We start from the raw sequence: 72,089 nt of genomic DNA on the forward strand, positions 1-72,089 counted from the left end.
CTTTGTTGAAACTTTACAATTCTTTATGTTGCAAATGTATGTTTCTTTAGGTTCAAGGACCTGGTTCTGTCGCCACAGATACGACTAGACAATGCCATGACGTCTTGTTAAAAACATCCAGTGGTGTCACACTTTAAAAAAAATTAAACACTGTCTTGAACAGTGGTCACTGGCTTGGAAGCTGTTACACGTAGCTGCATTGCCACCACCACCCCCTCAAAGTCTCTACATGAAAGTCAGCTCATAGTCATGTACTGTGAGCGTAATGTGACACATATTGTATAAATGTTGATATGGTAAGCAACACATGTACACAATGGAAGATATGGTTTGAAGAAATGGAAAATACTAATTTTGTTCTGCTAACTGAGCTGTCATTGCCACATTTACTGTTAGTAAAGACAACATTAAGGACATTAAACAAAGCCCAGTCACCAGAATCAAATGCTGGCAGTTAATGTTCATGCTAACCAGTGATACGCTCAAATTTGTCATACGTAACATGTTTACGACCTGACTTCTAGATCAGCAGGTGGAGGGGATAGTGGTGGAGTTACAGGCCAGAAAGCTGCAAAACCAGTGACCGTAGTTCTAGACTCTGTTTCAACATTTTCAAGCACGACACCACTGGATATTTTTAAGGAGACCTTTGGACAATTTCAAGTCATGTTTCAGTCATATTTTACAGTAAGTAGGGCTGTCAAGTGATTTAAAAAAAATAAATAAATAAATAAATAAATTCCAAGCTTTATGATTAATCAATTGTAATTAATGCCATATGCCAATATTTGCCGTATTATTAAAAAGAATCTCAGTGCAAATACATTTTGGTAGATGAGTGAATCAGTTAATAAATGGACGCTCTAAACTTTAAAAGCGGGTGATATTTGAAGCTTGTAGTTCTGCGATGGTTAGAATATTCCTCACTGCATAAGTTGCACAAAACGGTTCTCCTGTCAACAGTTCCAGTAAAAAATTAAGCTGTCGCTAAAATGGAATGGACTACAGTAGGACTTTTATGTCATCTGCCACGCTTGGCGTCCGGTGTGCTAAGAGTTGCGTGGCTCCTTTAATAACAGGGCAGTTTGTAGTGAGCGAGTGGAGAGCGACGGTCGGTGGCTGAGCTCAGAGCAGACAGCTGTTAGCCACCGGAGCAGACGGAACGTTTAGTAGGGAGGTTGTCTAGTGGCAGTAAATGTACAGTACAGGTTACAGTTTGACCATGAATAAACTCTGCAGCTCCTCAATACACAAGAGGACCTCATGTTTGAGTGGCAGCTATCACTATCCCTGCTAATATCCATGCTATTTGTGTCCATGCTAATATCCATGCTAATGCTATCCATGGTAAGGATATTATTCATGCTGAAACGACAGCATCTGGTAGCAATGGTACAACGTCCGACTATTAACCACAGTCCATTCTGGGATTGAGACAGAATGTTAACCGTTGGACAGTTAGGAACACTGGCTGCAGTGGGACTTTTCCATTCAGTGCACTCAGCAGTGTTTAGTTATCACCTCCATCATGTTTACAAAGCTGCTGTGGAACGTGTTCAGTGACGTAAGGTCAAGGGGTGTCATAGACTGCGATTAATCTGTGTTATTTTTTTCATTGCATTATTTTTTCTGTAATTAATGAATCAATCGAAATGTACACATTATTAATATGTTATTTTGACAGACCTCATTTTAAGCCAAAACATAATCTTACTCTCAACCTAAACAAGTGGTTGTTGTGCCTAAACCTAACCAGATCAGAGCGTTGTCACAACATGAAATTGAAAAGTTAACATAGAGAAATGTACAGGTGGAACATGTAAAAATGTAAACATATCCATGGTTTAAAGGAATGAACATTGTCAATTTTTGTACCGGAAACTGGATTGTTAAACAAAGACGGGATAGTGTGTTGAAAACCTGCTGCTCACCCTGATCACCTTTTTCAAACACAGTAAAATTAAACATTGTGATATGATTTTGATTGCCATCAGAAACACTCAGTGTTAATGCAATTTTTTTACCCGGCATAATTAGTTATCTGCAGCACCAAGGGAAAGGGGTCCACAGTCCCTGAATCCTTAAATATTTGAGTAAATGTTAACATCCTACATGTAAAGAGATTTGAATATTATAAAATTGTGGTGTGCTCTGTATAATTATCATATAGACCTTTTCCGGTTACGCTTAATTTGGGTTGTCCAAAGCTGATACTACTACACCTATTTGTTTTAATTTTATGTTTTCATCTGATGTTATTCCTTTGTAAAGATTTGGTTCTTGCATTTGCTTCTGTAAATCTAAGCTGTTTGATTAAATCAGATCGTTTATTCAGCAGGCTTCATGTTTCTGTTTTTCACATTCCCTTAACGTTCTTCCCAAATACGTTCATCTCAGACAGCACTGCTTAAAAGTTTGAGTTCAAATAGTGTACATGTTTTTCATGCTCACGTTCAGAAGAGGACAAGACCAGCTGGTTGCACAACTGATCGAGACTGACAATATATGTTCTTTATACTGGATCTGCTCTTTAGTTTAAGACTGAGGAGGAGAAATAGTAAGACCAGTCTTAAAAGAGCAACTTGTAAGACATAGCCAGGATTTTAGTTCAGAGGGGCTCAATGTAACAATTTTTGGCAATTTACATGAATAACTCTTTTACTGGCCATATGTGAGCAGATTGTATCGTGAAGTGAAAAATGACACTTTCCCCGTCTCTCTCAGTTGCTCATACAAGCCTGTAGATGATGTGTTGAAGTTGTTTAATGCTGCTGGACTGCGTTTGTCTGTGAAAAGAGTGCAAATGATGTGACTTTAGGCACTGTCTTGAGCACCTCATCTCAGTGCATCTCTCCGCTCCACTAACAGAGAGCAGCAATAGCTAATGTTAGTTCAGAAATATCTGAAATACTGTGTTGCATAAATGTCTACTGAAGTTAGCATGCTAACCAGCTAGCCTCGGCCTGTCCTTTCTTGTAATGCTACTTTGTAACACACAAGGCGGTGGACTGATAGCCCTGTAGTTTCAGCAGGGAGATGTAAGAGCAGCAAAGTAAATAAAATACATTCACAAAATGTCAAAAAAGGAGATATTTTCCCCTTACTAAACAGAAAAACACAACCGTGCACCTTCTGAATTCAACTTTCTCTCTTATACCTGGTAAGAGCTTAACTGCCCCGTTACCTCATCTAAAACGCACTCAAACAGGACATAAATGAAATAAAACTCACCAAAACAGTCTTGGTTTGTCTTTTCACAATCCCCTCTGGTTTGGTCAAAATAAATCCTCAATTCAGAGAGTATGATGTAAAAATATTTCAGCGCTACACGCTGTTTTCATCCAGGTTCAATCGCAGTTTGGTGTCCAGATGTGTTGACTGTGAAGTGTCTGAGCCCCTTGTACCGCAGTGACTCCCCCATCATCTGAGGTTGCGGTGCGGGCAGACTTCTGCGGGCAGACTTCTGCAGGCTACTTAGCTCCACGGCTAATTGAGCTACCTGCTCAGTCATTAGCTAGATGCTGCAGCCAAAGATAGCAACAGCAAAGACTACACTGAGCAGCAGTTAGAGGTTAAGCTGACCCCTATTCAAACAAATAAATGACCTTGTACCCTCTATAGTTTTGGAGCTACCTTCGAATTCTGACAATTATTTTTACAGGTACACCTTTTAAGTTAGCATGTTTTATGGTTGTAAACATCATTACTCATCATTTATTACATTATCTAGTTTGGTCCTAGCATGGGTTCTGTTTTAAAGCTCTGGCAGATCGCCTGCCAACCTACCCTCCTGCCTCAGTGGCTAATTTTTCCTCTTGTGGCTAAATTCTCCCTGCACACTGCTCGCTGATAAATTGTAAACCAGGCTTAAATTTCTGCCATCTTTTCCACTGGAGGAGGGAGGGAGGAAAAAATATCAAGCTGTCAAGAATGAATAGGGGCTTCAGCAGAGAGTAATGCTTTTAGATAAGTGTTCTTTCCAACCATTTTTCTCTGCTATGTCATGAGTAAAGTCAAGGCCAGTAAAAGTTAGAAGAGTCGCACATTATCGCACTGAAGATTATCAGATTAAACATGTGTTCAGACGGGAGGAGACAGGAAGTGGACTCTTGTGCAACACAAATTCAGCATAAATTGGGGGATATGAGTATGTTTCCAAGTGATAAGAGCACAGCCCAGCCAACATGTACATGTGGGCCCCATATGGGTTACAGAGGGGCTGCATAGGTACCAAGTGGGCATGGGCTTGAACTGGGCAAATTGTCTGGGCCCCATATGGTTTCAGTAACATGGGTCCTATATAGAAAGCCCATGTGGGCTCTCCCCAAAAGTTATGCAATCAACAGCGCCGCTGCAAATAATCCCCAAACGCAATTAATTTGCACTCACTACGCTGTCAGAGTCGATGACGAATTATGTTTTTAAGTAACAGCCAACATTGCCACTGAAAATTGCGAGACATGTTAAACACACTGCGCCAGGTGTCTGTGCGCACTGACACTGGGCCGACAGTCAACCTCTAGTGCAGTGCAGTGCAGTGCAGTGATGTCAGTGTCTCTGCTTGAAGCGCACCAGATTGACTGATGACAGTAGCTGCACTTAAACACAAGCCTAGTTCTGCATGAACATTTAAAAAAAACTTTAAGCAAGAAGCTCTGAATGTTCGTAATGTTCTGATAATTGTACTTGTAACATTTAATATAATATGAAAGGCTAGTGTACACTGTTTGACTGAGAGGGAAAAAAACAGGAGTCTGTAAAATGCATTTGATTTGATTTGATTTACTCATTAAGCATTTAAAATGTGAACATTGTTTTACTGATGACAGGAAATAAAAACAACATAGTTAATATGATTTGTCAAACATATATTTCTTCAAAATCGCTGGTTTACTTATTCAAGTTAATATAAGATGATGTGGAAATGCCAATGAAAATGGTCAGGAATGCAATTTCTGCACAAATTCGCTTTTCTTCTCTATGAATTGGGTCACAATGGTTTGTCATTTTTGTTAAAATGGGTCCCCGGGAAAAAGGTTTGAGAAAGAATGATTTAATGGATAGTTCTGACAATTTAACTAGACTGACATCTAACAGCCATGCTGGCCCTTTGTTAAAACAAATCGTTCAGTTTAGTTAAAGTCCAGAAGCATTATTCTGCAATAGTACATCTAGGCCTATCGGTGTTCATCCTAGCTCTTATTTATGAGAGTGCCATTAATTAACAGCTTAATGTAGCTGTCAAGGAGTTTAATTATAGTCTTATTAGTTAATATGTGTGAATGCACCTGACATAATTACTAAGAAAAAATATGACAAATCCAAACAAAATAAGAACTCTCCCATTGTTCTATTTCTAGGCTGGCTATATAGTTTCCATCTACAAGTGTGTTAAAATTGTGAATTTAACCTGAAATTTTATTATAGTTGGTGGGTGAATGTTAACCACACAGTAGTTACCTGTGCAAAAACATAAATTATAAAAAGTGCCTCCTGTTGACTTCTCTCAACCATTGTCTTCCTGTCACATTTAGATTTGTCCAGATCATAGTTGTTCACACACTGTTGGAAAGTGTTCTTCTTTGCCACGTAAGTAATTTGAATGTAATAGTTTGCCATATATGCACAATGTATCTGTTGTCAGTTCATGCTCATTTGTCATTTTCAGTTCTGATATTATCGCACTTGGAAGCTCAAAAATTGTAGTAGGCCACGTGAAGTGCATGATGGTGGACAGTCGCTGCCTCCCTCTGCTCAGTTTCATTCATTCTGTAAGCATGTGTGTGTAAGATGAGGAAGGAAAGAACAGGGTCAGCAGACTTTCCAGTGCTAGTGTTTTGATTGACGGCCATAAAATTGGATTAAATTAGATAGAATAGTTTTGTTTGTTTAAGCTTACTTCTGAAATAATATTAACCCTTGTGCACCCCTTTAAAAAAGTAATGTAGAGATTCCTCTCTGAAAAAATGTTCCCCTCCTAAAAGTGCTGAAAAAATATTATTTATGAATATTTTTTCCACTTTCATTGAGTCAGATCTTTTCATCAACTGAAGTCCTGATCATAACTATAAAATTTTCATTAATTTCAAAAATAATTTTAACATTTTAATGCCATTTTTGGAATATAAAACCAAATTTCCTTGTGAAATAAACACAAAATATTTCAGCCACTGAGTAATGGGTAGTTTTCTTTTAAGTTTCCCACTTAGTGATGTTAAGTTGAATCACCTCAAAGAAGGCTAAGAGTTGAATTTGATTTTAGATTAGACCTACAGTTTACATGATATTTTTGTTTAGTGGGCTTTGTTTACATGGGAGGCCTACCAGTTACTTCAAACCAATCGAACAAAATGATGATGTAGTACAAGCCATTTTACATGTGGGAAACACTATGGTCTCCTGTGTATTTTAGTGAAATGGATTACTTCCATGGCAATTCAAGGACAAGGAGGAGGATAATCAAAGCTAGAGTGCAGCAGCATTTAATGACCCTTGCCATGGAGGCTGTGGACCCAGCAGATCAGGCTGTGGACCAGGCAGTGCTGGCGGTGGACCAGGCAGATCAGGCTGTGGACCAGGCAGTGCTAGCGGTGGACCAGGTAGATCAGGCTGTGGACCAGGCAGTGCAGGCGGTGGACCAGGCAGATCAGGCTGTGGACCAGGCAGTGCAGGCGGTGGACCAGGCAGATCAGGCTGTGGACCAGGCAGTGCAGGCGGTGGACCAGGCAGATCAGGCTGTGGACCAGGCAGTGCAGGCGGTGGACCAGGCAGATCAGGCTGTGGGACCAGGCAGTGCAGCCAGTGGATCAAGAAGTGCAGGCAGTGGATCAAGTAGTGCAGGCAGTGGACCAAAAAATGCAGGCAGTGGATCTGGATGTGCAGGTTGAGGAATATATGGAGAACAATGCTGATGAGGCTATAAATCTGCAGTTGGACTTTGACAGTGATGTTGATGACTTGTACATGTGTAGTGACTGTGATGAAGATCCTGCCTGTGATTTTACTGAAGAGGAACCTCACTCTGATGCGAAGACGAAACTAGCTGAATGGGCAGCTAACCGTCAGGTGTCTCATTCTGCACTGTCAGAGTTACTAGCAATACTCTTGGAGCTAGGTCTGGATGTACCCAAGGAACCCAGAACTCTCCTCGGTACAGTGAAAGATTGTGCGGTCAAAGAGATGAGACAGGGAAGTTACTACCACTTTGGACTTGCAAGTGCAATACTGTCAGAACTGAAAATGACAAATGAGCATGAACTGACAACAGACACATTGACTATTTGTGTGAATGTTGATGGGCTGCCTCTTTCAAGGAGCTCTAATATGCAGCTGTGGCCTATTTTAGGTCAAATAGTTGAACTACTACCAAAAGCAAAAGTGTTTATCATAGGTGTATATGCAGGTCCCTGTAAACCTGAATCTGTGAACGACTACATGCATGATTTTATTGAAGATTTAAAAGCCGTCACAACAACTGGTGTAATGTTAAGTGGGAAACAGTACGATGTCGCACTTCCAGATGCTTTTATTTGTGACACTCCAGCAAGAGCTTTTTAAAAATGTATCATATAGGCTATAGTTCTTGTGAGCGTTGCACACAGTATGGCATTTGTGTTGACAGTAGAGTTGTGTTTCCAGACATGGATTCCAGCCTGAGGACAGACACTCAGTTTGAACAAATGTCTGATGAAGACCACCATCACTCTAAATCACCTTTCCAGGGGCTAGGCATTGGTATGGTTTCTGCTTTTCCTCTGGACTACATGCATTTAGTTTGCTTGGGCATTGTGCGTAAATTGATTGCTCTGTGGTTTAAGGGGCCATTGCAATGTCGGGTTCCATCTTCTGTCCTTTCTGCCATCTCTGATCACTTGAAACTGTGTAGACAAAGCTTACCCTGGATCTTCTCCAGAAAGCCAAGATCTTTGTCCGAGTACAGTCAGTGGAAGGCTACAGAATTCAGGCAGTTCTTATTATATACAGGGCCAGTTGTGCTTTTTCAAAGATTGTCCAATCAACATTACAGAAACTTCCTGTTTTTGTCATGTGCTATGAGAATACTTCTGTCTCCTCTGTGTAGAGAGTTCTGTGGTTTTGCCAGAAAATTGTTAAGATTCTTTGTTACCAACTTTGCTAAGATATATGGGACTAAATTTCTGGTTAACAATACACACAGTCTTATACATTTAGCAGATGATGCTGAAAAATATGGCCCTCTGGATTCAGTTTCATGTTTTCCTTTTAAGAATTATTTGGGACAGTTGAAAAAAATGGTGAGAAGACCACAGGGTCCTGTGCAACAAATTGTCAGACGTGTCTATGAAAGGCAATTATTTCCTCACATGTCGAAAGACATGCCTGAAGGTGTTGAACTGTAACAGCCCCGTGCATCTGGACCACTGCCAACTACGGAGCCCCAGACATGACATGGTCAAAAAACAATTAAATTGTGGCCACAATATAGCTATAACGTGCGCATGAAATACTAATTCATGGCCACAAAATACTAATTCGTGGCCACAAATTAGTATTTTGTGGCCATGAATTAGTATAATGTGCGCACAAAATACTAATTTGTGGCCACGAAGTAGGTATAATGTGCGCACAAAATACTAATTAATAATATTAATATCATTCCTGGACAGCTGGGTAAGCAAATCGAGCGCACCTTCTCTAAGGTCTAAGGTAGAGGCAGTAGAGGGGCTAAAGCTACACGATGGACAGGGATAGTATGATTGAATTTTATTTTAGGCTGGGAATGAGCTACAAAGACATTCTGAAAAGCCTGGCATTGCAAGGAACCATTATTACCGAGAGGCATTTAAACAGAATATTGAGAGCCAGGTTGCTTTACCGGCGGCAGATAGGCTACCCGTTGTAAGTAAGTACAAGTATCAAACATAGGCCTAATTAAATAACTGGCTAAATGTGGGATAACAAGATATTGACTAGAACAGAATCAGAAAAGACACTCACCTTAAGGGCATCACGTAGGCTATTGCAGTTTCTAGAGAAGGTGTGCTCGATTTGTTTACCCAGCTGTCCAGGAATGATATTAATATTATTAATTAGTATTTTGTGCGCACATTATACCTACTTCGTGGCCACGAATTAGTAATTTAATTTTTTTTTGACCATGTCATGTCTGGGGCTCCGTAGCCAACAGATTTTTCCATGCATCAGGGTGTTCAATATAAGATGTATAAACTCAAAGACACAATAATCTCAAACTCCAGTGGTTCCAATTGTGAGGAACATTGTGCATTCCACTGCAGAAACACATGTAGTGTATGAACTTTTTGAGACAGGGGCATGTTTTTTCAACTACCCCATTGATTCGACATGGAGTTTGTTTACTATCAAAACTGTCTGGTCAGCTTGCCAGTGCTCCAGTAACAGACTTCACAAAACCACTGCTGTTATTGCCTCTTCGGAAAATGTTTGTGGCTTTGCCTTAGCTACACAGCACATAACATGATGAACTTTGCAGGATGCCCTCATTCAGTGTGGTGGAGTTGTCATTGTCCACTTAATTCACAAGTCCAGTTTGTCAGGCGGCTTTGTCACCCGACCAACTCTTGTAACAGTTCCTATAGGTTGGAGGTGACTTCTGTTTCTCCTGAGGAGACCCCTGTCGGTCTCTACCATATAAGACCTCGGAGTATTGGCTGATCCGACGACTGCTCCTGTGGTTCTCTCAGTGGTAATCCAGACCTTTTGACCAGCAGTCAGTTCTGGGAGAGGTCTTGAGCGGTGTCTCAGGTTGTAGTTTGTGGCCTGCCTTCGCCTTCCCTTCTCCTCCTTCTTGCGAAAGGCCTCCAGGTCTTGCCACTTAGGATCCAGCTTGGTCGTTGATTGGGGTAGAGATGAACGCAGGTTTCTTCCCATCAGCAGCTGAGCTGGTGAGAACCCGTGCGCCAGTGGGGTGGACTTGTAGGCCAGCAGTGCTCTGCTGTAATCACTGTCTTTTTTCCACAAGTCCTTGATGGTCCATACAGCGCGTTCCGCCTACCCGTTCGCTTGAGGGTAGCGGGGGCTGCTTGTGGTATGTATGAAATTGTTCTCTTTTGCAAACTCTCTGAACACTGTTGATGAAAACTGCGGCCCGTTATCTGATATGACAAACTCTGCAGTCCCGTGCCTGGCGAAGACCTCTTTAATAGCCCTGAACCTCAGCCGAAGTGCTTTTGAGCTCTGCTATCTCAATGTATCTTGAGAAATAGTCTATGATCAACAGGTAATCTCTCTTGGACCACGCAAATAGATCTATACCCACTTTCTGCCACGGGCAGTCTGGCAGGGGAGTGGGCACCAGTGGTTCTTTGAGCTGTGTTCTGTGTTTTTGACATAGTTCACACCTTTCCACCATTTGTCCTATCTGGGCGGAAATGCCAGGCCACCAGACGGATTCTTTTGCTCTTGCTCTGCATTTTGAAATCCCCTGATGTCCTTCATGCAGCCACTGTAGCACATCTGCTCTTAAGGGGGGTGGAATAACAAGTCTCTCTCCCTTCATAAGGAGGCCGTGAGCGATGTGGAGATCTGTTCTGTCCCACCAGTATGGGTTGATGTGTGGGTCAGCCTCACAGTTCTCCGGCCACCCTGTGAGACAGTGTTCTGTCACTTTTGTGCACACTTTATCTTCTTTCTGTGCCTTTTCGATTTCCTCCAGCCTTTTCTCTGTAGCTGGGAGAGAAGACAGTACACAGTCCACAAAAACCTCAACCTCTTTCTCCAGCTGTAGGTCTCGTGCTGTAGGCGGACCCTCCAGGGGAGCTCTGGAGAGGGCATCTGCTGTGATGAGTTGCTTCCCTGGGACATGGACGATGGTGTAGGAGAACCGCAGCAGCCGCAGACGAAACCTCAGGATCTGCGGCGGGAGGTCATCTAACCCTCTTGAACTCAGCAGTGGAACCAATGGCTTATGATCTGTCTGTAGTGTGAAATGCAGACCTAATAGGTAAGACGCGAGTCTCTCACATGCCCATGTAGCTGCCAACGCCTCTTTTTCTATTTGCACATAGCGCTTCTCTGTGTTAATCCTCTAGAAATGTATGTCACTGGTCGCCATGAACCGTCAGTCTGTTGCTGGGTGAGAACGGCTCCTAAGCCGTATGGCGATGCATCTGCGGCAACCTTTGTCTCAGCAGTGTTGGAATACTGGGCTAATACTTCTGGAGAGCTCAGTATTTGTTTCAATCTCCGAAAGGCTGTTTCCTGGGGCTCTGCCCATATCCATTCGTTCCTCTCTTTCTGCAGTTCCTTTAGTGGTGTGGTTATTGTGGCTAGCTGGGGCAAGAATTTGGCAAGGTAATTTGCCATGCCCATGAGGCGCTGCACGTCCTCCACGCATGTGGGCTGTGGCAACTGCTGGATAGCCTTGACTTTATTTGGGTCAGGCTCGATGCCTTTTGCAGAGACTTTGTGGCCCACAAACATGACTTCTTCTCTTGCAAATTCACATTTCTCATTCAGAGTGAGACCCTCCTGTCGTATCTTCTTAAGCACGTGGTGCAATCTTTGGTCGTGCTCCTGCCTGTCCCTGCCATACACGCGGACGTCGTCCGCATGACAGAGCACTCCATCGCAACCCTCCAACATCTGTGACAATCTCCTCTGAAAATGTTCCGGAGCGGATCCAATACCAAAAGGGAGTCGGTTGAATTGGTATCTCCCGAAAGGAGTGATGAAGGTCGTGAGGGGTCGTGATTCTGGTGTGTTAGGAATCTGCCAAAATCCAAATCGAGCGTCAAGTTTGGTGAAAACTTTGGCATTTTTCATCATTGCCAGTGTTTGGTCCACAGCTGGGAGAATGTGACATTCTCTTTTCACGACCAAATTCAGGGAGATCCACACAGATCCTTGGTGGTTTCTTTCCTGGTTTCGGAACGACAACCATTCCTGAACACCATTCTGTCAGCTCCATGACCTTAGAGATAACTCCCATGTCTTCCATTCTGTTCAACTCTGCCTGCACTGTGTCTCTGAGGGGCAAGGGGGTCCTTCTGGGTGTGGAGAGAGCAACTGGTGTGGCACCTTGGTCAAGCTGTATGTGGTAAGGCTCTTTTAATTTGCCTAGTCCTTGGAAAACATCTGGATAGGCTGCTCTCTCTGGGTTGTACAGTCTCTCAGGTATTGATGTTACATCTGCCCCACAGTCTAGTTTAAACTCAACATTCTCCCCATTTAGCTGGATTCTTTCCATCCATGGTTCTGATGTTTCAGTTCCTATGTCTCCTAGAAAATAATAATCATCAGTGTCTGTGTCGCCCTGAATTTCTATGACTTCGCGCAGACCTACTGTATCCCCTGTGCGACATACTGCAGCAAAATGTCCTTTTTTCCTGCATTTCCAACATTCTGCATCTCTCGCTGGGCAGTCTTTCCATGAATGTTTTTGTTTACGGCCACACCTGCCACACTCTCTCTGCGTCTGGTTATTTGGCTTTTGTTGCCATTTCTGTTTCCTCTGTTTTTCCTTGGTGTTGATGGCATCCATGTTTGCTTTTTGTATGGCTTTAGCAAGTGTCAGGTCAGAGTCCATTTGTAGCTGGTCAGACAATCTTTTGTCTCTTATCCCAACTACTATTCTGTCCCTTATGAGCTCCTCTTTCAGTACTCCAAAGCCACAATTTTCAGCAAGTTTGTGTACTGCTGTGATATAAGCCTCCACAGTCTCTCCGTCATGCTGACGTCTGTTGTTGAACTGTGCTCTTTCGAAAATTATGTTGTGCTTTCCAATGTAGTGCTGCTCAAATGCTGCTTCGACAGCCATATTTCTTTTTATCTGCATCAGTCAATGGTAAAACTGCTAGCACATCATCAGCTGCATCACCCATTGCATACAGGAGTGAATTCACCTGGTATTCCTCCTCCTTTTTATCAAGAGCTGTTGCGATGCGAAACCTCTCAAATCTGCGGATCCATCGCGGCCATTCTGCTGGGCTTGCAAAGTCGAACGGGTCTGGGGGTATTAATTGTAGAGCAGTCGCCATCTGCGTTGATTCCCTCGTCCTTTCACATTCGGAATCCGGGTCCTCTGGTGCGCTGTCTCTCTCGACTCACTCGCCGGTTTGCTGGTGCTAACGAGCTAGCACTCTACTCCGTATACTGCTTGGGGCTCTGCCGTCGTCTTCGTAGCGGCTAGTTCCGGTTTAAACTGCACAAAACTTTTGTATTCGCCAGCTAACACTCTTACTGAAACTACCGCGGAGACTTACAGTTCACCACTTCTGATACCATGTATAATAATAACACGGGACACTGATGTGTTGCTTTGAGCCGTATCTCTGTTTACTGTGATCCAGGTAGAGCGTATTACCCGCATTGCATTGTGGGAGCTAAGTCTCCTGGGACTAGTAGTTCTACTACTACTACAGCCACCAGCCACATTGCTCAATGTGACCAAGGCTGTGAAAGAGGGCACACCACCAGCTCAAAACAGGATTCTGTGTAATGTGCGTGTGATGGGAAATGCAGATAACTTTGATTTTCCTCATTAACTACTGCTCTATTTCCTTTACATACTTTAAATCCTCTGTGATCCTAACTTATTCTTTTTTGTGTTGATTTTTCTCTACAGGGTTCTCTGAGCTAATTGGTCAAGGGCTGGTGTAGCCGCAGATCGTCATTCCAAACAAGCAGGATCACACCAAACTCGATTCATTCAATTCAATTGATTTCAGTCCTCACACATGTGATAGATGTAGGTGTGCTCTTGTTTGGTTGGATACCTGCAACCACACTATCCCTCTGCAGATTAGACATCTGCTTCATATTATGTATACTGTATGCGCATGTTTGTTTCAATTAATACTGGTTTCAGGGCTGCAAAGTAGGGGTGCAGCGAATCGCTGTTGCTTCGTGGTTCGTACAGACCAGGGTTCGCCCACATGTGATCTGCGGACTAAATGAAACCCTCAAAGTGTGAAATACAGTTTACAGCAGAGGTTGCGCTAGATTTTTTCGTTGTCTGTCATTTTGACTGACAGGATCATAAAAATCCCGTCATAATCTATTTTTATCCATCATTTTAATTTTTGTTTTTTAATGATAAAGATCTATTCAATAGCATTTAATTTTCATTGTTTCAATTTGAATTAATATTCAATCCAAACAAGCGCCATTGAGAGAAAAGATGAACAGACATCCACACCGCGCCTTCACTTATGTCAACACCACATGAAGCAGATGAATGACTTTTTCTCCACTAAAACCACTGACTGTGGCCACTGTGCGTAACCAGTAATATATGAACAATATAATTTTACAAAATTAAACAATTGCTATTAAAATATGAACAAACCATTCGCAAGAAATCAGCTGAATTGAACTCAGTTCACCTGCTGTGGCCTGAACTCAGTGTCACACCTTCCTCCTGGTCCACATGGACTTGAACTACATCAGTCCCTCTTTTTTCATCTGTTTTATCATCAGATGTTTTTTCTCCATTATTAGGGTTTTTTTCTCCGTTATTGGGCATTTTTTCTCCGTTATTGGGCGTTTTGAAGAAACTTTGGACACTCAGGTGCCATTACATTTTGCCGTGTGAAGCCAACGAGGTCATGCATCAAGACTAGACAATAGCTAGTTAATGTGCGCACTCGCCACCAACTGGGCAGGAGTGGTAATTACAATCTGTCAAAGTGATAGATGGCCTTCAGATTTTTCCATCACTGTTTTAAAAAAACGGTCAATGACGGATAATATTCTATTAACGCGACCCCCGGTTTAGAGTTTAAGTTACAAGATCCCTGAATCTTGATGCAGAGTTGCAGTGGAAGGACGACAGATGTGCATTGTGTTTCTCTCTGCAGCTCATGTCTGTGTGACAGCAGAGGAAGAGGAAGATTGACTTATTTAAAAGCCGTCACACTTCTATCAAGTGAATTCCTGACCATGACTTTGCGCATTTACAGCGGTGTAACTGGGAAGCTGTGCAGGCTGTCGTCACAGAAATAGATCATTAGATTGTGATGTTTATTCTAATTTTGGTGATTTCTTTACTTCTTCACAGAGCTAGAGTTCACCTCTGTTCACTGGTGCAGCCCTGTCTGACACAATGTGTCTGTCTGATCTGAAAAATGGACTGAATCATGACTCAAAACTGTGATGTGATCCAAATTGTGAATTTTTTGATCCACGACACCTATTTTAAATGCCTATGGAAATCTAGTTCTATTTTAATATCTGCTTCACTCCTTTTATTTTGTGTCATTGTATTTTACAGCCACTTATGCAGAGGCCAGGGTAAAGCTACATCAAGCTGAGTATACATCAGACCTGACAGACACCGAAGATGGCTTGATAAAGGGAAAGTAGGTGTTTGTGGGGGAATACAGGTTAAAGGTCATTTCCATAATATAGAGGCAGTAGTTATATATCTTCATATTAACCTCTCTAGGGCAAGGGCAAAACTCTTCCAGAGTCAGAGCAAGCAGCTAGAATGAAGTGAGCATTCTGATTCAGAGGAGGAACTTCCACCCACTCCCCCAGAAAAACTCCTTGGGCCAGCAGCAAAGAAAATGACCAGCCGGATCACCATCCCCACTGCCCAGCGAGTCGCCAGTTCCACTGTCCAGCAGGTCGCCAGCCCCACTGCCACTGCCCACAAGCCCCAGTTGTGAAGCCATGTTCTCTAAACTTCTTACAATTGTAGAAGAAATTAAGGAGACCCAGAAGGTTCATGGTAAGATGCTAAATGTCCTGCTGAAGAAGCAAGATGCATCAGTGATGGAGGTTCCTGATGGAGTGGTGTTCCCGCTGCAAACTCAAGCAGATGTTGAGGCTCTCAAGGAGAAACTGGGGGACCGCAGTCTAATGTCTGCTGTTGTAAGTTTTTTTTATTTTTTTATTTTTTTTAACTTTTTTTCCAAATTGATTTGCATTAGCCTACAAAATAAAAATATGTATTACATTAGGTGGTGTGCCCCTAAGCACAGATTATGCGCTTTCGGTGGTTAAGAAGGGCCTCTCTGGGCCAGGGATCGGAGGGTTAAAGAGAATATGTTTTTAATGTTAGCTCATGCTGTCAACCAAATTTGTTTTACAGAGGCTCTTAAGAAGAATTCATTGACGGCACAGGTAAACCAGCAGGAAGCAGAGAGGGCACTGTCGAAATGGTTCACTGGGGCAAGAGACAGAGGAGGACGAAGGGCATCCAGACAGCCAGTGCCAAATTAAACAGTACTGAGCAGTGGTGGAATATGAGTGAGTGCAGAAAATTTGTATTCAGGTACAAGTACAGTTACACTGTTAAAATATTACTCAAATATTACTGTTACATTGTTTTTCTGGAACAATTATTTTCATTACCAATAAATCTGTTGATCATTTTGTCTTTTAATCAGCAAAATATTTGGTCCATAAAATGTTAGAAAATATGTGACCGAAAACCAGAATATATTCATAAATAAAAAGTTGAAATCAGAGAATGTGGCCATGTTTTAAATTAGATAGAGCCAGACTCAAACTGGTTTGTGATTAATAATTTATTTTTTTGATTAATTGTTGCAATTCTAGGTTGGATGTTATTCAAACTGTACTCAGTACTCAATTAGGATTTTTTAAAGTAACTAAGTAGATTACTTTGTGTAATGCATAAGTACAATTAAAACTACAAGCTTTAAAATGTACTCTTAGAAGTACAAGTATGGAGCCAGTTTATTTGAAAAACAAAGTAATTTAAAGAATAAAATTTGTAACTGAAAGTTCAAGTTTTGAATTGTAGAAAAAAATTAAATAACACCGCTTTTTAAACTAAAAATTAGTGTAGGAAAACATTAATTTAAATTTAATACAGTTGTGATTTAATTCTGATATTCTTTGAAACGAATTATTTATTTTTAATTTCCACTTATTTTCACATTTGAGGTTTTTTTTAAGTTGCTAATTTAATGTTTTCTGATTCAGATCTTTTTTCCACATTGAAATTCAAAGTTTCAGAGTCTTGGCCCTGATCTGGCGTGAGGGGCAGGGCATCAACTGAGAACTGGACCGTGGGATCATGAGTCTCAGCATAACAAAGAAGATTCTGGGTCTGCCCCAATTATGTTGCCTTCAGGAGTCATGGGTACTTTGATAAATGTGTGTATTCATGCTTGCTATGCACTGGATTAGCAGTGAATAAAGTGATGCTCATGACAAAGGTACATGTAACAAGCTGTTTTGATGTCTAATCAGAAATGCCAATACCATGCTGGAATACGCCTCAAGATGGTTTCAGATGAACAAGCTTTCCTTGAATGTAAACAAATCAAATTATATACTTTTTAGAAACAAAAATAAAACTTTTCCTAAGCAGGACTCAAAGCTGCAAATTAATAACATTGAAATCAAACAAGTCTCGTGTGCAAAATTTCTTGGTATATTAGTAGATGAAAGATTGTCCTGGGGAAACCATATTGAGTATGTATGCAAAAAAAATATGAAGTCCTATGGCATTATCAGAAGAGTCTCTTCCTTAGTTAATCAGTCCTGTCTTATGACATTATATCACAGTTTAATTTATTCATATTTGACATACTGTAACATTGTTTGGGGTGCTTCATATTCCTCGTACCTTAATCAGTTATTCTCAATTCAGAAAAGATTCTTGAGAATGATTTCAAATTCTACTAATCAAGTGCCATCTGCACCCTTATTTAGCAAATTTAAACTTTTATCAATTTTTTCTATTAATATGTTTCAAACATGTCTGTTTATGTTTAAATTCATTCATTACAAACAAGACATTCCAGGCACTTTTCATAAGTTTTTTTTGTTATCATCAGATATTCACTCTTATTCAGTGAGAGGCCTGAAGAACTTTCATTTACCTCTTTGTCGTACCTCCAGTCATAAATCTTGTATTAAATTCCATGGCCCCCAACTCTGGAACTCTTTAGATAGGTCTCTTAAGCTTATATCATCCTACAAAATGTTTAGGACTAGTCTGGTGAGGTATCTTCTATCCAGGCAAAACAATACTCATGTCTAGTATAACCGAAATGAATTTGTAATTTTATGGATATTTTTCTCTCTCTGTTTGTTTGTTTATTGTGTCTTTTCTTTGTCTTTTTCCCTTTTTTGCTCTTTTATCTTTTTTTTTCTTTTTTTTTCTATTGGTTAATTTGTTTTAGTGATTTTATATTAAGGGGGAGGAATTCATATAAGCCCTTTGGGCTTCTTTTCCTCTCCTGCACAATTATTTGCCTTTGTATTATTAAATATAATTCTTGTTTTTTTATCATTGTGCATATGAATAAAAAAAAAAAAAAAAAATTTTAGACCACTTGAGGCGGTTATCAATATATAAGCTCATTTTGCAGTTTAGACCATTTCTCAAGACTGTGTGGGGGTGTCAGCTCACGTTTGATTGACAGCTGCCTCTAAAGTCCCAGCAGGACTAAAAAAATTATCAGTTTAAGTGTATGCTATATTTGGAACATCTTCGCTGCTTTACTTTGTCATCAGTAGGGGTGGGCGATATGGCCCAAAACTGATATCACGATATTTCTCAGAATTTTTGCGATAACAATATTATTGACGATATCACATAATATTAATGATTTCTTGCTCTCTCTCTTTTTTAATTAATTTTAATATCATACTAGTTGAGCAGGCCAGCATGAACAGTCATTTACTTTCAACATATCCAACAAACATGTCTTATTTCTATAGTTTCTATTGTTTACTTTAGTTTTTATTTCTATAGTTATTTACAACACAAAAATAAATGTAAGCCTTATGGATGGATGGATGGATGGACGGATGGATGGATGGACTAACAAACAACACACAGTGGGAAATCACATCAGTGGTCAAATTATCCAAACTATCAAGCTAGTTTGTATTAAACTGGACAGTTAAACAGCACCAGTGTCAATTTAAAATTACTTTATCTTCACTAGTCTTGACTAGCTCCTTACTTTGTTGTATTTTATCCAACAGATTATCATTTGATGGCACACGTCAGTTCATGTCGTACACCGGTATGATCCTGTAAACTGTCGTCTAAAGCAGCTCATCTGCCTGTTAGCTTCTGAGTGAGGGGTTGGTTTGTTTTTAGACCGGCATAGCACGAGTGGGCGGTGGTTTGTTGGTCCGGTTAACAGTAAGTATGTTGTCTCCGTGTCTCATACAAGGCTACATGTTCAAACGGAAAACAAAACGAGCGCAAACTGCAGACGACGGCTGATGAAAGTCATAAACGTTTGCCCACGATGCACTATTTCTGAACTTTAGAGGTGGTTAAACGGCGTCATGTTACGTCGACAATAAGCTTACATTTAAAATTATATGGGGGTTAAGGCGAGCAGCTGGTGAGCAGGTCTGGTACTTACCGGCCCCCTCTGCCATGCTTGTTTGTTGTGTTGCGCTGCCTATGTCCGCACTGCATAATGAAGAAAAACCACCATGGTAGTTACTTTCCAGCCCAATTCCGAGTGTAATTTCTTAGTGCTACCTTGTCTTTCTACCTCAGTTAACCCTGTCCTTCTCCTCGTCCTCCCCAGTGTCGGCTGGTAAACACGCACCGTAACCTAGCCAGCCACCAAGCTTCTCTGCACACTCTGCAGCTTCATGACCTCAAGTAACGCCTTTCCTCATGGAGCCCTCTTCACCTGCTTCAACGAGCTACCCCTGAACTGCACTATTATCCCTCTGATTGTTGAATAAATCACCTTATAACCTTAACCTGTCTGCTTTTGGGTCCATCTACAAACCGTCACAAAAAACCTTTTTAAAAAGTGTTTTAGTTTGACAATAATAAGCAAACCACACTCTTTCCTGAACTCTAATCATAGTATAGTTGTCTTTAAAAAATGAGATCCTTGGCTCCATACAGTGTGGTGCACACTAACGCTTTTAGCTTAGCAGCTAAAATGATAATTTCGGCACAAAACGGCTGGAAATCAAGTCTTTTCAGATCAGTACTGAATTAATACATTTTAGGGTAAACTTACCCTAAAAACCCTAAAAGTCCAGAATGTAATATTCAACCTTGACCTGTTTTTCGTTCGGACACCTGATTAGGCTATGTATGAACTATATGACGGCAGCTTTTTGCAGGTGCTCTGCAGAGCTTTTACAATACTCATGTTAGAGTCTCTTCCACACTCTGCACGCCTTGTCAGCGACGTACTCCTTCTCTTGTCTTTATCAAACGTGCGTGATCATTTTGTCTGTGGTTTTCCACAGTGGTTTCCTCACAGTTAGTCAAATATGATTTGAATTTAATATTAACACGAGACGTGCACAGATGCATTTATCCTGTTTGTGTGAAGTGTTGCTGTGGTAATCCCTCCCTCACACATGCAAACACACATGCACAGACACACCCACTTTTCTGTGGCACTTCCTTCCCCTAGCTCGCTGACTTGTCATGGAGTGACTTGAACTCACCGTGAGTCAGACAGCTGTGGCGTTCAGAGTCAGACAACAAGAAGAAGAAGCCTCCCTGCTGGCTGGACGGCAAGTCAGCTCCCCTTAGCATCATCATCATTCCCACAAACATCTGCTATTATTTCCTGTGCTCCTCTGAGCCTCTCAGGTAAAGGCATTGTTGTCCAGCTCTCCTTAAATCATTTCTAATAGATGAATTGTTTGATAATCATCATTTTGTGAATGTTATGTTTGATGGCTGTGTTTCTGTGTCTGGCAGATTCCCCTGCTGACCTTCCATAAAAAGATGGAGACTTCAACATTTGATTATGATTACAGCCCTGAACCGTACACGCATGTCAGTCCATGTAACAGGGACAGTGACAACAGTCTGGGATCTCATCTAGCCCCCCTGCTCTACTTTATGTTTCTCTTCAGCCTCGTTGGCAACGTGCTGGTTCTGGTCATCATCCATCGGTGAGTGGTTCAACAAAAACTAAATGAACAACAGTACTGCAGATGTCTTTTTAAAGAGAATACCATACAAACAAAGTTTTGGTGTTGCAGTTTGAAGGGGCAGCAGGTGTATTCATGGCCCTAATTCAAACAGTTCTTACAATGTGTCATTTATTTTTAAATCATTTACACACATTTACTATAACCTTGGATTTTGTTTTACAAGGTGTAAACTGAAGTTATAATTCCTGATCCTGGTTGATTTGGCAACACCTGTGGATACTGCAGCTTAATACTACAGCACGCAATCCTTGAGCAGCTATTTTGTCAGAAATACAACAGAAGATCAACTGCTGTGTGTGTTCACAGTGCAGCCAAACAAACACACACTGTTTAAGGAAAAGGTCAATAATCAGCCTTTCCTCATGCCATAAGCTACTACAATCTTTAATACATAGATTGGTCAGCTTGTTGGGGAGTTGGAGGTGCTAACTGTAATGCTGAGGAGTTTTAGTCTTATGTTGCTGTCAAATACCCGAGTCCTGACCTCTACACACAGTATATCTAGTTCTTTGACAATTTGAGTTTTGGCGTATTTGTTGTTATATGGCTTTCAGGCCAAAAGAGAGCAGAGCACACTACCAGGATGTGAGGGTTTATGGGCTAAACTTGACACCATCTTGCGACGGGAAAAAAACAGCCATGAGGTCAAATAGTAAAACATGACATGAGAGAAGTGAGACCAGGTAAACTGTGCCAGATTTATTCAGAATATCTCCCATTCTCTCAAGTCAGCATTTAACCTATGTTAGTCTTGAAACATATACAGTATGTGTTTAGCTGAAATATTCTCTCAGTTGATTCAAGGGATGAACATTATTATACATGGTTCAGTTCACTTTTTGTTGCTCACTGATTGACAATAAAGTCTGTCTTTCGCACGGGACTAGTATTACGTGGGGACCTCTAGTAATTTGTAATAATTGCGGAGGTCGTCTGTGATCCTAATCCCGTGCGAATCTGCCATGTCCGTAATTTGTAAAGTAAAAATTCCACCGCAAATTACCTACCATATTTCACCAAACACAGAGGTCATGTGATAATATTAGTCCCATGCGAATCGGCATCTCTGTGATTTGGGGTCGTTTTTTTTTTTTAAGGTTTTTTGTGTTTTCCGCGCCTTTTTCTGCCTTTTTCCCGGTCGAGAATTATGGAGGCTGCGTTGGCAATTATAACTGAAAGTTTTGACAGCATTTTGGGTGCAAAATCTCGAAAGATGATTAGATGGATTACATGCATGGCAGCATGCGGTAAGGAACATTTTTCTATCTTTCAACAGTCTCACCAGTTCTTATTATATTAAAAATATCCATATCTAACCGTTGTGCTGCTCCAACGAGGGCTCCAGTGCGAGCGTATCCCTTTCAGTCTCTTTGTAATCCAGCCTTGTACTGCATTGTCTTTTAGGAGAAAATAAATCCATAAAAATAAATCCAACACTGAATGTCCTTTGATTATTTATCCATTTTTCCGTGTTGAAAACGGTTACTGTTGTTGTTGGTTACACAGAGCCTTGACATCATATCCGGGGGATAATGTCAGTAAATTTGAGTTAAAACACAGACTTTGCTTATCCCGTGCGAATACGCCGCACAAAACACAGAAGTGGTGGGCTAATTTCTAAATCATGAGGTCCCCAGGTAATACTAGTCCCGTGCGAAAAGTCTAACTTGTTTTTCAAGTGACTTTTTGTTGTATGTTATTTATGACCTGATCATTTCTAGATCAGTAATAATATTTTTTTTAAATTGTATTTATTTTACTTTTAGCTTTATTAGTTTTAATAATGGCCAAAAAATGTCTTCCATACAGAGGATGCTCAGAGCGCTCTGGAACAGTGAAATTCTGAACAACCTTTTCTGACTGAATAAATGAACGCAACATGTTTTACAGCTAAACGATCAGCAGACTAATGGTAACTCTTATTAATTAACTCATGTTTGGATAGTTAGCGATGTAACACATCTGAGTTGGATGAGGAAACAAGAGAAACTATGAGCTCGGCAGTCTGTGTGTGTGTGTGTGCTAACCCTACCCTCACTTGTAATAAACGGGTGGATGAAATATTTAAAACACTCCTCAATGCAATACAATTCAGCACCACCACAAGCTACATCCTCAAAATCTAATCAACATGGTATCAGCATAACTGAACACTATAACCTAACCACTTCTTCAGCCAAGACATCTAAAGAGAGATTTTAGTCCACTTGCCTCAGATTCTGATATTTGGGAGGCAGAATGGACAGAGCAGTCCTGCGTCAGGCTTCAGTTCTACACCATTTGTGGCACCGTTGGATTTGACTGGAGATGTCATCAGGTTGTCAGGAAAAAAATACACACTGGGAGAGTACAGATGAAGTCATACTAGGAGCGTCTTATTCGTGTGCCCACAGAGAAAAGAGTACAGTAGCTGTCCTCTGTCTGAGCCCCCTAAGAGTTACCTCTCCTCTGTCACTGTCGACCGACCCTCTGCACTCTACCCTCGCCTCCATCGCTGCTGTCTGCCTTCAAGAGCAAGCAAATGTGAAAATACTTTCAGTCTTCATGGAAACACAAATGGCAGAGTCAGAGGTGAACTCGGCAAAGTCTCCCTGGGCCTCTGACTGAAAGGAGTGTTTATAATGCAGAATATTATAAAGGGGAAGCAATGACACGTGCTGGGTTAGCTGCATACTGACATGGTGAGGGCTCAGGGAAAGTACCATTCACAGCTCTGAACTTACAACTGACAACTCAAAACTAGCTTCATTGTCTTAATTCACAAAGCTTAGCTTCACATTTTTCCACATCTAAAAAAACAATCGATAAATATTGAACAGTGCTTCAGTGCTGCTTTTTCATCCATAGACTATATTGAAGTGAAACTATATCAATATCATTATTATTTGATGTATTTATCTCTAAGAATAAGGGTTATGATTCACTGAAGTTGGGAATGTTTACTCTGTGTTTCTCTTTGTTGGCTTCTATTTCAGATCATAAATATGCAGAAAGAAAAATATATGCTTATGTTTCTAAGGGCTGAACACAGATCATAAAGAAAAGTGTTGCGCAATAACAAAACTGTAATGATAATCCACACTACTTAAGACATTGTAAAGTCCCTATGATTTAAGTCTTAAATTTTTCTCAAAGTATGCATTACATCATATAATGTACTTAGTTACTTTTAAAATTATAATTGAGTACTGAGTACAATTTGAATGAATATCTAAACTTTTCATCTGCACACATAAAGACAAAAACAAACAAACTACCATTCTTCTTGAGAAGACAGGCACAATGTTAGGAATGTTAAGATGACTGACAGCGTCACCCTCAACAAGATATCTCGCTAAGCATAACAAAATGGAAAAGAGAATTTTGTAATTTTTTTAGACATGCTTATGGTGGGGTTAGGTTTAGGCACAAAAACCACTTCAGGTTAGGGTTAGGAAGCGATCATGTTTTGAGCAGAGACCTGTTTTGCTCTCCACCATTGCTGGCTCCTGACTTGCCGTCAAACATAGCTGTTTTTTGTCATCACAAACAGCTCGAATTTGTTCCAAGGTCTCCTTAAAAATATGTAGTGTCACGTTTACAAATGTTCAACTGTAGTCTTGAACTGCAGTCACTGGCTTGACAGCCTTCTGGCCTGCAACTCCACCACCACCCCCTCCACCTCCTGATATGAAAGTCAGGCCATAAATATATAATGTGAACATGATATGGCACTCATACAGAAATGTTGATTTCCTACTATGACATGAACAAACAAACAGTGTGACCAATAAGCATTTTTGTTTTTTCTCTCCTAGGTTTGAGAAGCTGACCACTGTGACCAACATCTTGCTGTTGAACCTGGTGTTCTCCTCCCTGATCTTCGTGAGCAGCCTTCCCTTCATGGGACTCTACATGCAGCTCTCCAACTGGATCTTTGGCGCAGCCATGTGCAGGATTGTTGGAAGCGCCTACTACCTGGGCTTTTACAGTTCTGTCCTCTTCCTAACTCTTTTGACCTTTGACAGACACCTTGCAGTTGTGTACTCCTTGAGCGCATCGCGAGTGAGGAATCAAAGGTATGCGGTAGTCTCCTGCGCTGTGGTGTGGGTGGTCAGCATCCTGTCCTGCATCAAGCAGATATTTATCCACAACCCTTATTTACATAGCATGACCAACAAAACATTCTGTGATGAGTATCCTGGTGAATTATCTCGTCTTAGTTTTGAGAGGCTGAGGGATACTGGATTTTACCTTCAGATCTTTCTTTTCTTGCTCTTTCCTCTGGCCGTTATTATTTACTGCTATGTCAGGATTGCCATCACCGTCATATCATCCAGGCTCGTTACCAAGTTCAAAACAGTGAGGTTAATATTCATCATTGTGCTGTTTTTTTTTGTGTGCTGGACGCCGTACAACATTGCAATGCTGATGCAAGATAAAGTGGAAGGCTGTGAGAAACAAAAGAAATGGACTTATGCTCTTCATGTCACTCGTGTCTTTGCTTACACTTACTTTTGCATCAGTCCTATCTTCTACACGTTTGTTGGGAGAAAGTTCCAGAACTATTTCAGACAGATGCTGGTCAAACGTTTCCCAGGGTTAAAGAAGCACATTTCTGTCAGTCAGCACAGCAGTGTATCCACCAAAATGACACCAAATGATCTTTAGGAAGGGGAAGGCCTTTGTTTATCAGTTTTTGGTCATTTTGGATTGTCATTGTGGCGAGCTAAAAAGCTTAATTAACAGAGAAACAAATGTGTATCTGATAGTGAGTACTTACACTTTGGGTAGCTGGGTTGCTGGAGACGCGTTTGGTAATAGTCCAATCCTGCGCTACATATACAAATATTGTTGGCCAAGAGTCTGGGAAATGTTTTCTTAGCTGAACTGTTCAGCACGATGCTTCAGTGATTTGCAAGGGTTGTTCAAGTTTGTTGTCCTCATTTTCTGTTGTTTTTGGCGACTTTCTGCCCTCCAGTGATCAGAGGTTCATTAATGAAGCTCCGAAATGAATTTAAAATTGGGCAACTGTAAAAACATTGATTTCGGAGGGCTCTTTAAACCCTCAGTCATGTCAAACACAACAGAAACATTAAAGGAACAGTTCACAGAAAAATAAAAATCCAGTCATTATCTATTCAATCTCATGCCAATGGAAAGTCTTGTGAAGTTTCATTATCCACCTGACCATGCATTGAGGGTGTAAATAACATCTTTTCAAATCAGTTTGGGGTCTCAGGGGAGAGTTGGATTATGCCTGACAAGCTGTATAGAGCCATCTTATGCTTTTATGGTGGTTTTCCACGCTTCAAAACAAGTCCCCTGATACTTGAGTTGTTTAGGAGAATGCTGCAATGCTGTTTTGATGTGAAGCTCCTACGAAACTTAACCTGACTCTTCATGTGCATGTGGGTGAGTACATAATGACTACATCTTTTATTTTTGGGTGAACTTATCTTTTTAACCGGTGGGATATTGCACAGCATGAACTTTTCCCAGATGGAAGAGTTGAGAGAGTTCATTCACGCCCATCCACCACAAAAAGGCGCTCCCTGAGTCATCATTAAGGCTTATAGAATTTCGCACTGGACATAGATGATGTGCTGCAGACTGTCTTCAATATGAATGTAATAACTAAGAATACTGACCTACAACTGTATCAAAAGTTAAGGTGGATTAACTGCGGTTCTGCTGCGAGATTGGCTATGTTCGTTTCTGCAAAACACAGCTTTGTTGAAACTTTACAATTCTTTATGTTGCAAATGTATGTTTCTTTAGGTTCAAGGACCTGGTTCTGTCGCCACAGATACGACTAGACAATGCCATGACGTCTTGTTAAAAACATCCAGTGGTGTCACACTTTAAAAAAAATTAAACACTGTCTTGAACAGTGGTCACTGGCTTGGAAGCTGTTACACGTAGCTGCATTGCCACCGCCACCCCCTCAAAGTCTCTACATGAAAGTCAGCTCATAGTCATGTACTGTGAGCGTAATGTGACACGTATTGTATAAATGTTGATATGGTAAGCAACACATGTACACAAAGGAAGATATGGTTTGAAGAAATGGAAAATACTAATTTTGTTCTGCTAACTGAGCTGTCATTTTTTTTGCCACATTTACTGTTAGTAAAGACGACATTAAGGACATTAAACAAAGCCCAGTCACCAGAATCAAATGCTGGCAGTTAATGTTCATGCTAACCAGTGATACGCTCAAATTTGTCATACGTAACATGTTTACGACCTGACTTCTAGATCAGCAGGTGGAGGGGATAGTGGTGGAGTTACAGGCCAGAAAGCTGCAAAACCAGTGACCGTAGTTCTAGACTCTGTTTCAACATTTTCAAGCACGACACCACTGGATATTTTTAAGGAGACCTTTGGACAATTTCAAGTCATGTTTCAGTCATATTTTACAGTAAGTAGGGCTGTCAAGTGATTTAAAAAAAATAAATAAATAAATAAATTCCAAGCTTTATGATTAATCAATTGTAATTAATGCCATATGCCAATATTTGCCGTATTATTAAAAAGAATCTCAGTGCAAATACATTTTGGTAGATGAGTGAATCAGTTAATAAATGGACGCTCTAAACTTTAAAAGCGGGTGATATTTGAAGCTTGTAGTTCTGCGATGGTTAGAATATTCCTCACTGCATAAGTTGCACAAAACGGTTCTCCTGTCAACAGTTCCATTGAAGTACCACTCCAGTGTGTTTTGGTATTTTTATGATCTTTCCCGACACTGTCAATGTAAATTTTGTGCTTAAAAAAATTAAGCTGTCGCTAAAATGGAATGGACTACAGTAGGACTTTTATGTCATCTGCCACGCTTGGCGTCCGGTGTTCTAAGAGTTGTGTGGCTCCTTTAATAACAGGGCAGTTTGTAGTGAGCGAGTGGAGAGCGACGGTCGGTGGCTGAGCTCAGAGCAGACAGCTGTTAGCCACCGGAGCAGACGGAACGTTTAGTAGGGAGGTTGTCTAGTGGCAGTAAATGTACAGTACAGGTTACAGTTTGACCATGAATAAACTCTGTAGCTCCTCAATACACCAGAGGACCTCATGTTTGAGTGGCAGCTATCACTATCCCTGCTAATATCCATGCTATTTGTGTCCATGCTAATATCCATGCTAATGCTATCCATGGTAAGGATATTATTCATGCTGAAACGACAGCATCTGGTAGCAATGGTACAATGTCCGACTATTAACCACAGTCCATTCTGGGATTGAGACAGAATGTTAACCGTTTGACAGTTAGGAACACTGGCTGCAGTGGGACTTTTCCATTCAGTGCACTCAGCAGTGTTTAGTTATCACCTCCATCATGTTTACAAAGCTGCTGTGGAACGTGTTCAGTGACGTAAGGTCAAGGGGTGTCATAGACTGCGATTAATCTGTGTTATTTTTTTCATTGCATTATTTTTTCTGTAATTAATTAATCAATGGAAATGTACACATTATTAATATGTTATTTTGACAGACCTCATTTTAAGCCAAATGTAAGCTTAATTTAAGCCAAAACATAATCTTACTCTCACCCTAAACAAGTGGTTGTTGTGCCTAAACCTAACCAGATCAGAGCGTTGTCACAACATAAAATTGAAAAGTTAACCTAGAGAAATGTACAGGTGGAACATGTAAAAATGTAAACTTTGTTTAACAATCCAGTTACCAGAATAAAAGTTGACAATGTTCATTCCTGTAAACCTTAGATATGTTCAAAGATGGGGTACTGTGTTGAAAACCTGCTGCTCACCCTGATTACCCTTTTCAATCAAAAAAATTAAACATTGTGATGTGATTTTGATTGCCATCAGAAACACTCAGTGTTAACACAATTTTTTTTACCCGGCATAATTAGTTATCTGCAGCCTTCCTTAAATATTTGAGTAAATGTTAACATCCTACATGTAAAGAGATTTGAATATTATACAATTGTGGTGTGCTCTGTATAATTATCATATAGACCTTTTCTGGTTACGCTTAATTTGGGTTGTCCAAAGCTGATACTACTACACCTCGACAAAATGTTACTATTATTTGTAAATAATGTAAACTCTGTGGTTAGCGTGAGAACAAATAGAGCAAGATTAACTGTGTGCATCTGACTCTGTTGAACAGCTGACCACAGAGTATCTATAACCTGTCCTAATATAGTGTGCTTCTGCAAAACAATGAATCAAGTGTGCACACTCATTGTCCAGTCATCTTCCACATGGACTTGAGCCTGTAAACAGCTGCTTGTGACTATATTTGTTTTAATTTTATGTTTTCATCTGATGTTATTCCTTTGTAAAGATGTTTTGTTTATTTCATAATGATTCATATTCTTTGTTAACTTGTTTTTCTGTCACGTTTAATATTTTTGATGTGAAGCAAGACTTATTTTTTGTAAGATTTCTACATGTTTTATCTAATTGTGTAATGTCTGTATGTTTTTTCTATGATACCTGCCTTAGGACAACGGATGAAATTTAGCAACTGTGCTAACTCCGGCATATTTACATTGACGCTTTTTGCTGATATGTTGATTAATGTGCATTGTCCTAATCAAATAAATAAATAAATAAAATAAATATGAGCCACATTCTACTTGTAAAACTGAGGGAGCTGCACCAAAAAGGGAATTAAAGCTTCATGCTTGGTTGTTTTTTGTTTGATTTGGTTCTTGCATTTGCTTCTGTAAATCTAAGCTGTTTGAATAAATCAGATCTTTTATTCAGCAGGCTTCATGTTTCTGTTTTTCACATTCCCTTAACGTTCTTCCCAAATACGTTCATCTCAGACAGCACTGCTTAAAAGTTTGAGTGCAAATAGTGTACATGTTTTTCATGCTCATGTTCAGAAGAGGACAAGACCAGCTGGTTGCACAACTGATCGAGACTGACAATATATGTTCTTTATACTGGATCTGCTCTTTAGTTTAAGACTGAGGAGGAGAAATAGTAAGACCAGTCTCAAAAGAGCAACTTGTAAGACATAGCCAGGATTTTAGTTCAGAGGGGCTCAATGTAACAATTTTTGGCAATTTACATGAATCACTCTTTTACTGGCCATATGTGAGCAGATTGTATCGTGAAGTGAAAAATGACACCTTCCCCGTCTCTCTCAGTTGCTCATACAAGCCTGTAGATGATGTGTTGAAGTTGTTTAATGCTGCTGGACTGCGTTTGTCTGTGAAAAGAGTGCAAATGATGTGACTGTAGGCACTGTCTTGAGCACCTCATCTCAGTGCATCTCTCCGCTCCACTAACAGAGATGTTAATGTTAGTTCAGAAATATCGTCCTTGAACATAAACTAAGAACTGGCTTCCAGCACAACTCAGAAGTTCCACAGAGCTGCTTTAAAACATTCAACCCTAACCCTAACATCATGAACAGAATGTGAAGGAACAATAGATTTGACGTTGCATCAAAGAAGTCTATGTACAGTACTGTGTTGCATAAATGTCTACTGAAGTTAGCATGCTAACCAGCTAGCCTCGGCCTGTCCTTTCTTGTAATGCTACTTTGTAACACACAAGGCGGTGGACTGATAGCCCTGTAGTTTCAGCAGGGAGATGTAAGAGCAGCAAAGTAAATAAAATACATTCACAAAATGTCAAAAAAGGAGATATTTTCCCCTTACTAAACAGAAAAACACAACCGTGCACCTTCTGAATTCAACTTTCTCTCTTATACCTGGTAAGAGCTTAACTGCCCCGTTACCTCATCTAAAACGCACTCAAACAGGACATAAATGAAATAAAACTCACCAAAACAGTCTCGGTTTGTCTTTTCACAATCCCCTCTGGTTTGGTATATAATAAATCCTCAATTCAGAGAGTATGATGTAAAAATATTTCAGCGCTACACGCTGTTTTCATCCAGGTTCAATCGCAGTTTGGTGTCCAGATGTGTTGACTGTGAAGTGTCTGAGCCCCTTGTACCGCAGTGACTCCCCCCATCATCTGAGGTTGCGGTATGGGCAGACTTCTGCGGGCAGACTTCGAATAGGGCTACTTAGCTCCACGGCTAATTGAGCTACCTGCTCAGTCATTAACTAGATGCTGCAGCCAAAGATAGCAACAGCAAAGACTACACTGAGCAGCAGTTAGAGGTTAAGCTGACTCCTATTCACACAAATAAATGACCTTGTACCCTCTATAGTTTTGGAGCTACCTTCGAATTCTGACAATTGTTTTTACAGGTACACCTTTTAGTTAGCATGTTTTATGGTTGTAAACATCATTACTCATCATTTATTACATTATCTAGTTTGGTCCTAGCATGGGTTCTGTTTTAAAGCGCTGGCAGATCGCCTGCCAACCTACCCTCCTGCCTCAGTGGCTAATTTTTCCTCTTGTGGCTAAATTCTCCCTGCACACTGCTCGCTGATAAATTGTAAACCAGGCTTAAATTTCTGCCATCTTTTCCACTGGAGGAGGGAGGGAGGAAAAAATATCAAGCTGTCAAGAATGAATAGGGGCTTCAGCAGAGAGTAATGCTTTCAGATAAGTGTTCTTTCCAACCATTTTTCTCTGCTATGTCATGAGTAAAGTCAAGGCCAGTAAAAGTTAGAAGAGTCGCACATTATTGCACTGAAGATTATCAGATTAAACATGTGTTCAAACGGGAGGAGACAGGAAGTGGACTCTTGTGCAACACAAATTCAGCATAAATTGGGGGATATGAGTATGTTTCAAAGTGATAAGAGCACAGTGACACAAATACCCCCATGTTGCAGCATTAGGCTGTTTACTGCAGAATAGTCAGATGTATTCACATTGAGGAAAGGACCCTGTAGCTTGAGTTATTGAAAAAAACTACAGGTCAGCTACTGAGTGTGACCTGCATGTTAACAACAGGCTACCAGCTCACTGTTACAGCAGCTTCTCTCCAGCAGCTAGAGAGGTGATATGATTAATGATATAAAACTCACACACACGCGCACACACGCACACACACACACGCACACGCACACACGCACACACACACACACACACACACACACACACACACAATGGGGTCTGTGTGCTTCAGTAGCTGCAGTCTTCACAAACTATAAAAAGGGACAATATCTTATAAGTAAAATATAATCAGTAAAAGTATTAAAGGAGAAAGTACACAATGCAGAAAAATGGTCCCTGAGAGTGTATGCATTATACTGTTAGATTTATTATTACTACCAAAAAAACCCTATGGACTTCAAACATTTTTTTACAGGAATGCAAGTAATAATTATTTTCATTATAGATTAATCTGCTTATTATTTTCTCTATCAATATATGAATTGTTTGATATGAGAAATATGAGAAAATAGTGAGAACTGCTATCACAATACGTATCAGAAAAACAGCAGAACCATCCTTTAAGTACAACAAATGTCAGAAAACAGGTGGTGTTCCAGCACTTGTTGAAAACCTTTGACAAAAAGGCAGAGCTTGGCTCGATCAAATCCTCAGCTCTCCCAGAGAAGAAAGAAAAAGCGATTACAACATGTAGATTAAAACCACCAGAACATCAGTGGTACCTTCTATAGAACAACAGTGACATCAGTCAAGTGAGATGTCTGCACAGAGCCCAAAGATACTAAAAGACAACACCCACCCAGCCACAGTCTGTTCACCCTGCTGCCATCTGACAACAGATACAGAAGTATCTGCTGCCATACCAGCAGACTACAGAGCAGCTTCACTCCAGAGAGGAGACACAATCTTGTATTGCACATGATGACAAATGTATCTTGACTCTTGAAAGATTTATATCTTGGCATCCTTTTCTTGCAATTCGCAACTTGTATGCATGCACTGTTTGATCGTGTTTGCTAAAACTGCCCACACACACACGCAGTTGCCCCAGATGTAGATCCCAATGCAGTTGGCTATAACACCTGTACTCAGTTTCTCTGTTTACTTTTCATTGGACTCAAGTGTTTGAAATGATTCATGTAAAAAACATGTTTATTTGCAAAGCTGTAGAAGGCCCATGCAGCCTTTACCTTTGAATATAGCACTGAAACAGTAAATACAGATGTCACAAGCCCTTTTCACACAGAAACCCCGTATTATCGGCGCAGTGAAGGCTCGTCATTTCTCCGCCTTAGTTTCTTCACACTGAACCAAGCAGCAGCTTAAAGTCGCTCCAGTGTGTCATTTCATACAGCACGCCGACGCTGCGGATCCAAAAGAGGCTTGACGGTACACATCATGACGTTGAGATCCGTGTGTTTTTTTCAACGTGTTTCCCCCGGTGTCCACCTGTTAATCTAAACATGTATCCACCGACTGTTAATAATCATATGGATGCAGTTATAATGTGTTGTGAATGAGATCCTGACCCACCATGCATCATGGAAAGTGACAAAGTTATGTTTTTTGCTCTAAATTACATAATTACATAATCACCATCAGTAAACAGAGGGCACTGTCTGACTCTCACTCGTGGGGAGGGATGCTGTTTTCGGGGGGAAAGTTCACTGAAGTTTCGGTCAGGAGGGCTGACCGTTGCTGTGATTTTTTTCAATAAAAGTTGCCAGAGACAGAAACTACAACAACACAATAGTGTAAGGTGACAAAGACATGTGAGTTAAAGTTTTTTGCTCTGAATCGCATCACATAATCACTTCTATTCAACTGTGGGAGCTGCCTGGCTCTGCTGCCGGGGACAGATGCTGTTTTTCGAACAGCGTCGGTGATTAAGAGTCGGTAGGACAGACAGGATGAGAGACTTGATGAGAGGCATGATGACAGACAGGATGACAGACACTTTTCCACGTCTAACTGCGGTATTTTTTTCCACACATAAGTTGCCAAAGACACTACCAGTTACCACATTACTGTTGTTTGGTCCTGTAACGTTGCTTTTTGTGTTGAAGTGTGGTACATTTCTATTTTATTTGATGAGTGAGGGATCTGTTTAGCTGTCAGACTGTGAACACCATCAGACCGACACACCCCTGATCCGCGTTGGCAACTTTTCCATTCCCACAGACACTGGCTCGCCTCTGCTGCGGCTCTGATACTTCCTCCGGAGGCTGATCAGAGACGCAGTGAAACTGTCCCCCCTCTCCGCATCTGTAACTTTCACACAGACAGCGATGTGGAGAATCGGCGCATGATTCCAGCACTGAAAGGGCAGTGTGAATGGGGCTACAGTGTAATGGCTGTAGAAAAATGAAACCATCCATGTATAGATTGGTTCCCTATAAGACTCGCCTTCACTGTGCTATTCAGTCTGCCACCAGGCTTGATTTTTGCAAGATAAATGAAGGACGAAAGAAGCGTGTCTGACATTTTTACAACCAAAACAGGAAGATGCATTGTTTTCCACCGTAATAATCATTGCCTACTTACTTACTACTTCCACTTTTTTGACCAGAGGAAGATTGCAAAAGCTCAGAGACACACACGCAAAAGAAGAAAAAGAAGACCAGATGAAGAGTTACAAGGCAGTGGGTGTCACAAGCTTTCTTAACCCTTTAGCAGAGTTCAGGGCAACATTATCTAACACAAGGCCTTACAGCTGACCAGCACAAAAACCAAAACACTGTCGTCTGTCTGCTCCATCAGCCAGCCGGCACCCACAGACAGCCAGTTCCTCCAGCAGCCTGTCTGCTCTCCAAGCAGCTAACCAGCCAGCTCTCCCTGAAGCGGCTACCATAAACTAAGTGAGGGCCTTCATGTGCGCCACAGACGGCTCCTCCTGCCAGAACATCAATCAGTAAGAGGTAGGCGGGTAAGAGGCAGAAGGCCCAGCAGCACCCTGGTGATGATGAGCTCACCCAGAGCCTGAAGGTGACCCAGCCTTCCTCCTCCACTCAGGAAATCACTCCTAATGAGAATGAAATCGGGAGAAATGTAGCTTTCAATGAAATAAACGAGCAAGCTGAGGAGGGAACTGATGAGCAGTTTAATTGTTCATTTTCAGTTAGTCCTTTTTTATAGATACTGTATCTGCACAGATACTGCTCTGAGGTTGTTCTGAGAATATGATTCAAACAATTAACTTAAGCCTACATGGAGTTAAAACGAGTTCATCGTAAAACATTAATCAGAAATCACATCAGAGGATGTGTTTTTGTCTGTGCTCTTCTCACGAGTTCAAAGCAGATGAGAGCCAGATAGAAAAAATAACATGGTTTTACGTCATATTTCAAATCTAGATCAAACTACGCACGCACACCTAAGATGTACTGAGGACACATGTGAGATCCACTCACTCATACCAAATCCAGAGGTGATCTGGGCCCCATGTGACCACAATCTTTTAGCAGTCTGTACACACCAATCTAACATTATTGAGAATTGTTGAGTCAGGAGAAACTTAACAAACTTTGCAAAACGGCTGCAGAAAAATAAATACCCGTGACTACTGCAGGGTTCAGGACCTGGGAGAAAATCCTGATCATATACATTCACACACAAAAGCCAGATGTTACTTGGTGTAAGTGTGAACAGGGTATAAGGTGTGTCTTAAGCAGCTGTTTGAACGCACTGTTTCAACTGATGTCACAATTTTAATTTATGACAGATGACAACATTTTATTGACAAAAAACACGTCAAATTTTACAAATACTGTAAACGGTAACCAATGTAGGCAACTACCTTGACGTCCCTGGAAACAGTCGCCAGACTCCCTTAAAAATGTCTCCAGTTTTTAAGTCAGGAGAATCTTTGTGAAATGCCTCTGACAAATTCTTAAAAGTTGAGGCCTTCTTTTTCATTTGGCAAATGTTAAACATGAAGATATTTCTTTGTTTGTGTTAAAACATCGTTTCTGTTTGTCCCAGTGAAGTGAGATCTGATCACAAGCGGACACATGTGACGCATGTTAATGCCAGGAGTGAACTGATGGACTTAGAGCTGTCCACTTGTGATCGGATACCTCAGGACGGATGTTAATACCAGGTCTGCCCTGCTTCTCTGACACTGACGTGAATCATTTGCCACTAAAAGGTGACAGAAAAAAAATCATGGCAAACATTTCGCCTCCGACATTCTTACTGAATCCTTCCTCATCTGTGAGCATCTATAAATGGTCGACAATTTAGTAAAAATAAGTAAAAACCCAATAGAAGTGCTCACTTGTTAGGATCAGGTGACTGTGGGGGTTGCAGCGTGCATGTATAATTCACACCAATTGATGTTTTTGCTTTCATTTGTCACCAACTGCACATCCCTGGATTTGGATTTGTCATGTAGACCCTGTCACCAGTTAACATTTAAAGCATCAATAATGATCAAGAGAAATGTATAAGTCGAGTGAGTTGTAAACTCATTCTGATTCCTCTTTCAAGATAACTTTTGTTTGGTTGTCAAGCAGTCAATGATTTCCTGCGTCAGTCTGATTTCTGTGGAAGAGCTGATAAAGTGCTTGAGCCATGCTGACTATGTGCACATTTTAACCACTTATTTCATCATTCGCTCTGTGCTTCCTGAACATCTGTGAGTTGTTTTTTTTTAAATAATTGTTGCATTAACTAAATTCTAGGCCACAAGTTTTGACACAAAAATCAATTGCACTTTCTTTTATGTTATTCTCCCGGTCCTGTACAAAATGCTTTTGTTACAAGCTGAATACAAGCTAACTCTTTCCCCACATGAGACTTGGAAGAAAGAAAATTTAGCTTTTTGCCAAAAAAATTCCCCTCCATGGAGATGTTCAGAAGAAAGAGATCTCTCTTGCTTCACCTTCATGCTGTGTTTCATTTTTACTTTTTAATAGAAGTGTCAAGAAGCTCTCTGGGGTCCTCCACTTGTGAAGAATGAGAATTAATTGGAGGATTAGAGCTACATGCACCCTCTACCCTGTCTTGACTTATAACATGGCTTTAGGGTCTGCAGTGCTGCTTCCCCTGACTGCTGACTGGTACTGTGTGTGTGTGGGTGTGTGTGTTAGATTATGAGAAAAAGAAAGAAAGAGAGTGATCATTAGTCTCTGCTTATATCTGGTATCTTACCGTATTCACATTACTTGCTGTAATTTTCCACATCACACTTGTCTAAATTAAATGTCAGGCCAGGACTGAAAACAACTTCATTGTCAAACTTTTCTGAAAAAATGCTTAAAATCAATCAATCTGTCTGAATCCATGATGGCTTTGGTGATATTTGAAAAAGGAGGCAGGGAAAGCACTATAGTAATGCACTGGCAATAACTGCACGCAGCTGGAAAAATGTGCCCAAAAATGTCCGATCTCTTGTATTGAAGAGAAGGTTGCTGTGGCATTGTTGGTGAGTGAAGATGCAGTGGTCGGCAGCTGATGATTATGCTACACTTTTGCTATTTTTGACTGCCATTTTTTCTGCGTCTTTCGACCATCCAACCTGAATGTTTGAACCCCTCTACCTACCAGTCGCCACTGCTTGCTACATTTCAAGTCACAGATTTATACGAACAAGTTCTTATAGACTGTTGGATAAACGAACAACCAAAGGTGATAAATCAGCAGCTGCAGCAGAGAAGAAGCTGCTGGTGTGTGTGCAGCAGCTGGAGGGCAGCGCTTCAGAGAGGTTACACATTCTGTACAATGTATCGCAATGGAAGAATAAAATCTAAGTCTCTTTATTAATAAAGCTTTTAAATATGCAGCTAAGACTGGTGACGGAAGCTCACCATTGCTGGTTGTCCAATCTGTTCTCATTCCCACGTATTGTCATGGCCCCTTTTGCATTCTACTAGAGTCCTGTCAGGGCTCAAGGTTAAAACAAAGTATTATAACAGTATAAGTGTTGTCTTCCTTATGGCTCAGTCTTGTGCACCCTGGGGGGTTTTGTATATTGTGCTCCCTGTTTTGGCTTAGCATGCTGCTTGGTCAATTCAGGGAGCATCCTAAGAGTGGAGCCGTAGGCACCACGCATAACTGTTCCATTTGTTGCAATTAATGGTCAAACCTATGACGTGAGTGTTCCTGACTGAAATGTAGGTTATGGTTATGTTATGTATGTGACGTACTGTTACTTGCATAAGTTAAAATGAATCAGTTTAGAATTTTAGTTCCACGTGCATGGGAACACTTTAAATTAACCATCATTAATAAATAGTAACTTTATAGTTTCTTATACTTTAAATAAAACTTTTCTCACTGTTAACAATGAAATGCTTTATAAACCATTTATTAAGCAACTGTTTATAGTAGATTTGTAACTGATGATTATACAATTTTGTAAATGGTTAATAAATACTGTGTAGTTCATCTATAAACATTTGGATGTCGTTATAAAGTTGTAACTGATGTTTATAAACCTTAACAAATGCTTCATAAATGTTTACGAAGCATTTCATTGTTTGTTAACAGTGAAAAAACTTTTAATTAAAGTTTACTTATTTTACCATTTATAACTGATGACCATCACTCTTTTTACTACTTGTCACCTGACTTGCTCTTGCCATGGGTGGGTTTATATTAGAGTTAATTAAAGGCCCATTGCAGAGAGAACGGCTGGGGTTGTCATAGCAATGCAACAATCGTTCTGCCATGCATTTTCCCAGGCTCACAGCCGGGGGAACACTCCCTGCAGTCACTTCACTGACAGAGAGACGTGTCACTGTAAATGGAGCTTGAAAAAAATGCTGATGCATCTCAGCTCCAACATGATGTGAGCAGACCAAAAATAGTGAAATCAGGCTGTAAGGTGAAAACTTACAAGGACACATTCACAGGTGTCACAGCTGACGTGACGCACATTCCTCCCCATGGTTTCCATGCTGTGCCTCTGATCGGCAAGTAGATCAGATGTGAACAATCATGTTTTAAAAAAAAATGAATGCGCTTCGTCATATTTTTCAGACCACAAGGATACACACGCTAAGTTTTGGTGAGTAACACTGAATGTACAGATAACTTGATAAACGCCACAGGGCCTCTAAAATCTCATAATCCAGCATGGCTCAGGCTCTGTTACAGACTTTTATGCCCCTATGCTTCGAGGAGGAAGGGCAGAGATCACACAGCAGAGGCCATATAGTATATTTGATGAGGTAATTGTTAATGATACCATCTAGTGATTGTTAACAGGTGACAATAACTCATTAATGGATTGCATAGAATGCAATCAGCCCAATTGCCAAGTTAAAAATGTTGGCAGTTAAGAGTTCTGCAAACCATTTTACATGTTTAGGACCTTCTTTCATAATATGAGGTGGAGCAGATGGTGTAGGAGTTACAGGAGAGAGGACTGCCAAGCCACTGATCACAGTTCAAACAATTGTACAACCACTGGATATTTTTGAGGAGAACTTAGGACAATTCTTCGCTGTGTTTGTGGTGACAAAAATAGATATTTTAAGCCTAAACATGATCTTTTCCTGACCCTAACCAAGTGGTTTTTGTTGCTACGGTACATCTATCCAGACCACAAGCACAGCATTACCTTAAGAAATTTATAGTTTCAACATATCAGTTTAACTTTGTGGTAAATAATCAGAGCAGCACTTTGTAATGTTTTTACAGGTTGGGAAAAGTACAGACAAATGGTTCAATCAGTCACAGTCATCAGTGGGATATGAGAGGAAAAATACAAGCAGAAGAAGAGAAGTGCAGACAGTGCTGCAGGTCAGACACCAGGCTGAAGTTACCCAACAGTCTGTAATGAGCCTCATCATGCTGTCTTGTCCTTTGCTGAAACATTTTTTCAGAAAGTTCTCTATGCTTTCTTCACAGTGTATCAAAGTATCTATATACTGTGCTCAGTGTGCCCCCTGCTGACATAACTAGTGCCCCCTTTCTTCTTTAATTAGTTTCATATCATGATTAATCTTTTTCTTTGGAATTTTATATTTGCTGAGTCAACCATGTCTTGAGCTTTAACTAAAACTTTAGCCATTTCAAGTTGTGCCTGTAATTAACAATGTTTTGTTATACAGTAAACTTGTATTGTACTTGAAAAATGCCAATTCATTGACATTAGATATATTTTTAATTAGCTTTGTAAAGAACTGCAGTCATCTCAGCAAGATAGCACACCATGGTCATTATTAAAATAATCAATTGTTGATAATCTTACAACACAGCATGATGGGAGTTATCACATGGTTTGTGGCTTTAGTGTTCAGCCAGTCTGAGCCTCTCTCCACCCATTCATCTTCCCAACTAACCCTCTACTTGTACACTTTCACACATGTGGGAAACTTAAAATCTCATTCTGCCACGTATCTAGTGCCATCCACTGGCCAAGCTTGACAGTGAAAACAAATGCTCTGTATGTTTTTAGTTCTATTCAACACTGGAGGCTAATGTAGCCTGCAGCCTCTAGCCTCCAGCAGAGATAAGGGGTGGGAGACAGGTCGGGTGACTTCACTTTTTAAAAACATAAATGAATCTAAAAATTAAGTCTAACTCACAGAGGATTTTCAGCACAATTTTGTGCAATACTGCCCAGTTCATGAAAACTGCAGCAATATTCCAGACATTTTAATTCAATGTGATGTCAAATACGTACCATTTCCATTTGCATGTACTGGACATTTAATTTACTGAATGTCCGCCCTCTATACTTGTGGATTGAGCCCTTGCGGTTTTCAGTAGTACGTCCTGTGATGTGTTCACTGTCATCATGTCAAGTCTGCCAGGGTGTAAGACTGCATGGCTAATATGCCGCTGATAGACAGGCCCAGAGACTACGATAATCAAATGCATATTGATTAGGCCTATCTCTACAGCCCCAACATCTACATATCTCTGTATCATGATGTGGTTGAATTTTGCAATTTAATAAAGTAACTGTTCATGTACATATTCATACCCACTGAGCAGGCAACGTCTGTGGACGTCCAAAACAGGTTGATATCATGTCTGTCGGGCCAGGCCATGATCTGGACGTCCAGTCAGGCCATAATCTAGACATCCACTGACATCCAGAATTAGTTGAGAATAGACGTTCATACTGGCTATGATCTGGACGTCCACTGACAGCCAGAATTAGTCGACAAACGACATATAAACGTCTATACAACGTCCAGAAAAGACGTATAAAAAACTTTCATTCTGGCTCCCCAGGTGACGTCTTTTAGACGTCTTGGATGTCCATAAATGACGTCTAAAAGACGTGATCTAGACCACTTTTTGCTCACTGGGTAGTAACTTCTGCAACATCAGAGCTGCATTGCATAAAAACAGGAAAATGAGGCCTCTGACAGACACAAAAGGATGCAGAGGAAAGGAGATTACAGTCTTTGCAAGAGCAGCAACAGGCAAATCCACAGATGGTCATGCATCTAATGGGCTCTATCATCACTGCTTTGTGTCCTTTACAACAGCACCCACATACACTGTGCTGGATTCATCCAGTTCCAGTGGGGTTCAGCACTGTTACTGCCCGGCCTTTGCGTCACTCTCCTGTGCCACAGCAGTCCATGTCACCTGAAGCCAAGGAATGAAACCTTGAGCTACACCCATGTCTTTAGCTGCAACCAGCCATAAACATTAAAAGTTCAGTGGCTTTAAAAACAAGGAATGGCTCACATAGAACTCTAGATAAACCATGTGTCCCGCTGTACTACCCCTTGTTCCCATGTCCCGCGTATTGAGATGATATCCCGGATTTTGATTGGCTATACTTCTCAAAAGACAACCACTGCAGGAGAGACACTGATTTATCTGATAACAATCAAACTGTGGACAAGAGGCTAAAGTATGTAACGTTGGTTAACCACATTGTCTTTGCTGCATACAATACGCCCTATGAGATTTAGGCAGAATATGATGGCACAATGACCCAGAAGACACTGACGTCTCACATACATGACTTATTTATTGCCCTGATATGATCCTTCATATGGAAGCCCATTTCCACCAGTAAAGACAACTGGCGGAAATGGGCTTCCATATTTATCACCATGAGCCTCGCACAAAGCCTGGCACGGGACACTTTTGCAGTAGGTGATAATAACAGACAGTGTGGCTGCAGCAGGTGGGCTGATGGTTTATTCAAAGCTGCTGCTGTGCACAGTAACTTTTGTCTTAATGATTGTCCCCCTGTGAATATTTTTGTCACTGAAAATGTCAGAGCAGAAACAATAACTCACATTGTGCACAAAGCCTGGACATGCCACGTTTTAAATTAATATCTATTATTAATTTGTTGGCTCAGGTCCTAAACGCAGTTACTGATTCTGTTTCTGTGCTTTACCTCTTAGTTACTTTTTTTGAGTGTGTAGGTCGGGTAAAATGCAGCCCGTCGGCCCCACAGAGCGAATGACAGGACGATACTGTACGTGATCAGCTCGTTACAGATCATATAATGCAATGCCTACAAATACAGTGTATTTAATTTTACACTATATTTCAAATAAAAGAACTTGACAGCCACATATTAATGGATGTGACCAAACCCAGCCCATCCCATCTGGACGGGTTTGGGTCAGGGATCCATGCTCTGCAGTCCAGATGTTATTAATGTGCACATTGTAGTGTGGGTGAATCCACATACTGCTATAATGAAGGAAGAGAGATACTGAAACCCAGTGCACTCAGTGTGGTGCAGTACCTTACCGCTAGATTCAGATGGCGAGAAAAGGCTGTTAACATATCACACTCACCGAGCAGGATAGTATTTTCAAGTGTTCTTCAAAGATCAATTGGCCATCTCTTATTATAATTTTGCCCGGTACATTGCAAAGGTTATGAGCAAATGTCAACAGTGCCATTGCAACGTGTTTCATAGCAATGATTCTCTCACAGAAGAATCCACTAGTCCAGAAAACAGGACCTTCTTCCTGTGTTTAATTTCTCTTTGCTCCTACTGCAGACAGATCTGACCAATAAGAAGTGCATCTACCCATAGGAGTGTAAATGCTTAGCTTCATGTGCTGCATCTAATGTAAAATTCAGTTATCTCAGCGGTGAGATATGTTAAAACAACATAACTGATGATTTATTTTGTCCAGACTTTTAAACTATCAATGTGTTTGAAATGTGTTTCCATAATGTGTATTTCAGTTCCACTTTGTTGTAAAAGTTGATACAATTACAATTCATTTTACATTCATCTCAGTGGAGTATTACCCCAGGTGTCACTTGGATGTGCTAATAAACTCGCCTGAGGGAGCAACAGTGAGTGGTCCTTTTTGATGTTTTTCACGTTTTCATCTTCTATCCGCTCAGCACCTGGGTGTGTGCGCCTACTATAGATTGTTTATATTTATCTCAGTGGGCGTCGTTGTGAAGACTTAATTTCGGGGCACTGCAGGAACATCCACCACCATTTTCTCATGCATAAGCACTTAGCCTCAGATAACAAGCACAGACTGCTTTGGCATGCCTGCAACAAATAGCCAAGATTTATCTATGTGTGCTGCCGTCATCTCTGGGTGAACTTGTTGAAAGAAAAACTGGTTCCCACTGCTGTGCTGTGCCCAATTTTGTGGGCCACCTCTCTTGAAATCTGCATTTTCAGACCAAATAAATCAAAATGAAACAACAAGGCTGTTTCATCCCAAAGGCTCCATTACATGCACCAAAAAATTTGGCATTATTTTGCCAAAACGTGAACACAAATGGTTATCCTTTGTGGCCTTCAGTGTGGTAAAGTCTTCAGATCTTGGGAATTAAAAAGGGAGGACATCAGGACAACACTTTGGACTTCCAGGTCCAGGACTTCCTGAGAATAGTTAGAAAAATAAAAAAGTATAGTGTTGCGTTATCTTTAATAAAACTTCCTAGAATGGTATTTCTAAGATGGCTCATTTCACAACAGAATTGGAATGGCTGGCAAGTCAACTAGGGTTAGGGTTAGATGTTCAGTACACGAACTGACAAATCCTGAAGCTAAACTCCTGACATGTCAGCTTAGCAGTGACATGCAGTATGTTAATCCTGGTTAAACGCTACTAAAAGACAGCTAAAGCTACAGTCATGATGTGATAACTGCTGAGCTTATAGCCTTTTAAATAGTGTTTGTATTATTTAGTTTAAACTAGCAGGTAACTGAACAACCTCCTTGCGTAAAGTAAGTCATATCAGAGTGCTGAAGAAGGTTATCACATTAATCAGACATGACTTGCTGTTTAGGACTGCCCCACACAGTCAGTAGTAAATGTCAAATCTGCCAAATTTTAATGAATTTCCAGAAAATGGAAAATGGAAATGCTATTTAATGCACATTTTCCATTATGTCAATTTAAGGAGAATTCAGATGAACAGTTGGTGGCACTACTTCTCCAGTCAGGTGTGATTAAATAATTGCAGAAGTGGCTGCAACAAGATGGTAATTCAGGCATTGTGAGGTGACTTCAAGCCTTTGACTTTCTGCAGACTTTCAGGGAGTCTGGATGCTTTCTTTGCTCTTCTGTCCTTGAAATTGATCCATCAACCATCAATGACGATGTTCTAGTCCTTTGAAATGCAGCATGGATCTTCTCTAAATTTTTGGGGTGTTTTGTGTGACAGTAGTCATTTTTCTTTCAGCAGATTTTCTCTAAATTGTCACTCTGAAAAAAACAGCAACTCAATGGGAACAAATAAAAACCTGATAACTCATTAGTCTCCAAGAAGAATTCTAACTTACAGTATTTGGCTTCATACTGTCAGGATCTATTTTAAGACATACAACACACTAAGGTGTCTTTTTTTCGGCCAGCATTGCATTGATGAAGCTGAGGGCGAGATATGCCTCACAATATTTTCTTTCTTTCTTGTCAATGTCTCATTCAATTAAACACGAACATTTATAGCTATCCTCATGGCTCCGTGATGTCCACTCTGTGCTTTCAGTAATCAAACTGGTCACATCCTAAGGCTCTCCGACCCAGTACCACAGCAACAGTCACCAGATGTCAGGTGATTCTTTTCAACTGTTACTAATTTCAGGCACTGGTGCCAGAATAGGGGGAACAAGACTTTTTGTGAGTGGTAATGTGGTAATGCATGACAGGTATTATGGTCATAGTGCGTTGCCTATAATATTTCAGCTTATGGTGTCTAACATGCACCTGCTTGCGCTTTTGTTACCGGCCGAGCCTCCACAGGTGGTCTGCTAACCTGTGTGTGTGTCAGAGTCAAGAGGATTTGTTGTAGGGAGAGGTACCAGCACATTGCCACAGTCATAGAAAAATGCATGTTGTTATTACTGCAGTCAGGCTTAAACTGTTTGCAGTATAATAGTTAGTTACTGAAACGATGCGTGTTGTGTTTGCTGCCACAGGAGAGAAATTTAAAGTCCCTGCTCAAGTAACGTTACGGCAACTTCCTGCGTTCTTCACAGCAGAGTTGATCCGGACTGTGAAAAATAATGGGCTTTTTCAATACATGTGCTGGCTTGGCTGGATTTATATTTCCGTTACAACAGGGCTAACCGCTTGAAGATCTTTAACTAATGACATGCTTGTGTGTTGCAGTTTGGCAAAAAGGTGAGGACCCAAATTTCCACAGCGAGGCAGGCAGGTAGAAAAAGAAGCTGAAGTCCATGAATCCAAAATCCCAAAACACAGGCAACAACACTGACAGAAACGGACTGTGGTAATTCCTAAAGACAAAAGAGAAGTACTAACCATGATAAAACTCGGGGAACCAACGCAGGACTGCAAAAAACACAAGGGCAGAGAGCACAAGGAGCAAACATGGTGACACCAGGAACAAACAGGACCAGAGAACAGATGCAGGACTGACATGGGGAAACAGACAATCTGACAAAGACTATGGGAAAAAAACAGGCTAAAAACCGAGGATGGCACCACTGATTTCAGATTGAGATACTGAGCCTCATGAGTATTTGTTGTCCCGTTAAAATAATGGAGTAAGTGAAGCGATGCTCCATGTTCCCTAAGGTGCAAGGAAGAGACGTGAGTGAGGACTTCAATAAACTTTATCCATGACTGATGAGACTTATGGACAGTCTTTCTTCAATGTGTATGCCTCCTGTAGTATGAGGCACAATAATTCATTGCTTTGGTCATATTATATAAGCACGATTGAGGTCTTGAGTTCCAGCACTTTTCACCATTATAGTCAAACACCCTATGATGAAGAGGTCCAATGAGTTTGGAGGGTAATACACACACACTCATACATCTGCTAAATCATTACTGAAGACAATAAAAATAGTTTCATAATAGGAATTTCATAGAGTAAATAATGGCACGTCACCTTCTGTCCTGATGAGTCTCTATAATGACAACAGTCTATGGTGTGCGAAGATTTGTCATCTTTTGAAATAAGTTTTTGTTGACTTACTCCTCCACTTCTCCTCTATTAGTCTCGCTGCATCAAATCCAGGCATTCTGTCATTTTTGTTCCTTGAAAATGAAATGGAAAACACTTTATGTTCGCTCTGAATTTATTTCAGGCCTTGCCAGTTATTCTGTTGACTCAGTGAAGTAAATAGTACAATTTTCCCCATTTTCTATTTTATGGAAGTTACCTTGAGATTCTGTACTTTCTAATGAGTGAGTTTCATAGAATACAGAGGTTGCATGTTTAACACTTGACTGGACCTTGAACAGAACTGTAAAGACAGAACACTTGCCTTTATAGAGCATCATAAAAACCAAGACACCAAAACAGTTCCACTGTTTTTATCACCACTGCTGTTTGCTCCAGAGTAAATACTGAAGCTCTCCACGAGTGTCTACTGAATTCAGTGAAAAGAATTCAAGGACATTAAATGCTTAACAAAAAAAGATGATACCTCTTGTATGAGCATTCCAGTGTTTATCAGTCACCCTTTAAAGCAAGTCCACAAAACCTCCACTGTACACTCAGGAGTCACCAAGTCCACAAACTCCCCTCACTTATACAGCAATGTCTATCTACAGTATGCTAACACTGGCTAACACGGTTAACATGAGCCACCACATGCTCCTGGCTGTACCAGACCAAGTAAAGTGTCTTCAGGAGTCATTTCTGGATATCTTTCAAGAAAGGATATCTGTAAGGGAATATGACCAAAGAGGTGTCCATTATCAGGGTCTAATGTAGGATGGCGAGGTCAGAACCATCCTACATGTAGTTGCAAACACTGTTTCACTGGAAACACCTGAGGGTTTGAATAATAGCAGGAACAATCATTATCATCCTCATTTGGGCTCATGCAATGGAGATCCTACTCCAGTGCAAAGGCCGAACCTAAGTTACGACTTGGCAACAAGAGATACAGTAGTCCGCTCAGCTCATAGAACCTTTTAGTCTGGAAGCTAACATTACGCTTGCAAGATCCAATAACACTGCGTACATTTGACAAACAGTAAATATAATCTGATGGTATATTTAAAAACAAGACTAGCGAGGCTTAGCTAACCAGCCATGTCATCTCTCCATATCAAGATTTTCACAAACAAATGATGGCTGCTGTTGGCTATAGCCATAAGCAGCGAGTTGATTGACAAATGGGATGTAGATGATCGCTTGTGATATAAAGTTTCAGTATATTCAGAAGGAACAAATTTAACTTTAAAAAAATGTATTAATTAAAAAAATTAAACTTATTTTATAAAGACAAATTTTGCCCAAGGTAAAGAATGGATTAGGCTGTGCAGTAGACCTCACATCACCATCATGAACATCAACAACATCACCAAAGACACCTACATTTGTTAAAAGGTAACTTAAACTACAATGTAGAGTCACATTATATTGATGCTACGATCTTTGTGTCAAACCACATCGTATATAGTCATTTTTAGGTTAGCTAATATAAGCAAAATGCTAGCTAACTGGCTAGCTAATGTAACGGTCAGCCCCAGGGTTTAGTCAGGAATAAATACATTATTGTACTATAAGTACTTTATTGATCCTGAGAATGGGAAAAGGGGACATACCCAGCAGTGCAGGAGCGATGTTGACAGATAATCTTGTCATACTTGACCTCTACACAAAGAATGTGTAGCTTCTCTGGATTTCATTTAGACTGGAATGAATCATTTTGACTTGTTCATAAAACTTAACACCATGAATATATCCTTCCATGGCTTACTGTCAGCTTCTTGAAGCTATATTGCCTGATTGTTCTATTATTAATGTCACATTGCTTACCATTCCTATAATTTAAGCTACAGCCTGCTCTATTTAGCCAAGTGATGATAAGATCAGATGGATAGATAGCAGAGATTCCAGATTTTTATTCCAAGTTTGACCTACTCTGACTTTCTTTCTTTAGAAGAACCACACTTGACAGCACACAAAAACATTTTTGTAACCTTTCTTTAATGGAAAATGAAATGATATTTTCATAATAAAACATTGTTTATGAAAATACAATTTCTCCAAAACTGCATCAGGTTACAGGACCTTATCTCCACTCTCACACAAGCAGATCCTAAAGTAACTCAATATAATAAAACTGATTTTCTTTTTTTTTTTGGTGACCAATTTTTAAATTTATTTTCTACAGCATTTGCAGGTATGCTTCAACAAATAACTACTGCTGCAATCATAAAATACGGACATATCTGGGCAATAAAAGACAAGAAAATACTTGAAACAGAACATAATAACAAATAAAGTAAATATTTTTTCCTTCTCTTCATAAATTCATGCATTGACATTTTAATTGTTATACAGCCCTACCATTATTATAAAGACAGTAACAAATAGAGATACGTAACGTTAAGTATACACCTGCAGCTTTGATCACTCCTCAACCCTGACCTACCCCTTCCCTGTGGGTCTTTCTCTAAATTCCACTATACATGCAGGAATTGTCTCGGTGCATTGGAGAGTAAAATGAAAACAACATGTGAATAAAAATTAATATCATATTTCTTGCTAAGTTGAGTGCCTCCTTCCTAGCCACAAGCATGGCATGGCCTGTCCCATTCATCATAGCTCCACAGATAAAATCTCTATTAAAGATTAATTCCACTGTTGAATAGAAAGACTGTGTGGTGGCTGCCACCTCACCGCTTTTTAGCAACAGTACAAGCTGATAGCTATAACTGCCTTTGGTTAAAGTTCCTGAATCATTATTAAGCAGCATACATGCTGGAGAGCATTCAACCTGCAAGCCACTAGTTTCAGATGGACGTTTTGTTATTTTTTCCATAAACGTTTGACTGATGGACACTCCAACATGATTTGTATAAAAGTCCCTAATTGATTCAAATCACATAGCGTGCAGTTTGGAGAAGTAGTTAAATTCATCATAAAATGCCACTTTGGTGTCAAATGAGTTTGATGTATGAAATTCAGGTTTGTTAATTTATGATTTAAATTTGTGACAAACAGGAAGCATTCTTCCAAACTCAAGCCCAGTCTATTGATGATTCACAGCAGTTCTTATTCCAAATTGCTATCACACATAATAGTTTTTCTGTGTTCTAACAAAGTATCACAAATTAAAGAGACATGTCCTTTAGTTAATCCAGAAAGTTTCCTAATTAAGTCCGTTATTGGATGTGAAATAAGGTGGCTGTCACTAAAGATATTTACAGCCAGAATAGCCGAATGTAATTGTAGATAGAGAAAAAAGGAGTGCCGTTACAATTTACATGTTTCCTTCGAATCAACTCCAGATCTGAGCCAGTGCCTTGGTGGGGAGGACCGCACATCAAGGCCTTGCCTCAGCAGGATTCAAACCCAAGACCTTCTTGGTTTGAGGCAACAGTGCTAAGATATGTCTCTCAGATGATGGAATCTGAGAAGATGACCATTTCCGCCTCGAGTGAGGATTGTGTGATGGGATCAGGGAACTTTATTTGCTTTCCAAGATCCACTCTCAGTTGCCAATTTGGTGTTATGGAAAGTCGGCACGGTCTTGTCTGTAGTAGTGCATGTGGCTTCTCTGCAGCTGTGATAAAACAGGTGGTTTTCTTTCCGGGGATGGTGTTTAGTGGACCGGATGGCTGTGGTGACTGCCTCTGCAACTGCCTTCAGTACTTGGTCATGGACCAAGCAATAGAAGCTGTTGGCCAAGGCTTTGGGCAACTGCTGAGGAGATGTTAAAGGAACTCTCTCCCAGCACACAGGTATGAAGGTTTGCCGGGCTTGGCAAGGTGTCATACACAGCTTAAACCAGGAATCTGATGCGGTGGATGTCAACCCACCAGAAATATGTCCAAATGAGCTTCCACTATAGTGTATTTTCCCATGCCTGCATGCACTTCTTTCTGGTGGATTGTTGTGGCCCCTTCCCTGTGACTTTGCCAATCTGGGGACTTGGAAAGTATCCTAGGCCCAATTGCCCTGTTGCACTGTTGTAGATGCCAGCTTAGTGTTGCACATTGCCTGTTGCCAGCCTCGTTATGTTTCTTTATAAAACCAAAAGTGATACTCCTGTTATGACGTGCACCTTGATTCAATGCTCCAGTACACATTGAAAAACTGAAAAATAAGTCCTTATTTAGTGAACTTTCAAAAATTACAGATCATCCTATCGGCTCTCATTCATTCATTCAATGCCGCCGGGACAAAACTTTCTTGTACAAATAAAATCCAACTGAAAATGAATTGCAGTATATCCCATATTACATATTATACATTTTATTACATGTTGTAAGCTATTTTATTGTGTGGGCTTTCTGAAAAATGGTTTAGGTGAATTTAAGTTGCCCCTGGTACCACACCGTAACCCTTATATTCAGGGTATTTTTAGGCCATATCGCAATGTACAATATATACCTCAATATTTTGAAATCTTCTCAAAAGCACTTCGTTAATGCTAGGACTGGGCAACAAAATCAATGGCTTTTGGAATGAACACAATGAGATTTTGATAAATAATAATCAGCGATGTGGATATAAAGACTAAGTGGGTAAAGGCAAGTATTAGAACAGGTAGAGTAGTCTGGTAAGTTCAGAAAATGACATCACTTTACTGTAAAGCAGCCTTCAAAACCAGGACACACTTGTGTCATTTCACAATATAACGGTATCCAAAATCTTAGACCATATATTTAGTCTCATATCAATATAATATATATATATCGTATATATTGCCGAGCCCTTGTTCCCCCTGGCAAACATTTATGGAGTGTATACTGGTATATCTGGTACACTTATTGTGAAAGGTAATAACAGAAAGAATCTGTAATGTGCTGAAAATGAAGTGAGCAGAAAAGAAAGTTGACTGCTCTGGTTCAGACAATGGATACTCTGTACTGTTGCTTAGTATTCATAACCCTTTGCTACTTTACTTTCCCAAAAGAAAACAGGTGCAACAGATATAATACAAAAACACACCTTGTCGTCAACTTGAGTTACAGCCGTGCCTCTGCTCTGTACAGACAGGCAGCAGAGGAGAGGAGAAAGGCATCAGAAAGCATGACCACAAAACACAGTAAAGACTCTCATAATGACCTGAAATGAAACAAGTGCACATAAATCATGAGCATAACAGAAAAAATTTAGTTTCGGTCATTAATTTCAGGCTGGCTGTCCTGTTGGACAGGCAGGCAGCATGTGTGTAGATTTGACCGACACAGAATCAGATTTATCTGACAACGATTGGTCACTGGTCATGGCCGATCAGGCTAAAACTGTCCAATTTCGGTCTCTGGCCAGTTGATCAGTGCATCTCTAGTGAATAGCAGCCATATGCTACAGCAGGTTGTTGTGAGGATGTAGCTGGTGGTGGTGGTTGCCATCTATTCAAAGCACAGAACACTAGCTTGGCAGATGCAGTGAAAGGGCTCTAGTGGATTTGAAAGGAGCAAGACTTCACTGTACTGCTTATGAATTCAACTTCTTATTTGTAAGGGAATGAATGAACTTTCTCTTTGCAAGTTAGTCTTTGCTTTAAATGTAGCTACGTATTGTTTTTAACTTCTGCTGTAAGTTTACTACTGATATCTGTATATTTATATAAAAATGTCATTTACCATGTTTTCAAACTTTATTGAAAAACCCTCTAACTGAAATCTGAGAAGTGACACTATATGAATTCTTGAGGTGTGTCACCTCTGTGTTGAATATTTCATGAAGCCTTGACAACAGTGACAGTCTTCAGAGGCCACACGAGGTCAGCCTGAAAACCAATATCTCAAGCACAAACCTCACTGGACACGTTAATATTGCTTTGTTGATACCAAAACCAGCACTGCAACCCAACTCAATCATTCTTCTACAACTTCTACTTCAATATATGTCAACAACATGTTGTGTACATTTTGTATTTCTCTACCATGCGGTCAAAGACAGCTCATTTAAATGCACATGTGCCTATATTAGTGCCAGTGCATTGTTCATTTAGATTAGTGGCTCATTAGAAATAAGCCAATAACAATTATTATTACACAGCTGTACCAGATGATTGGATTGTCATCTGCGCTTGTTGGAGCATTACTATTTACCACATAACAGGCAAAAATAGCCTGGCTATGTACAGTATAATCACATTATAGCTCAACATGCTACATTATAACACAACAGAGGTCTCAGACTGAAAGGGATTTACATTCTTATCACTGATGCAGCTTTATCATGTATATTTTATTCCAGAGCAAGAACCACCACAAAATTACCACTAATTTAAATGTTCATTATCTTCTCAAGTTAATAATTAAAACAAAATTTACATTTACTCTCAGTGATTCTATGTATTTCTTAAAAAGTAAAAAGTAACAAATGTCATCAACACTTAATCGTGCTCAAGTAGCTCCAGTTTCTCAGAGCAACCACAGCTTAATGATGATCATCACAAGTCCAGTCAGAGCTGGAGCTGTGTAGGAATGAAACTAAACAAAATGTTTCTGACAGTAAGAAGTAGAGCCAGTACTGAGAGTTTACTTTCACATCACTGACCCGAGAATAAACTTGTGCTTGTTCAGTGTTAATAAGACGAAACAAGCAAAGTTCAATAAAAGTTGCATGAAAAAACAAACCATCTGGGATATAATTAAACATTTACACACCTTATTCCATTCACTGTTGTATTCTATGACAGAAGAAGTGCAGTTTCCATAGCAACACTTCACTTAAAGCAGTGCTATCCATTCATGTATTAGCTAAACAACACTAGCATAGGCAGAGAATATCAGAAAGAAGAATCATCACAGTTTCACACTTTTTTGGAGAACATGGATCAGACTTCTTTTTCCCCATCACGAAATACATGAATATTTTAACAATGTTGTAACAAAGGACAGTTAAAAATTCAAATGATTGAAATCAAATTAGATTAATTAGCAGGATTTAGCCAAATATGTTTAGACTATTGCACATGCAGTATTTGCTCACAAGTTTCCATCCATCCATCCATCCATTAATTCCATCCATCCATCCATCCACTTCGTCTTCAAGTGTCCCTATACATGTTGAATGGGGTTGATGTCTTCAAGTAGTTGTGTCAAAGCTTTGAGGTGTTTGTGCTCATCATCCTGCTGCAGTATGAAGATCGAAGCTCAAACCAGAGGGTGGAGCATGTCTCTGATGAATGGAGTGGTGTTTCTCCTCAGTCAGAGTGGAGTCAGTTCTGTGCAGGAGTCTGAAAACAGCCCCAGACTTGAATCTTCTAGCACCATGTTTCACTGTAGGTTTGAAACACTGTGGTATCATTCTGTCTTCTGTTTGTCTCCTTACATACACCCTTCTGTTACTGACACTAATCTATCACTGCGATTCAGCAGTGAATTTACTTTTTTCATCATCCACGGTGAAATTCTGGTATTTCTTATCCCACCTCAACTGTTTGTCCTTGTTTCCCTCCTGAGAAGTGGTTTAGATATTATTCATGAGTTATTTGTTTTGCAATTCTCTCAGTGAACTAAGCTTGATGTATTGATCTTCTGATGGTGTGGTCACACTTTGGATATGACTGATCCAGTTTCAGAAGAGCATTTTAGAGTTCCATGCATGTTCCCTTTGACACCTTTAGTCTGATCTTGATTTGACTTGAAAACCAAAGAAGACCAAGGAGTCCTGACTGTCATGGACTCTCCTCCATGATATTTCCACTTTATACATTCTACATTTATGTACATTTTCAATAAAAGCAGAAAATAAAGGAGAATAGGCGATGTCCATGTTGGTCTGGGTACATCATCGGATAATCTGTACTTCAATTGAGAATCAAAAATCAGAAAATAACAAAAATATTTGTTATTTCATCATTTGTTTATGATTGTGATGCAAAAAAAAAAAAAAAAAAAACACTTTCTTTTTCATACTCCTGAATTGAATATCAAATGAACAAATGATACATGGATCTATTGTAAATGCACTAAGCCTATAATCATTTTGAGTTTCCATTAAAGATACCTGATCCTTTACAGGGCAGCGTAGCTTTGGGGGTGAATACTGTGAATAGTGCTCTATGTGTCCCAAATGATTGTATCAATATTTTCTTCTATTATCTGATGGTTTGACACTGAGAGAACAATGTTTAGAGAGACCTTAGTGAGAAAGTCGACCTCAAAGTGTGTGTGTGTGTGTGTGTGTGTGAGTGAGTGTGTGGAGGGGAGGCAAAATTGGAAAAGTGAGGGGGACACCCTCGCTTCAAATTACACCCTTGCTTGGTTATGATATATTTTTTTCAAGGGCGGTAAATATTAACATGGTAATTGTTCCCTGGCGGCCGTACACTGAGGCTGGCAAAGATTAGCCCTCACTGCTACAATAAGGCTTTTTCACTATGAAAATGAAACCATGTCTATGTCTTCACAACTAACAACAAAAGCAGCTTGTCCCTGTAGGCTTCCCTGTTGTGTCAACAATAACACTGGAGGACACCTTCTTATGTAATGTGGGTTAATTGTTAAACAAATTCCTCAAGGGCAGTTCCTGAGGGGGACACCAAAGCTGCCATCAAAAGTTCTGTTTAGCAAGAAAAGTGCAACAAACTATTAAATGTATTAAATGTTTATGGAGGAAACGCTGATTCATACTTTTAAACTATACTGAAGGTAAATAACTTAAGGTCTGTACCAACATGTTAAAAACGTATTGACCATATTGATAGTAATAATAGTTATGAAAGTGCTCCTCAGAGGATTTTATATGTTCAACAAGAAATACCACAAACGGCCAGTGGATGGCAATGGCACACCGTATATGGATGTAGTTTTCCTAATTACACGAGTATGGTGTGATTTCAATCAACAGAATCTCTTTGAGAAATATCATGAAGATAGTTTCAATATGAGTTTGCTTTATAATCATATTTTTGGATACATTTATGTAGGCATTAAATATGTGTCACTGGTCTTATCTCTGAGTCAATAGCTTTGGACATAACGTTCAAGATAAGTTATAAAAGCAGAGGGAATTAATAATCCAACTAAATCAAACAAAATATTCTTCAAAAGTATTTATCAACTGAAGTGCCTCTGAAATATGCACAACACTTAGTAACACTTAGTAAACTTAAATTATTAATTGTAACTGTATAAATAAAATAAAAAATAAATAAATAAAATTGTGTGGCTCACCAAAACATAAAGCACAATGTTCTGTAGACTATTTGATATCTCTCCTCAACAAGCCAGCACCACTGATCAAATAAACAAAAGACCCAAATGTATATCTCCAGGTGTCACTGCCTCCTACAATTCTTGGCAGATCATTTTCACGTCCAGCTCGTCCAGCCTGTCCAGCTTCTCCATATGAACATTACAGACTATTAAACTGTTCAGTCCGTCTTGGGCCATACTACCCCATAGCCAAGTCTTTAGTCTGCACAGTGCACTAAAGCTCCTCTCAGCTTCACATAAAGACGCTGGCACCACCGACAAAAGTCTGAGGAGAACCTCAACTTGGTCAAACAACCCACGCACCTCTACTGGCAGCCCCCTGAGGACATCTGCTGCCTCCCCACTGCTGATACAGGGTACTTGTTGAGAAAGAGGGGCAACTGCACAGAAAGAGAACCTCTGTTCAGCTCAGGTTACAGATCGAGAGAATCATCCAACTCTAACTTTTGCAGAATGTTTAGACTCTCTTGGTCAAAGTGGTCCCCAAACTGAACTTCCACAGCATCCAACACTTTGCCCTGTCAGCATGATTATTATTTAGCAATCCATCTTGAATGTGTTAACTCAATGGAGTCAATAGATTCAATGGAGTCAACCAAACACTCATCACTTCTCTTTCCCTTTAAAGAAGACCGCACACAATCCACTGCAGCCTGCATTCCAGAGACCGTTTGAGATTTCTTCTGCAGGGAAATGTTTGGGCATTCAAGCTCTACAACAACAGCAGAGGCACGTGTGAGCCCAAGCAGAGTCTTACCTTTGCTGAAGTGCTCAAATAAACCACTGTCTTAGATGTGCTTTTTGCCATCTCTTCTAGGCTGCTGAGTATCCGCTCATACTGCCCTAGGACAGCTATTATAGCAGAATTCCGCACAGTCAACCTTGTTGGACATAGTGTATTCAGGGTGATTAGAGTTGTATTTTTAGATGTAGCAATGGTTTCAAACATGCTCTGAAACTTTACTGACTGGCCAAAGAGGATGCCTAATAAGACTTTATTTCACTTGCGATGCCACAAATTGTTGTATTGGCCATGATGTTCAGAATCTCATTCTGACGGTGCGCTCTGTTCAAACCACTTGAGTAAAATGGGATCATCCTTCTCTGCACTGAGTTTCAAGGGTTGATATAGATTGCCACTTCCATCTGTGTGGCTTCCTGAGGCTTCTTCCTGTTTTGCCACATGTCGCACAGAACTAATAATTTTCCCTAGACAATGTCTTGCCACCTCCTGTTGTTTAGCCCATGCGCTGGATAACACTGCACTGACTGGATTCTGCTGATGGGCACTCACAGTCACATAGGGGTGGTGGGTTTGGGAGTTTTGGTGTGCTGTGAATTTTTCAATGGCTTTCTTCCAATTTCTAAAGCCTGCACTAATGAGAGTAGCACCAGTTTTATGTCCAAAAGAGGACTGACTTGAAAACCCCTTTGCTACAATAAAAACACAAGACTCCCTTGACTGCAGGACTGTAATGTAGCCAAGGGAAAACATGAACCCATTTCTCTTGGAATGATAACATGTTGTTAGCCAGAGCTTGCTTTTCTATACATCGGGGATGCGGCTGGTATGGCTTAGTGCAGTCACTGAGTTCTGAACTTAACACATGTACCTCTGTCCTCTGTTCTGGCGATAGGGTCCTCATGATCTGCTGTGTCCCTGTCCCTCGTGCTGTCATTTGAAGTTTCAGGCTCTGTCCCTGGCTCTGACCCTTCCACCACTCTCATTGACTCTGAACATTCTCGCTCCTAGAATAGTCTTTTCCATACTAATATAAATACCTAATATAAATAGAACCTCTATGCCTCTGTCTAACTGTCCCTGCCTCTTTGTGCCCAGCTCTGTTCTTTGCATTGCCTTTGCCTAATGACATTTTGTAAAATTTTCACTTCATTCCTTTTTTATAAAGATTTTATCAAATTGCCCTTAATATTACTGAGGTCTTTCTACTTATTTGGCGTTTCGGTGCACTGAAAATTGATCAGATGTCCAGATTTACATCTGGCATTACTAACAAAAAAAGAAAAAAAAAAAAGAAAAACACTGCGAAAATGCGTTGAAAGTTCAGGGAGTCATGATTTAAATCAATGGGGGTTTGTTCTCCTGCCTCTACGGACATAATGCATTAGGAGATGCATCACAAGGTAAAGGACTGAACAAAATACAGTATAGTTATAATTGTGTGTTTTATTCTATTGTGTGTCAGAAGTAAATAAAGTTAGCCCATCTTTTTGTTTTAACTTTTGTAAAGCACTTAATTAATGGAGTTTGGCGATCATCACCACCAACACACTCCACTCCGCTCCACAGACACTCGTACAGAGCGCTGTAGTGTTTGGGGTGCGGGGTTTGGTTGGCAGTGGTCCAGCGGACAATCTTTAAAAACTTTAAAAAGCATTGTTTGCTATTTGGCACATGAGAATTGATTTAGCACAGCTGGCTCAGGTGTGTGTGAGCTGACCAATCAGTGGAGACTGGGTATCCAGGAGGGGGGAGGCCTTAAAGAGACAGGAGCTTAAACAGAGCATCCAAACACAGGGGGAATACAGTGCAGTACAGTATGAGAAAACTGATGTGTTTGGAGCATGTAAACCTATTCTAATAGATAACTTATTAAAGTGAAAATGAGCAGATGTTGCGTCGCTCAGATAAGAAAAGCAAACTCCAATATAACATGCAAGGAGGATTAATAAAGATAAAGTCTGTCTAAATCAATGTGCCAATGTGTATGTGTAGCTGGCACAGCTGGTGCAGGTGATTTGAATGGTCTATGATCCATGTTTCCCTTTTTTTGAAAATTGAGGTTAAATGACATGTCAGTGTCCTTGTCAGAGTCTAGAAAATCTATCACAATAATCAAACGATCCGTTAATGTGTTTGATGTGTGTCAGTAAGAGGTTTTGTTGCATAATTTAAGTGTTGTCTGCTGATGGGGACTGATATTTCTGAAATGAGCCTGATGCACAAACATGTTATTTTTTGCCAAGGTTAGATGGCACAGAAATGTAAGATATCTAAAACTGTAAAGATTGTAGGAACAGGTTTTGGAAAATTACACTGTAAGACAATTTTTTTTTTTTAAGAATGCAGCAGAAGATAAAGAAAAGAAAGCCTGGAAGAAAGACAACAAAAGAAACCCGAAGAAATCAAAAGAGGCACAACAGAAGCTCAGACAAACAGAAGAGGCAAAACAGTAGCTGAAGTGGTTACCATGGAGATGATGATGAGATTGTGAAGTATTAACACCCCACGGCAACCCCATTCATGTTATCTCATCAGGCTGATGTAGGCTGTCTCTCTGTGGCAAGTCTGTGCGATGACTGTAGTGAGCAAGTAGTGCAGTGGAACTTCAGGTATGAAGTTATAATGTTAACTGAGTTTGACCTCCTGCTTGTATTCTTTGTTTTCTATGTTGTGAAATTGATGACATTTTCTTTATTTGTCTGTTTTGTGTTTCTTGCCCGTTGAGCTCTCAAGGCCACTGTCAGTCCCTTTTGGGCCCATTACAATCTCTATATTCCTTCTATGAGATGCTGATAGGATTTTATCATTACGTGTCACCTGTCTGATTGTAATTTGCGCAGTCGCAGTTAAGAAAAATGAACAGCCAATAATAGATAACCGCAGAAATGTGATACTTCACCTATCATAACTGGTGGTACGCTATCTGCTTCCTAAACCCTGATCCCTTCTTAACATGCTTAAGTTAGAAACATCACATATACAGAACATTAGACCCCTCAAAGAAAGTACTAGTTTCTTCCAGGGGGTTTGATGAGGAGATCCATGTAACTGTCATGTCTTTATGGTAAATATTAAGCTAAGTTAGCTTAGTTTAAATTGAATACTGCAAACAGACCAATGGTAACTGAACATGTTGTTTGTTTAATTTATTCAAAATACTGTATAAGAGTAAAAACTTTGGAAAAATCCAGGCTAGTTGTTTCACTATTTCTAGTTTTTGTCCCATGCTAAGCTAACCAACTGCTGGTGCTAGCTTTATAGTTATCCACTCACAGGAGAGTTGTGTCAATATTTTCCTCTATCTCCCTGTTTCTTTTATTGAAGCCATATGATGTAGTTTTATAGCATTCTATTTATCCATTGTTTTAGAAACAATTTCCCTTAAATGTCCAAAAACACGATGATTAAAATAAACAAGTTACAACTGCTGTGTGCAGATTTGTGGGTAGTCCGGTGTCCACCTGTAAATATTAGACAGTACAGAGACAAGTCTTTAATAAAAGGACACTGGGGTTTCCCCAATACAGTATGTGGTGCTATTCAAAGGAAGGACCCTCCAATCACAGCCCTACATTAGTATGCAAGAAATGATCTGCAGCCAGGAGGCCATTCCACTGTACATCAAGCTGCTATGGATCACCTCTACATGTGAATAAATCTGTTTAAACTCATGAGAACTTTAGAATAATCTCCTTTTCCTGGATTAATATTATGTATCTGTGGTAATGTGGGTGAGCACACTGGCTGTCCAGTTCTCACTTTAGCTGCCCTCCTGCTGTATTTTGTATCTTTAACTCAAAGTTAAGTATGTAACACTTAACAGAGCTGAACTTTCCGAACTTTGTGAAGTTGACAACTCGACACTTGTGCAGCAGCTATTGGTTTAAGATTATTATTTGAAATTTTGTCATAATTTAAAAGTCACACTCTGAAAAGAGACAGCAAACACTGAGACAGAGAGAGACAAAGAGAGGGCTATGACAAGATACAGACGGAATAAAGCCGTATTTATGAGGTAAGAGAATCTCCTCACTGTTATTATGCACTGTACACAATATATATATAATAACATAGATTCTAGTAGGCCTATTATGTGCATTCTATTTATTTCATACTATTTATGTTCTTCAACAAAACACATGTTATGTGTGAAAACAGTTTTTTTAAAAGTTTTTTTTCAAACTTAGCTTGTTTGTGACTGCTTGGATTTTAACTTTGCTTGAGCTGTCAATATAACACACTCATTTCATTTGATTAATTATAGAAATAATAATAATAATAATAAAAAATAAAATAAAAACAACGCAGATTAATCACTTGACCAGCAGCTTTGTAAACATGATGGAGGAAGAAGACCGAGGCCCCACTCCAGCTACAGTTTCTAACTGTTAACATTCTCTCTCAAACCAAGAATGGGATGTGGTTAATTGTTGAATCGACACTGAAGCCTGATGTGCACTCCCCCAGGAATGTAACTGCAAGTGAAGCCATAACACCTTGATCGTCTCCTGGTGGCTGGCTGCAGTATAAGTCAAAAGTCAAAGTCCCATCATTATAAGTAGTTTTTATCATGCTGATGTATGTTCAAGTGGTAATTATCTGATAAGTTGGGTTTTAATGAGTTGTTTGATGGTAAGAAAAGGGATGTGACTTTGTCATGTTACATCTGGATTAAATGCACCTCAAAATGTCTTTCACACTATTTCATTTTTGCGTTCCTGAACCATGTGAAGTGCAATTATTCTGCCCTTTAATGTGCGGAATTGGTATCTGGACATAATCTGCATGCTCAATATGTATGACATGTCCAAGTGTCAGATCAGGCCAAAGGTATTTTTCACCACAATGGCAGAGGGGACAAAACTTTAAACTATTAAAACAAGTCCTGTATCTGAGACTGGATGGAATTAGGTCTTAAGGGGATGCACTCATGGTTGAAGGGCTGTCCAGGGTCTATGGAGAGCATGCTAAGGTGGTTTCACATTAAATATTCAGTTGAGTGTGTCGATCTCAGTGGATGCCAGTAAGTACACAATGGAAGTAAGTGGATTTATGACAGCAACAGTGTAAGCAGAGGATCCATTGACTCAAGCTCAGCAGGAGGTCATGTCTCAGGGTTAAAGAGGCTCCCCCCACTAAGACTGGAACACCAAAGTTAGCACAGTCGGGTGTGTAGGATGTGTGAGAGCTGTCGGGTCATTACCGTACAGCAACACTACATCTGAACAGCTCTGGCTCTCATGCTGGAGAGGAGGCAGGCAGACTGTATGAAGCGCTCTCAGGCTTTAGGTTTCATTTCAGCTTTGTGATGATTGAGTCAGTCTGTGAGCCGGCTGAGAACCTCAGCTCCTTCTCGCAAAGCCCCCAGCTGTCACGTAGACAGGTGAAGGCAGCACATCCAGGACAATGGGGATATTAAACATGCTGCGTGCAGACAGAAGTTCGGCTGCCCTTTGGCAACAACTCTGACTGACGCATCAGCACTTAGAAGACACTAAGAAAGACAAATAGAGCTGCAAGACGGCCCGAATCTTTGAGACAGCTGGATTCATTTTCAGACAAATCTACTTTCAGATGATTGTTGTTTCCCACATTGATTTAAGTTTCAATAAGAAGACATTTGAGCTGTACAAGACCACAGAACCTACTTCACCTTACACATTTGTCACATAAAAGCATAAAAGAACTTACAGAGCAAGATGTAAAACAAATGTTACAGTGAAGTTGAGTTGACTTATCTAACCCCTGTCCCTGCATCTTCTGCAGCAGCTCAGCTCTCAACAGCTGAGAGGTTCTGAATTGAGGAGACCAAAATTTACCATGTCCCAACCTACAACAAGCACTCAGGCTCAAAACTACCTCTGTCCTCAGGCTGCACTCAGACCAGTGGAAGTGAATGCTGTTACACAGTAAAAATGCTTGATGCAGTGTCACTTTTAATGCCTCCACTATAAATGTGACTTGTTCCTTATTCGGTTTTTCAGTTAGAAGTCACACTGAAGGTGCAGTTCTGTATTAATTACAATGTTTGAAATGAATTCTGCAGGAGTATGCAAGCGGAGGGTGTGTATGTGTATAAAAAGAGATAAAAGAAAATGGATATGGGGCTTACATTTGCCAAGTGAACACAAATATGGCTCCAGAGGAATTATAATGTATAAAGTGATGTATATGAATAAATTATTGCACTTTTAAAGGCTGCAAACAATCAGTGTTCTTCAGTCCCTGTTCTCCCTTGGAAAGAGCTGAGAAGCAGCTGATTCAGCTGCATACTGCTGGAAGATGTCCATGGAACCCTTTGTCACCTAGAATGATGATAATGCTCCGTATCTGCTGGATGTGTAAATAAAAACATCTGCTAACTAGCATCCCATATTAACTTGTATACGTTATGCCAATATTGTGTTCACAACTTCTTGCTGCTGCCCCCAAGTGGCCAAAAAAGTCAGTTATTGCAGGCCGGATGGGAATATTGCAGGGGTATCAAATGTCATGGTAATCTGTCCCAGAGGTTCGAGGCATTTCTCTCAAAACCATAAAGGTCAACTTCACAGGGCACAAGGGTAAAATCACAGGACCAAAGCCATTTTAGGAAATCATGAATGTTTGTATAGCACTCCGTTTCAATCCACCTGGCAGATTTCAAGATATTTCACTGGAAGATCGAAAATCTTTACCGGCCGATTGGTAGGTGAGATATGTCGGTGTGGACCTAAGTTGTGGACCAACTGACTGACCTTTTATTGCTGCTACTTACCTTGTACTCGGGGTGATGGGGGAAATGACTGCTTCACCTCACACAGAGCTGAAAAAATAAAAGTGTGCAACCAAAATCCTTTCAAGCTGATTTCAAACCGTGTTTCAACTTTCAAAGCTCAAGGAAAAGCTAGTTTATGCTCTACATACGGAAATAATGTTGTAAAAAATCCACATTTTATGTTATTGTTATCTTACTGGAGGCCTTGTGTAAATTGGTTACAACAAATCTCAGACTAGCTCCATCCTCAACTCATGAGAAATAAGAGATAATCTTTCATATGTACGACGTCAAGCAGTCACGTGCATTTGACATCTCACGCATCAATGTAATTTATTTTTTCTGTCATTTTCTCCTGCAGACATATTTATCCCTCAGAGGGGGGATTAGAGTTTGAGGGGACTAAGCTCTTCAAATATTATCCATCCATGATCCAGTGCTGTGCTCCTGAGGTGTCACTTCTGCTTCCACATTTCAACCTTTGCAGTCACCTCTTTACAAGCTATAAGCTTTCATTTCAAACATGTTTCAGTTTCATCTGTTCAGGTTCTGCAGTAACTCAATATTTTCACAAAAGTCCCTTTTCTAACACTTTTTAATACTTTTTGCATTCACCAGTCAGCATTTTAACCTGAAGTCTCCTGTGCAGTTATATTAATGATGGATACAACAGTTTAATTGTATTAATGATTCATTCGTTAAACAAGATAAGTGATGTGCAGTGCAGCAGTATGTATTGTTGAAATGCCAGGTTATGACAATAGTTGGTTCCCCTCTCTGTTTGATGAGATGGATTTGCAGATGTGTGTGCTGCCCTGCTCCTGCACTGCAACAGCTGACTAAGGAGTTTATTTGCGTATGATGCCTATAGCATTTTCTACAGCTAACGTATAAATAGTGAATATACTGTAGTGCTGTCAGAGCCTGGCATTGTATAGTCAATTATTACTGCAAAATAAACTTCCTATGGAAACCAAAGTGAGTTGTCTTCTGATGGCTACCTGACTGGTTGCAACACGATGCGAGGTGTTAGATGTGTTTGGGATGTCTTGATGCATAAAGCCCTTTGCTCAGGGTGTATTATGAATGAATTATTCACAGACTGCTATTGTTAGCTGTTGTCGAACAGGCACTAATGGGTTATGAAAATATGCTGTTTTATCTTGAAATATGTCTCTCCAGATTTCAGCATCCACCATCTTTTCAGTTGCTGATCAATTAGAAATCTGTGAAATTATAAGAATTTGTCAGATTCCCTACGTTTATAGGACTTGTACCCAAAACACAACAGAACGACCATTAAGCTTCCACCCTGAGCATGATGTCAGAGGAAAATGGCTGCTGTGGGAATATGGTCCCTGGGTGATGTCAGGGTGTGTTCACACTTGCCCACAATGCAACTCAACCACCAACAGTTTGGACAACATTCAGGTGTGTTGGCCAATTTAGCCTCGAGCCTGTAGCCTGCAGCAGAAATGGGGAGCAGGCGCTGCAGGTCTGATAAGCTCACTTCCTTTTACATAAGGCCCACACTCCAAGGAATTAGAGACTATTTTCACAACCCACTCATGTGTAATAAAAGCTCCCCAAATGGACAAACAACTTCCCAAACTCAAAATACTGGTAAACATGAAATAAGTAAATAAAATACTTACATTCTCTTACAGTAGAAATGTTTCCAGCACTAGATATGTGCTGTATCCTTCCTCTCTCACCTATACTCTAACCTCCATATCTCCATCTTCCTTGTTTTCTGTATTATTTTCATCACTAACTTTCTTCCTCTATCAGTTCCTCATATCTCAATGTACCACAGGCCTGCAGGCAGTCAAAACTGTGTGGAGAACCACTGGGGGCCGCAGACACATCACCTCCTCAGGCACAGTAATTATTTGGCTCTTTTATTGTTGAATGCGCTGCTGACGGTGGGCCTGAGGGGAGTCAAATATCTTTTTTGCCACAAAGTTTCTTGGAGGAGACTCAGCAGCTGCTGGCTGCTCTGAACACTGGTTTCCAAAATTACCTGAGGTGCTACAAAGAAGGACACAGGCATTCAGAGACTGTCAAACTCAAAGTTAGCTGCAAGTTTAAATAGGTTTTGAGACATTCCTGCAATGTGCGCTAAAGCTCAAAATCACCATTAAACAGTGCAGATGCAAGTACTCACTAGATGTTTTATTCAAATTAGCATTTTCGTGACAAAACTTGTAAAAGCTTTGCAAACATACCAGCTACGACTTTGTTGCTGTATCTCAGTGAGTAACTGTCCCTCTAATATGATAAGAGTCTTGAGCATGTCGCCCAAGTAATACCTAGTGCAACTATTTTATTGCTGAAGACCTCAGAAACCCAGTGGTGTTACTGTAGTTCAAGTAAACAATTAAAAAAGTCATTCAGAGTGCAATGGCATTTTTCAACCCTACTGCCAGACAAAAATGTTAATTGGATGCATGGAATATCTGTGTATGTCAACTACAGTATGGTTAAGATTAGAGATGGACTGTGCTATGAGTGAGAGCATATATTGGCATCGATATTTTAGAATGTAGTGATGTGGGTGAGTGAGTTGGATTCAGGAGACCAGGGTTAAAGTCCACAGTTTCATTTTTATTTTGGTTGTTTGGTTAGGTTCAGGCAACTAAACTACATGGTTAGGTTACCACCAGCTTCCAATAACCATATTGGCTACTCATACCCAGGGTGCAAATAGCATTGAAGGCTATGGACACTTAACTGCAAATGACATCTGCCTCGTTTATATCAGTATCAGGTCACAAAAATAAACATTGTGAATAATAACAGATGGGGGCTGGTGGGTGCTATTTCACCAATAAAAAAAATAAATAAAAAAAAGAATGATACGGGACTATTGAGTTTGATATTGGATAGACTGCTTGAATTAAAGGACTCTGAGTGGGCTCTGGCAGAGGTATGCGGTCTACTGAGAGCCATTCAAGTTGTGGATTCTTTCGACCATAATAATTGTGTCATGGAAATCTGATATTGCGACAGCCCTAGTTCACATTTTGACAAAATGGCACCATTAAAGTATGCCAAATTACAGCATGTATAGCCAATTTACAACGGTCGGAGCGTGACAGGTTGGGCTGGGTTTGGGCAAAATGAAAAAATTATGTTAAGATTTGGGTTGTGTCTGGTTACATCAACTGACTGAAAATATAGTGTGAAAAAAGCCTTGTCACAGTCAGCTACACAGTCTGTACTCAGGGTAAACAGTAGGGGTGTAAATGACCAGTTTCATCGTGATACAATATTATATTGATTCGATAGTTAACAATAAGATATTTGCTGATGTCACAAAGTCTCAATAATACAATTTCGATTCAATTCATGGGTCTGCGATTGATATGGGATGACATGATTTGCCCATTTAACACAGTAAGTTACAGAAGACCAAATTCTTTTCTGATTTTATTTTGACAATAAAGAAAATGACAACATATAAATATTTGTAACTGGCTGAGCGCACTAAAGATAACTTTAAACTGATTCCACTAGCATACACAACACATGGCTTAACGACAAGAACTTTAACAAAAGTATAAAACACAGATTGATATTAACTGTCAAGGAGACAATACAATTAGTGTTCACTAGTCACCATTATTAGATGAAGCCTATGACATTTTACACTGCTTAAATTAGTCCAAGTATAAGACGAATGATATGTACTATTTCTTTACTTATTTTTGGGTGAACTTAACTCAACTTACTTGAGGCCAGGTACGCTTTTATTGACATCCTGTGGATCCCTAATACATGCACAGATACGCAGATCACTATGATTGGAGGCGTACTGTACCGTCAGTTGGGTACACACTAGTAGTGTTCAGGGGACTGGATCGCTGAACCAGCACCACAGGATAAATCACTCTGCTCAATTATAAAAGAGCTGGAGTTGACAATCTGCCACCCACTCACACAGACTCACATTTAAACCCAAAGCCAAACTGTCTCTCTCGTTGAAGTACCAATCAAAATTTAATTAAGAAATGTGCAACAAGACACAGTACGCCCAAACCTATAAAGACAAATGGCAAACAATAAGAAAATACAGCATGACAAATGGATTGTGTTTTCTCATACATACTGTTAAATCAATATGCCATCAAACATCCCTTGAAGGAGAAACAGAACACATGTTTTCAGTTTTTCTTCGGCTTGACAGCTCGTATGGATTTTTTCTCGACATGTTTATTCAAGTATTGCAACTAAAAGCTGAAAGGCATCAGCAGAGAAAGACACGAGGAAAGTTGTATCATTACAGTCTCTGTAGATAACATTTGATCCTGAATTGATTGACTGAAAAAATTATATTACTGTAACTTCACAACACAATTCTAGCGCCTTCTTTTCAAAGTTCCTTAGATGATGTCATGACTTTTAAATTTAAGTAGCTGATGTTTGCTGCAGTTTATTAAAGTCATGTGAAACTGATTAAATAGGAAGTCAAATGTAATCAACAGAGCAGTGGTAATGGAAGAATGGAAGAGTTCTCATGTTGTTGTACGAACTAAAGGCAGAAATGTGGTGTTGGTGTTTGTGGGGATAAAAAACTGAACTTTGGCGAAACAATGCAGCGCCATCTGACAACAGTCTCCACTAGTCATTCAAACGTATAAGTCCAGGTTGACATCGTTCAGCCTTGCTTGTGGCATGGCTCTAGGAATGGTGATGGATCCCAGAAGCAAAATTGGAATGACTGTGGTGATCCCAGAACTTCCTCTCATGCCACCAGCATGTCGAAGTTCTCATCTATCCCATGAGATATCTCAACATCGACAAAATGGATTGCCATTAAATTATGGTTCCCTCACAGTGTAGTTTACTGACTTTGGTGACTTTTACTCTAGTGCCACCATGACGCTCACATTTGTGGGTTCAAACTGGCAATAGAAAACTTTTCTGCTTTATCTTATCTTTCTGAAGTGAATACTGATGTCACAGTGTGATGGTGGATCACCATCCGCATATTAATTGGTTCGCTTTTACTATGCTATTTGATCTGCCACTGAGCTGGATTTTGCACAACCAAAACAAGAAGAGGCATTGTTTTCCCCGGTCACTATCCCCAGGTAACGGTGGAACAACTGGAATAACTGTGGAAACTCTTCACTGCAAAAGAAGAAGAAGGAGGAGGCAAAGTAGGTGAAGAGGGAGACTGATAGAAACCGAGGTAAAACAAGAGTGAACAGACGGACATTCACTGGGTGGAGAGCGCTCCGGTGTTGTGTCAAAGTCTGTTGCCCCGTTGATATATGTAAGACAGTTCCTAAATGGCATTCTTTCTACTAGACTCTACTGGACATCTTTTCTCAACGTCATTTATCGACTAATTCTGGCTGTTAATGGACGTCCAGATCATAGCCAATATCAACTAATTCTGGATGTCAGTGGATGTCTAGATTATGGCCTGACTATTGACATGGCCAGGCCATGATCTGGACGTCCATTGACAGCCAGAATTAGTCGATAAATGACGTTGAGAAAAGACCTCCAGTCAGGCCATAATCTAGACATCCACTGACATCCAGAATTAGTTGAGAATAGACGTTCATACTGGCTATGATCTGGACGTCCACTGACAGCCAGAATTAGTCGATAAACGATTTATAAACGTCTATACAACATCCAGAAAAGACGTATAAAAAACTTTCATTCTGGCTCCCCATAGGACGTCTTTTAGACGTCTTGGATATCCATAAATGATGTCTAAAAGACGTGATCTAGACCACTTTTTGCTCACTGGGAAGTGGCTGTATTCCTTTGGGTTCTTTTTTTCACTTTTACAGGCAGATTTCTAAATATTACATAAGTAACTTGCTTTCTGAGACTGTGGCTCATTTCCTTTGGAGTCAAACAGTGACATGCTTAAGTTTCAACTTCAATAGCACTGCCACAATTCATACTGTCTTCCTGAACTGCATGTGAGATGTTTTTCAAGTCAAATGACTGACTATTAGTCAGGGTGCTGATGTAATCAAGACTTTCAGGGAAGTTGTTTTCCGTTCTCTTCTTGTTTTCAAAGACATTTCTTATAGCCATAATACTGTTGCAGACAAATGTCACAGTTCAGATTGTGTTTGCTTAAATAGAGAAGGGAGTATTGAGCAGGAATGGGCAGATAGAAGGATGGGACAACCATAATTATTTCCACAGGGCTTTGGCCTGTTAAAAGAAGACTTGATCTAAAGAAAATAAATAAAAATCATTTGATTTAGACAAGATGAAACACTATGCACTTTAATATATGGGTCTCTAAGTTTTCTTGTAGTTTTCTATATTAAGGAAAAGATAACACATTTCTTAGAAAGGTTCCTGGAAAGGTATTCATAATACATTGCTCATTATAAGTAAAGTGGAACTTCAGTCAGAAATGGTTGTTCAGAAATTCATAGTTCCAGTTTTAGAGTGCTCGGAGCGTATTGGATCATAATTAGTACTAAAAGTCCATATAGAATTTAAAATTAAAAGACATACAATTAAAAGATGATTATGTTATTTCACTGCAAGGAATAATAAGGTTGTAATTAAACAAAAAAAAGGGGGAAAATGGTAATACCTAAACTGACAGCTTAAACTATGACAATGAATTTGAAAATGATAATAAAATGAGACAGGAAACATCAAATCTGTACTAAAAATGTGTAATAGAAAAGCTTTTAACAGCTGTCATGGTAACGAGTAAAGTACATCTTCGAATGTGCATTTAATGGCATATTAATTTATTTATTGAGCCACTATATATTTATTTATTTATTTATTTATGATTTTGGCAGTTTCAGTCCTCCACAAGGCTCCTGGAGGAGAATCACTAATGACTCCTATACTAAAGACGTATTAAGTAGCATGAACTGTAAATGTCGCACTTCATGCATGCCAGGAGCAGCCCTTCATAAATGTGAGTGGTCCATGATGGTTCTTGTGCTAATTATGTTCTTCAATATTAGCAGGGGCCAGGGAATGTTGTGTGTAGATATATGCTACATGCTATTTGAGGCTTACTGATTAAATGCTATTACCACATGCCTTTCCTCAATTGGGCCTCATTTGACTCATTCTATAGCATAAAGTTGTTGGAGAAGAACTGTCGGGGATCTTTTTTATTTTTATTTATTTATTTATTTGATTAGGACAATGCACATTAATCAACATATCAGCGAAAAGCATCAATGTAAATATGACGAGTTAGCACAGTTGCTAAACTTCATCCGTTGTCCTAAGGCAGGTATCATAGAAAAAAACATACAGACATTACACAATTAGATAAAACATGTAGAAATCTTACAAAAAATAAGTCTTGCTTCACATCAAAGTTAAAGGTCCATACACAAAGTAGAAAAGATGAAGAGGTTACCCATGAGAGCAGGTCTGGGTTGTTTTCAACCACTGTTTAAGGGTCTTTTTAAAGGTGGTGTAATTGTCACAGTTTCTAACATGAGCTGGCAGTGTGTTCCAAGACTGTGTTCCTCTGATGGACACCATTTGGCCAAATTTAGTCCTGCGCCGTTGTACATCACAGTCTCCCCTAGTCAGTGCTCTGGTGTTTACTCTAGAGGATTTTTTCTTTATGAAGTCCTGTAATGGTGGAGGGGCTAGTCCATTCAAAACCTTAAAGATGATACAAACATCCAAAAACAACTCATAGCTATTAAAGTCCAAGATTTTGTACTTGTCAATAATTTTACAATAATGGTAATGTATAGGTTTTTTGTCAAAAGTTTTAAGTGTTCGCTTGAAGAGAGACTTGATTGGTTTTAAAGTACTCTCTGATGTATGTGACCATGTTGTATAACAGTAGGAAATGTGAGTAAGTATCATTGCATGCATATAGGTCTTCCCTGACTCCATAGTCAGGAAAGGTCTTATATGTTTGAAATTTGATAAGTTCAATTTAATTGTATTTGTGACTTTTTTAACATGTTGCTTAAAATTAAGATTAGAATCGAAGATTACCCCAAGGTACATAAAGTGTTCAACCACATCAAGTCTCTCTCCACCCACCATGACTGATGGTTGCTGTCCCTCTGTTGGCTGTCGGGAGAGAAACATACAGACTATTTTTTTGTATTCAAATGTAAACAACAGTTTTAGAGCCAATGGGACACTGGCACCATGGCTCCTGAGAGTATTGCAGCAGCTTCTTGAATTGAGTTGGCATGACAGTATAATACAGTGTCGTCAGCATATAGTTGCATTTTTATATTTCTACAGACATTTGGCAAGTTATTGACATATAGGCTGAATAAGACAGGACCCAGTATTGACCCCTGTGGTACTCCAGCAGAACAAGTGATGTATGAAGACAGCGAATCACCAATTTGAACTGCCTGTTTTCTGTCTGACAGATATGATTTCATCCAGCAGAGGGCACTATTTGAGAAGTTGAAATGAGTTAATTTAGCAATAAGCACATCATGATTAATGGTGTCAAAAGCACGCTTTAAATCAAGAAATACAGCAGCTACAAAGCCGCCCTGATCCAACAAGCTCTTTAGGTTTTCTAGGAAATAACAGGTAGCTGTCTCTGTTGAGTGAAATTGCATTTGATGAAGAGTGGCATGGCCATTATTTAAGTGTTCTGTCAGTTTTGTGGTAACCCATTTCTCCGCTACTTTGGAGATTATACGTAAAATACTTACTGGTCGATAGTTCTCAGATTTTGTCTTGTCCCCAGCCTTAAAGACTGGGGTGAACCTAATCTTCCATGTAGATGGTACCATTCCTTGTTTTATGGATAGATTTACAAGATGTGCAATTGGGTCAGCAAGAGCCTCTTTATGGGTCTTTAAAAATTCACTAGTAAGACCAAATGTATCTCTGGACTTTGAGCTTTTTAGGGATGAAATGATTTTTATAACCTCAGGGACAGATATTTCTTCTATGCTAAATATTGGTTTACTTGCATCAACAGGAGTGTGAGGAATATGTGAGCATTTAAAGTGCTTTGTGAGTTCTTCAACTGAGCCAATGAAAAATCTATTGAGATAATTCACAATAATGTCCAGATTGTCAGTTAGCTTATCATTTACCTGGAGCTGTAGATCACTAAGATAGTTAGATTTGTCCCTTCTCAATAACTTATTTAGATTGTTCCATATTAGCTTTCCATTACCCTTTGCCCCTTTTATGGTCTCAATATAGAACTCTGCTTTCGCTTTACGGGTCATCCTTAAGACTTTGTTTTGTAGTGATGTAAAGATTTGTCTGTCACTTGTAGTTCTTGTTTTTAAAGATTGCTTTAGAGCGCTATCTCTATTTTTCATTAGTTTTATAATTTCATTGTTTAACCAGGGCAGATTATTTCTATGTTGCTTGGATTTACCTTTTTTTGTAAAATGCGTTATAATGTCATTGACGTTTTTAATAAAATTATCTGA

General features: G+C 39.9%; 1 protein-coding gene across 1 annotated transcript; it reads left to right on the top strand.

The window, feature by feature from the left end:
- The first annotated feature begins 20,468 nt into the window (after window positions 1-20,468).
- Window positions 20,469-26,728, top strand: LOC141014180 (C-C chemokine receptor type 3-like). The gene is made up of 3 exons (XM_073487866.1): window positions 20,469-20,530; window positions 20,642-20,838; window positions 24,678-26,728. The coding sequence occupies exons 2-3, from the start codon at window positions 20,669-20,671 to the stop codon at window positions 25,528-25,530; spliced, it is 1,023 nt and encodes a 340-aa protein (XP_073343967.1). The 5' UTR covers window positions 20,469-20,530; window positions 20,642-20,668; the 3' UTR covers window positions 25,531-26,728.
- Window positions 26,729-72,089: the final 45,361 nt, after the last annotated feature.

Source organism: Pagrus major, chromosome 19 (assembly GCF_040436345.1).
Source record: "Pagrus major chromosome 19, Pma_NU_1.0".
In the NCBI taxonomy this organism is placed as follows: Eukaryota; Metazoa; Chordata; class Actinopteri; order Spariformes; family Sparidae; genus Pagrus; species Pagrus major.

Coding starts and splice junctions, on each gene's coding strand:
- LOC141014180 (XM_073487866.1), top strand. CDS start 20,669: ATGGAGACTTCAACATTTGATTATGATTACAGCCCTGAACCGTACACG. Junction 20,839..24,677: donor GTTCTGGTCATCATCCATCG/GTGAGTGGTTCA, acceptor TTTCTCTCCTAG/GTTTGAGAAGCTGACCACTG.